Here is a 72,089-nt window from a genome sequence, read left to right on the forward strand (position 1 = left end):
GCACCAACATTCAAATTATAGGGGTTCCAGAAGAAGAAGACAAAAAGAAAGGGACTGAGAAAATATTTGAAGAGATTATAGTTGCAAACTTCCCTAATATGGGAAAGGAAATAGTTAATCAAGTCCAGGAGGCACAGAGAGTCCCATACAGAATAAATCCAAGGAGAAATACGCCAGGACACATATTAATCAAACTGTCAAAAATTAAACACAAAGAAATCATATTAAAAGCAGCAAGGGAAAAAAAACAAATAACACACAAGGGAATCCCCATCAGGTTAACAGCTGATCTCTCAGCAGAAACTCTACAAGGCAGAAGGGAGTGGCAGGACATACTTAAAGTGATGAAGGAGAGAAACCTGCAACCTAGATTACTCTACCCAGCAAGGATCTCATTCAGATTTGATGGAGAAATTAAAACCTTTACAGACAAGCAAAAGCTGAGAGAGTTCAGCACCACCAAACCAGCTTTACAACAAATGCTAAAGGAACTTCTCTAGGCAAGAAACACAACAGAAGGAATATACCTACAATAACGAACCCAAAGCAATTAAGGAAATGGGAATAGGAACATACATATCAGTAATTACCTTAAATGTAAATGGATTAAATGCTCCCACCAAAAGACATAGACTGGCTGAATGGATACAAAAACAAGACCCATATATATGCTGTCTACAAGAGACCCACTTCAGGCCTAGAGACACATACAGATTGAAAGTAAGGGGATGGAAAAAGATATTCCATGCAAATGGAAATCAAAAGAAAGCTGGAGTAGCAATTCTTATATCAGACAAAATAGACTTTAAAATAAAGACTATTAGAAGAGACAAAGAAGGACACTACATAATGATAAAGGGATCGATCCAAGAAGAAGATATAACAATTGTAAATATTTATGCCCCCAACATAGGAGCACCTCAATACATAAGGCAAATACTAACAGCCATAAAAGGGGAAATCGACAGTAACACACTCATAGTAGGGGACTTTAACACCCCACTTTCACCAATGGACAGATCATCCAAAATGAAAATAAATAAGGAAACACAAGCTTTAAATGATACATTAAACAAGATGGACTTAATTGATATTTATAGGACATTCCATCCAAAAACAACAGAATACACATTTTTCTCAAGTGCTCATGGAACATTCTCCAGGATAGATCATATCTTGGGTCACAAATCAAGCCTTGGTAAATTTAAGAAAATTGAAATTGTATCAAGTATCTTTTCCGACCACAATGCCATGAGACTAGACATCAATTACAGGAAAAGATCTGTAAAAAATACAAACACATGGAGGCTAAACAATACACTACTCAATAATGAAATGATCACTGGAGAAATCAAAGAGGAAAATAAAAAATACCTAGAAACAAATGACAACGGAGGCACGGCGACCCAAAACCTATGGGATGCAGCAAAAGCAGTTCTAAGGGGGAAGTTTATAGCCATACAATCCCACCTTAAGAAACAGGAAACATCTCGAGTAAACAACCTGACCCTGCACCTAAAGCAATTAGAGAAAGAAGAACAAAAAAAACCCAAAGTTAGCAGAAGGAAAGAAATCATAAAGATCAGATCAGAAATAAATGAAAAAGAAATGAAGGAAACGATAGCAAAGATCAATAAAAGTAAAAGCTGGTTCTTTGAGAAGATAAACAAAATTGACAAACCATTAGCCGGACTCATCAAGAAAAAAAGGGAGAAGACTCAAATCAATAGAATTAGAAATGAAAAAGGAGAAGTAACAACTGACACTGCAGAAATACAAAAGATCATGAGAGATTACTACAAGCAACTCTATGCCAATAAAATGGACAACCTGGAAGAAATGGACAAATTCTTAGAAATGCACAACCTGCCAAGACTGAATCAGGAAGAAATAGAAAATATGAATAGACCAATCACAAGCACTGAAATTGAAACTGCGGTTAAAAATCTTCCAACAAACAAAAGCCCAGGACCAGATGGCTTCACAGGCGAATTCTATCAAACATTTAGAGAAGAGCTAACACCCATCCTTCTCAAACTCTTCCAAACAATTTCAGAGGAAGGAACACTCCCAAACTCATTCTATGAGGCCACCATCACCTTGATACCAAAACCAGGCAAGGATGTCACAAAGAAAGGAAACTACAGGCCAATATCACTGATGAACATAGATGCAAAAATCCTCAACAAAATACTAGCAAACAGAATCCAACAGCACATTAAAAGGATCATACACCATGATCAAGTGGGGTTTATTCCAGGAATGCAAGGATGCTTCAATATATGCAAATAAATCAATGTGATACACCATATTAACAAATTGAAGGAGAAAAACCATATGGTCATCTCAATAGATGCAGAGAAAGCTTTCGACAAAATTCAACACCCATTTATGATAAAAACCCTGCAGAAAGTAGGCATAGAGGGAACTTTCCTCAACATAATAAAGGCCATATATGACAAACCCACAGCCAACATTGTCCTCAATGGTGAAAAGCTGAAACCATTTCCACTAAGATCAGGAACAAGCCAAGGTTGCCCACTCTCACCACTCTTATTCAACCTAGTTTTGGAAGTTATAGCCACAGCAATCAGAGCAGAAAAGGAAATAAAAGGAATCCAAATTGGAAAAGAAGAAGTAAAGCTGTCACTGTTTGCAGATGACATGATACTATACATAGAGAATCCTAAAGATGCTACCAGAAAACTACTAGAGCTAATCAATGAATTTGGTAAAGTAGCAGGATACAAAATTAATGCACAGAAATCTCTGGCATTCTTGTACACTAATGATGAAAAATCTGAAAATGAAATCAAGAAAACACTCCCATTTACCATTGCAACAAAAAGAATAAAATATCTAGGAATAAACCTACCTAAGGAGACAAAAGACCTGTATGCAGAAAATTATAAGACACTGATGAAAGAAATTAAAGATGATACAAATAGATGGAGAGATATACCATGCTCCTGGATTGGAAGAATCAATATTGTGAAAATGACTCTACTACCCAAAGCAATCTACAGATTCAATGCAATCCCTATCAAACTACCAATGGCATTTTTCACAGAACTAGAACAAAAAATTTCAAAATTTGTTTGGAAAAACAAAAGACCCCGAATAGCCAAAGCAATCTTGAGAACGAAAAACGGAGCTGGAGGAATCAGGCTCCCTGACTTCAGACTATACTACAAAGCTACAGTAATCAAGACAGTGTGGTAGTGGCACAAAAACAGAAAGATAGATCAATGGAACAGGATAGAAAGCCCAGAGATAAACCCACGCACATATGGTCAACTTATCTTTGATAAAGGAGGCAGGAATGTACAGCGGAGAAAGGACAGCCTCTTCAATAAGTGGTGCTGGGAAAACTGGACAGCTACATGTAAAAGACTGAAAATAGAACACTCCCTAACACCATACACAAAAATAAGCTCAAAATGGATTAAGGACCTAAATGTAAGGCCAGACACTATCAAACTCTTAGAGGAAAACATAGGCAGAACACTCTATGACATAAATCACAGCAAGATCCTTTTGGACCCACCTCCTAGAGAAATGGAAATAAAAACAAAGATAAACAAATGGGACCTAATGAAACTTCAAAGCTTTTGCACAGCAAAGGAAACCATAAACAAGACCAAAAGACAAGCCTCAGAATGGGAGAAAATATTTGCAAATGAAGCAACTGACAAAGGATTAATCTCCAAAATTTATAAGCCGCTCATGCAGCTCAATAGCAAAAAAACAAACAAGCCAATCCAAAAATGGGCAGAAGACTTAAATAGGCATTTCTCCAAAGGAGATATACAGACTGGCAACAAACACATGAAAGAATGCTCAACATCATTAATCATTAGAGAAATGCAAATCAAAACTACAATGAGATATCATCTCACACCAGTGAGAATGGCCATCATCAAGAAATCTAGAAACAATAAATGCTGGAGAGGGTGTGGAGAAAAGGGAACACTCTTGCACTGCTGGTGGGAATGTGACTTGGTACAGCCACTATGGAGAACAGTATGGAGGTTCCTTAAAAAACTACAAATAGAACTACCATATGACCCAGCAATCCCACTACTGGGCATATACCCTGAGAAAACCATAATTCAAAAAGAGACATGTACCAAAATGTTCATAGCAGCCCTATTCACAATAGCCCGGAGCTGGAAACAACCTAAGTGTCCATCATCGGATGAATGGGTAAAGAAGATGTGGCACATATATACAATGGAATATTACTCAGCCATAAAAGGAAACGAAACTGAGCTATTTGTAATGAGGTGGATAGACCTAGAGTCTGTCATACAGAGTGAAGTAAGTCAGAAAGAGAAAGACAAATACCGTATGCTAACACATATATATGGAATAAAAAAAAAAATGTCATGAAGAACCTGGGGTAAAACGGGAATAAAGACACAGACCTACTTGAGAATGGACTTGAGGATATGGGGAGGGGGAAGGGTAAGCTGTGACAAAGCGAAAGAGAGGCATGGACATATATACACTACCAAACGTAAGGTAGATAGATAGTGGGAAGCAGCCGCAGAGCACAGGGAGATCAGCTCGGTGCTTTGTGACTGCCTGGAGGGGTGGGATGGGGAGGGTGGGAGGGAGGGAGATGCATGAGGGAAGGGATGTGGGAACAGATGTATATGTATGACTGATTCACTTTGTTATAAAGCAGAAACTAATAAAAAAACAAAAAGAAGGCGGTACTGAACATAGTAGGTTAAAGTAAAATACATACAGGTCACATGATTGACTTTATCACGTAATCTGTCCTTGTATAAAATTTCCTATGCTTATAACAATCACCCTTTCATTCATTATTTCAGGTCATGTCTTACAAATGATTATTATATTCCTGGGATTCCACTAGGCCTAGGTGGAGTTTAGGAAGTAAGGGTTACATGGGCTCCATCCTTGTGGAATTGAAACCCAAGTCATAGGGTTAACAGAAACTGTTAACTTTAGTTTGTCTCACAGAACAGCAGAGAAGGGAACAGCTTGTTTAAAACCCTCCTCTTGTAACCTGTCTTCTTCACCTGTCAAGCCGCCTTCATTGTTCCTGGGAATTGCATACCCTGTAAGCTTCCCCTATCTTAGACAATATATTACAAGATTCTTTTAACCACCCTCTAAAGATAACACCTCTGACATATGGTTCACTATATCAATAATTTTTAAGTTGTTTTTTCAGGTCATGGATCTAGTCTTGCCCAGTTCAAACCAGTCAATACCAGCGACCATTCAACTGGACCTGCTTGAGTGTACAGTGTATGACATTTTTACATGAGAAAGCCAAAAACGCCATCCTCAGATCATGCTAATGCCACCATCTTCTGAACATGTATTCCATGAAAAAGCATGTAACTCAGACAAGCGTGCACAGAACATCTATTACCTCACCATTTTCCTGCCTTGAATCAACTTTCCCTGCACCTCTACCTCCCTATACTGTTCACCCATAAATATCCCTGCTCCTTTGCCTTTGAAGAGGAAAATCTCAGATGTGTTCTCCTGTCTCCTTTCTTGGCTCCCTTGTAAATAAGGCCTCTCCCAACTGCAAACCTCAGAATCTTGGCCTTTGGCTTGCTGACCATGGGGCAAATGAAACTGGGTAGTAACAGAATGATGTAATTCGTATTTGTGATCCTCTTCAATCAGCAGGCTGAGATGTCCAGAAGGTGATCATTAGGATGAAAGCACCAGTGATCATAAAGTTCTAGGAATTCTCTTTATATTTCCACTCAACTTTTATGTATTTTATTGAGCTTTTTCTATCAGTGATGAAAATAAAGGCATCATCATTTTAGAAAATCAAGAGCAATCATACAGTGAATTGGAGAAATAAAGAGACAGAGTTAAAGAAGCTTTCATTGAAGAAAGAAAAAAGACGAGTTGACTTTTTTTAGATTCCATATATAAGTGAGAACATACAGTATTTCTCTCTTTTTTTAAATAAATGTATTTATTTATTTTTGGCTGTGTTGGGTCTTCGTTGCTGCGCACGGGCTTTCTCTAGTTGCGGCGAGCGGGGGCTACTCTTCATTGTGGTGTGCAGGCTTCCCATCGCAGTGGCGTCTCTTGTTGCAGAGCACGGGCTCTAGGCGCAGGCTCAGTAGTTCTGGAGCACAGGCTTAGTTGCTCCGCAGCATGTGGGTCTTCCCCAACCAGGGCTCGAACCCATGTCCCCTGCATTGGCAGGCGGATTTACCGCTGCACCACCAGGGAAGTCCCATACAGTATTTATCTTTCTCTGATATATTTCATTTATCATAATGCCCTCAAAGCCCATCCTTTTTCTGGAATATGGTAGGATTTCCTTCTTTTTATGGTATAATATATATACATATATATTTATATATATGTATACATACATACATATATATGCATATATACATATTTCTGTATAGATATATCACATTTTCTCCATCATCCATTGAGGGACACTTAGGTTTTTTCCATGTCTTGCCTATTGTAAATAATGCTGCAGTGAACTTTGGGCTGCAGATATCTTTTTGAGGACATGATTTCATTTCCTTCAACATCTACCCAGAATTAGAATTGCTGGATCTTACGGTAGTTCTATTTTTACTTTCTTGAGGAACCTCCATACTGTTTGCCACAGTGGCTGCACCAGCTTACATTCCCAACAGCAGTGCACAAGGGTTCCCTTTTCTCCACACCTTCCTCAACACTTGTTATCTCTTGTACTTCTGATGACAGCCATTCTAAAGGGTGTGAAGTGATGTCTCCTTGTGTTTTTTATTTGCATTTCTCTGATTAGCGATGCTGATCTTTTCAGTACTTGTTGGCCATCTGCATGACTGTTTTGCCAGAAAGATATTTAGTATGAATTGTGAGGTCAGAAACATGCAGTCCCCTGCAAATAGGCAGAGTGTAAAGAAATACAGTATGCAGGTAAACCTGAAGTATGTTTTCTGTAGGATAAGGCAAACCAGGCAGAGAACTTGGGGTCTGGGGTGGAGAGTAGCTTCTCCTGAAGGGTGGGGCCCAAGAGATTTTGTGCCATCCCCTGGCTCTGATGTTGAGCTGCACACCCAGCCCAGCAGTGGCTGAACTGGTCATCTGTGCTGCCATTTCATTACTGTGCTTTACTCTTGGAAAACCCACTGTCACCTAGAGCACCACTAAATAAATAAATAATAAAAGTCAACAAAAGTCACAGGGATCTTGGGAAGTAAATGATGTCCCCTGAATGTTTGAATAGAAGCACAAGCCCTTGTCTCTATAACTGGAATATCCTCCCCAGCACCCCTGGTTCTCACTGTGAACAGTCACAGAGGCCACCTCCAAACTCTCCCCACCCATGTTCTCAGGACACAACTCTTCATCTTGGAAAAGTAGAAACTTGGGGAGGGCTGGGACGCTGCAAGATTGTCCTCAGGGCTGAGTCACCTCAAACTCCCATCTCCCACTCCTGTTACTGTCACTGACCCCCTGTGTAGCTCTGATGCCACCTCTCTCTCCAGGAGCCCCTCACACCTGGCCTCTGCCCACAGAAGAGAGGAACCTGCAGGAAGGAGAAGACTCAGGGTCCACGACCCAGGTTGCTTAGCTTCTCCTCCTGCACAGACGTGGCCAAAGGTCTGATGGGAGGTTCTGGAGTCCAACTTTAGACCCATCCTGAGGTCACCTGCATTCTTGTCCCAACTCCATTTCTATAATCTAGGAAGCAGGGCCATCCCAGAGGGGACTCAATTAGACTTTCCTCTATAAGTTTAACACTCTTGATCTTCTCCTAAGCTTTTCCTCTTCCAAGACTTTTTTCAAATCCAGGGTCCTGTCCTTCCACAGGGCTTCCACCAGGCCTCACCCCTTGCCCAGCTGTCCAGAGGATCTTGCATCTCCAGCTACCAGGGAGCACTGTGGGCCCAGAATCGGCTTCTGTGCAGGATCCCTAGAGGAAGGTGAGATAACTTGCATTGCCTTGAACTTTGGGGAAGCCAGGGAGAGGAGGCTGGAGAGGTGGAGTGAGACCACCCAGGCAGGGGATTGCTAAGGGACCACCTAAAGTTTGTGAGTAGGGTTGTGACATGACCTGATGCATATTTCCCAGTCTCCCTGTTTGCTGTTGGACAATGTTCAGAGGTTAGGAAACAGGGTACCAGCAGAAGACACTTTTTGCTGCTCTTGGCAGGGGATCCTGGCTTGCACTTGAGTGGCCCAGGGGACAGGTTTGGGGATGTCCTGGAGGCAGAATCAGCAAGATTTTGATCTTAAAGTGAATGTGAGGTAACAGGGTAAGGCAGGTTTCCAGGAACCCCCTAGAGCTTGATTGTGATTTCCTGAGATTGGGAGGAGCAGGAAAGGAGCAGGTATGGAAAAAGAAAGTAAGGAGCCTGGTGGGCCATGTATGTTTATGTTTTGGGGTTTTTTTTTTTTTTTTGCAGTATGCAGGCCTCTCACTGTTGTGGCCTCTCCCGTTGCGGAGCACAGGCTCCGGATGCGCAGGCTCAGTGGCCATGGCTCACGGGCCTAGCCGCTCCGTGCCATGTGGGATCTTCCCAGACCGGGGCATGAACCCGTGTCCCCTGCATCGGCAGGCGGACTCTCAACCACTGCGCCACCAGGGAAGCCCAGGCCATGTATGTTTTGAGATGATTACATCATTGAATGAAAAGAAATATCAAGTACAGAATAGCACATGCAATAGAATTCTATTTATATAAAATCATATGTATATTCATTTAAGAGCTATTGGACAATGCCTCACATGGAATATATATTTTACACCTGGTGTTGCAGGATTGCGGGGGTGTAAGGGTGACTCCAGCCCCAGCAATTTCAAGGCCAGGCCCACTGACCAAGGTGGGTCTCAGGTCCAGAAGTGCAAAGGCACTTTCTCTTCTGATGTCATCAGGGTCACAGCAGGTCAGGTCAGAGTGCCATGCTCAACAGTTTTCCCATATAAGAGGCTACCGGGTGGCACCCCAAAAGCCAAATATGTCCCACACACATCTTTTGGGACAAAGTTCTAACAAATAAAATTTGTGGCCAGAGGTTAAAAATCAAGTTTTATATCACAATTTACTCTCCAATGTCCCTTGGGGGAAAAAAAATAGTAAAAGAAAAATGTAGCATCACTGAATTCACCTTCCTAAAAGACATCACTCGGCATGAACTCAGAATCAGCTTCCCTGATGTGGGGTCCCCCGTCCTCGAGGTCCCCCTGGTCCCCTCCTGCAATCCTTCACTCACCCCCCACCTGACCCTGGGGTATGTGGGGTTCCTATCTCATGTAGGAAGATACCAGGCAATTTTACCTGAAGCTGGGAATTTGTACCGGGAAGAGAAGAAAACTGTTCTCCCGAAACTGCAGTGGGCAATGGGTGGGAAGACCCCCAGATGGGAGTTGGGGACTTGGGTTTCAGAAACCACATGCAGCCAAGCTTCTCCTTTTCCAGTGGCTGTGGGAGTCCAAGTCCAAGAAAAACAAAACCCAGCATGAAAGCCGGATTCAGGAGTGACCCGGGGTGCCTACAGTGTCACGGGAACCTCAGAAACAATTTCTTTCTCGAACAAAGAATCTGAGGTCCAGGGCGCGAAGTGAGCTGCCAGCAAGGCCAGAACTGGGACCTCAGGGTGAGCCCCAAACTGTTGGTAGGTCAACAGGGCTTAGCCTTCCAACTGAGGCATGAATTCTCTGAGTATCCATACACCTATGATCACCAACAGACCCCAGAAGTTTTCCAAGAAAAAACAGAAAATCACGGGATGGGGAAATATGATTTTTTAACATCTTTATTAGAGTATAATTGCTTCAAATTGTGTGTTAGTTTCTGCTTTATAACAAAGTGAATCAACTATACATATACATATGTTCCCATATCTCCTCCTACTTGCATCTCCCTCCCACCCTCCCTATCCCACCCCTCTAGGCGGTCACAAAGCACTGAGCTGATCTCCCTGTGCTATGCAGCTGCTTCCCACTAGCTATCTATTTTACATTTGGTAGTGTATATATGTCCATGCCTCTCTCTCACTTCGTCCCAGCTTACACTTCCCCCTCCCCATGTCCTCAAGTCCATTCTCTACATCTGTGTCTTTATTTCTGTCCTGACCCTAGGTTCTTCAGAACATTTTTTTTTTTTAGATTCCATATATATGTGTTAGCATACGGTAATTGTTTTTCTCTTTCTAACTTCCTTCATTCTGTATGACAGACTCTAGGTCCATCCACCTCACTACAAATAACTCAGTTTCGTTTATTTTTATGGCTGAGTAATATTCCATTGTATATGTACGCCACATCTGCTTTATCCATTGGTCTGTCGATGGACACTTAGGTTGCTTCCATGTCCTGGCTATTGTAAATAGAGCTGCAATGAACATTGTGGTACATGACTCTTTTTGCATTATGGTTTACTCAGGATATATGCCCAGTAGTGGGATTGCTGGGTCATATGGTAGTTCTATTTTTAATTTATTAAGGAACCTCCATACTGTTCTCCATAGTTGTTGTATCTTTTTTTTAACATCTTTATTGGAGTATAATTGCTTTACAATGGTGTGTTAGTTTCTGCTTTATAACAAAGTGAATAAGTTATACATATACATATATCCCCATATCTCTTCTCTCTTGCATCTCCCTCCCTCCCATCCTCCCTATCCCACCCCTCTAGGTGGTCACAAGCACCAAGCTGATCTCCCTGTGCTATGCAGCTGCTTCCCACTAGCTATCCATTTTACATTTGGTAGTGTATATATGTCCATGCCACTCTCTCACTTTGTCCCAGCTTACCCTTTCCCCTCCCCATATCCTCAAGTCCATTCTCTAGTAGGTCTGCATCTTTATTCCCATCTTGACCCTAGGTTCTTCATTACCATTTTTTGTTGTTGTTGTTTTAGATTCCATATATATGTGTTAGCATATGGTATTTGTTTTTCTCTTTCTGACTTACTTCACTCTGTATGACAGACTCTAGGTCCATCCACCTCACTACAAATAACTCCATTTCGTTTCTTTTTATGGCTGAGTAATATTCCATTGCATATATGTGCCACATCTTCTTTATCCATTCATCTGTCGATGGACACTTAGATTGCTTCCATGTCCTGGCTATTGTAAATAGAGCTGCAATGAACATTGTGGTACATGAATCTTTTTGAATTATGGTTTTCTCTGGGTATATGCCCAGTAGTGGGATTGCTGGGTCATATGGTAGTTCTATTTGTAGTTTTTTGTGTTTTTTTTTAGTTTCTGCTTTATAACAAAGTGAATCAGTCATACATATACATCTGTTCCCACATCCCTTCCCTCATGCATCTCCCTCCCTCCCACCCTCCCCATCCCACCCCTCCAGGCAGTCACAAAGCACCGAGCTGATCTCCCTGTGCTCTGCGGCTGCTTCCCACTATCTATCTACCTTACGTTTGGTAGTGTATATATGTCCATGCCTCTCTTTCGCTTTGTCACAGCTTACCCTTCCCCCTCCCCATATCCTCAAGTCCATTCTCAAGTAGGTCTGTGTCTTTATTCCCGTTTTACCCCAGGTTCTTCATGACATTTTTTAAATTCCATATATATGTGTTAGCATACGGTATTTGTCTTTCTCTTTCTGACTTACTTCACTCTGTATGACAGACTCTAGGTCTATCCACCTCATTACAAATAGCTCAGTTTCATTTCTTTTTATGGCTGAGTAATATTCCATTGTATATATGTGCCACATCTTCTTTATCCATTCATCCGATGATGGACACTTAGGTTGTTTCCAGCTCCGGGCTATTGTGAATAGAGCTGCAATGAACATTTTGGTACATGTCTCTTTTTGAATTATGGTTTTCTCAGGGTATATGCCTAGTAGTGGGATTGCTGGATCATATGGTAGTTCTATTATTAGTTTTTTAAGGACCCTCCATAGTGTTCTCCATAGTGGTTGTATCAATTTACATTCCCACCAACAGTACAAGAGGGTTCCCTTTTCTCCACACCCTCTCCAGCATTTATTGTTTGTAGATTTCTTGATGATGGCCATTCTGACTGGTGTGAGATGATATCTCATTGTAGTTTTGATTTGCATTTCTCTAATGATTAGCGATGTTGAGCATCCTTTCATGTGTTTGTTGGCAATCTGTATATCTTCTTTGGAGAAATGTCTATTTAGGTCTTCTGCCCATTTTTGGATTGGGTTGTTTTTTTGATATTGGGACTCAGTGTTTTTATCTGAGTTAGAGATTATATGGTACCCATTCAATAGAGAGACAGATAGATTCAGAGAGGAGCAGTAACTTCTTCCAAGGCACACAGCCTATAAGTGGTAGAACTGGAAGCTCTGTTTATCAGTGCTCTTGAATACTGCTCTATGCTGTTCCAACACCCGACACTGCACTGCCCACTTTAAGCCTTGTAATAAAATACTGGAGTCTTAGGCTCCTCTCTAACAGGAGGAAGCATGAAAAGCATGAGGTTCAGATGTTTACTATGTTGTTTTCTCTGCAGAATGTTATTCCAAAAACCGCACAGATAAAATAAAAGTGGAGTAGCACCACCTACTACAGTGGTTCCCAGTGTGGGCCCCCAGACTAGCAGCATCAGCATCACCTGAGAACTTGTTCTAAAAGTGACTTCTTGGGCCCACCCCAGTCTGACTGATCCAGAAACTCAGAGGGTGGGACCAACACTGGTGTTTTAATAAGCACCTCCCCAAACACCCACCACATCTGCCAGGGATGCTGAGCCGCCTCACTTTGAGCATCCACATGAGGCAGTGATGTAGGAAAAACATCCTCTCTGGCTGGATTCCTCCTTCCTTTCCACTCATTTTCAGAAGGTAGGGAAATCCCCCACCAATCAGGCTACTGCTATTGGTTGTGCAGCCCAATTGTTAATCTGGTAGCAATGTTTTCGTCTGACTTTTGAACACTTAGTAATCCGGCTCAACTACTTCCAGTCACTACAGTGTTAACAGCCACTTTTTAGACTGTGTGTGTGTGTGTGTGTGTGTGTGTGTGTGTGTAAGCTCATGGAACGCTGACCACGTATGTGCATCCATGGGCTCTGGGATCCACTCAGTCCCACCTCCACCCCTAACCATTGTCCCTCCACCATCTCAACTGCCTGGAAAGGATTAGATGGATCGAGGGATAAGTGATGGAACATGTACTGAGCCCAGAGAACTCCTGCCTGGCATCCAGGCTGCAGATGAGTCATGCTCCCCCAAAGTGTCCACATCCTCATCCCTGGAACAGGTGAATATGATCATTTATATTCAAAAGGGACTTTGCAGTTGTGATGAAGGATTTTGAGATGGGGGATGATGCTGGGTTATCCAGTGAGCCTCACATAATCAGAAGGATCCTTAGAGAGGGAGACAGAGAGGAAAGAAGATGCTACACTACTGGGTCTGGAAATGGAGGAAGAGAACATGAGCCAAGGAATGTAGGTGTCCCCTGGTAGCAGGAAAAGGCAAGGGAAGAATTGACCCCTACAGCTTCCAGAGGGAACACAGTCCCGAGAATCTGCTGTGAATTTCTCACCTCTAAAGCTGTAAGGGAATAAACTTGTGTTACTTTAGGACAGTAAGTCTGTGGTATTTGTTACAGCAGCAATAAGAACTAGTACACCACCTTTCTGGACCTTTAACAAACTTGCCAAGCTCCTTCCCAACTCGAAGCCTCACATATGTCATTGCTGCAGCCTGAGCCACCCTGTCCTCCCTCTCCACCTGTCCCTGCACCTGGTTCATCCCTCTCAGCATTCTAGTCTCAGCCTAAACGTCCCCTCCTCAGGGAAGCCCTCGCTCACTGGGTCATGTCTCCATGCCCCCATTACTACTCTCATGCACCCCTTTAGCTCAGCACAACCCCAGTGATCTCCCTTATGACCTACTGGCCCCCAAGGTCCTCACTTCTGTAAGCCTGTCCCCCAACATCACCCTCTCTTGAACACAGAAAAGGGAGGCATTCAACATCCCTTTCCTGCTGGACAGAAGGCTGTGAGGCCAGAGGCTGCCTTGACCATGGCCCAGTGGATGTTTGTGGGATGAATGGATGGTGCAGGAGGCGTGAGGAGGCCCGCTGGCTCCATGTCCGCTGTCTTGTATGTCTCCTACCCACCCTTCCTCTACTCCCCATCCCTCATGTCACTCATTCATTCAGGAAACATTCCTGGAGGATATGTACCGAGTTGTGAGAACTTGGAGTCATGTTACCTCTCTGGGCCTCAGTTTCCCCTTGTGTGAAATATGGGAACTTATGGGTTCTTCCAGTTACTCTTGACATTCAAGTCTGTCTTCTGCACATACATGACACTCCTTGTGTCAAAGGGCTTTATTTGTGGGCTGGAAAAGAAAGGAACCTGTGGGTTTGGAGAAGAGGTGGAACGTATAAAACACAGACCATGATTCCAAGGGCCACACAGATGGACCTGATTTAAAACTCTGGAAGTGGGCTTCCCTGGTGGTGCAGTGGTTGAGAATCTGACTGCCAATGCAGGGGACACAGGTTTGAGCCCTGGTCTGGGAAGATCCCACATGCTGCGGAGCAACTGGGCCTGTGAGGCACAACTACTGAGCCTGCGGGTCTGGAGCCTGTGCTCCACAACAAGAGAGGCCGCGATAGTGAGAGGCCCACGTGCCGCAATGAAGAATGGCCCCCGCTTGCCACAACTAGAGAAAGCCCTCACACAGAAACGAAGACCCAACACAGCTATAAATAAATAATTAATTAATTAAAAATTAAAAAAAAATAAATAAAACTCTGGAAGTATCTGCAGCCCCCTGCTGTTTGCAGGTCCGATGGTGTGGTGGGTCTCCATGTGATTCCACCTGTGCTGTGATGGGGTGGCAGTTCTCAAGAGTGTGGGACAGGCTGCAGGCGAGGGGGAGGCACTGGAATCGCATGCTTCCGCTGAGACCTAGCACCAGAAGGTGGTTTGGGGCAGGAAGAAGTGTAAATGCTCTCCCTCCAGGTGGCCTCGGGTGATGGGTGCCATCTCTGCTTCAACTGCTCATAAAGCCCGTAGTTTGTAGGGGGAGCTGCAAGGCAAACCAGAGTCTGGGTGAAAAGGGCTTAGAGGAGGAGGCCAGTGTTGATGGGACAGGAGAATGGTTGGTTGGACCCTGCAGGTTCTCCCAGGCTGCCGTACCAGGGACCTAGGCTGGCCGTGCACCAGAGGAGAGAAGGAGGCTTGCAGGAGGGTGGTGGTCCTGCCAACCCCCAAGAGCCTCAGGGTGTGGCCTGCTCCCTGTGTACCTAGGAGGGACCAGGCACTGTGAGAAGCCTTGGAAAATTCAGCCCCATGACCTGATTGAAGGTGGTCCCATCAGTTCCTGGATAATAACTGCCCCACCCCAGTAGGGAAGGGAGCAGCGTGAGCTTGCGAGAGTGACCTTGAGAGAAACCCTTGCAAAGTAATGCGTTGTGACAAGCTGCTCACTCTCCATAAAAAGATAAGTGCAAAGGATAGGAGAAGCTTGAAATGTAAATCAAATCAAGGCACTCTCCTGGTAAATCTGTGCAAAGTCTTGTTACTGAGGGAAGGACAAAATCCACACTCCTTATTGTGGCCTATGAGCCCCTACCTGGACCTCCTTTACCCCTGCTTTGCAGCTTTGTCACTCGCTATTGCTTCCCCTGGGATGTTCTTCCCTCCAATTCCTGCATGGCTCCCTCCTTCTCAACTCAGTTATTTCCTCCAGAAAGACCATCTTTTGTCATCCCATCCAAATGAGAATCAATATACCTGCCTCACTGTCTCTCCACTACCCGTTTTCTTTTCTTCATACCACATATCCCGGTGCAGTGCACTGGATCTTAGGTTATCTTATTCATTAATGATGTCTTCTGTGTCTCTTCATGAGGGTGTCAATTCCCTGAGGGCAGGAATTCCTCCCTATCTGTCACTGCTGTGTCCCCAGGTGCTACAATAGGGCATGGCACCTGGGGATTACTCAGTTAGTATTTATGAAATGGATGATGGATCTGAGTGTGCAGTGACACTGCCCCCCACCACCTGTGCTCCAGGTAAACATGGTGCTGCAGGTGACAGTTTCATCACACAGCAACATCATCCAGCAACACAGGGAGAGGGCAGGTGGCCTGGAGGGTAAATAGGACTCTTTCCCCATCTTCTCATTCTAATGCTCTTCTGGAGTCTGGGTCACCTGTGAGGTTCTTCCGCACCAGGTGGGCACACCTCAGCCTTATGCAGTTATGAACCCTTTAGAGCCCAATAAAGGGGGTGATCCCTAATTATAAAAATACCGAGAAGCGGGAAGTCAGCTTTCTCTGGGAGCCACAGCAACTTATGTCTACTCCATGTGCGGAGCTGGGGCAAGCCTGGGTTATAGTTATGCCGGTTGTAATGGTCGTCGTACGTGCTGATCAGATAGCGGTGCGAGGGCTCCTGGTGGTGGGTGATCAGGTGTTTGTACGGGAGCCCCTGGAAGGACAGACACATGTTACCAATCAGAGGAAGGCATCCACCTGGCTGTGGCTGGAGACGGAATCTGCCTGCCATGGAGATCTGTGGTGCTGAAGGAGAGGGGGCCCCCATGGGAGTGTGGCTGCCTGAGCCCTGGGAGCCACCAACAGGAAACACACTTGTCTGCCCACCATGACACAGTTCACCTTCAAACACACATCCCACCTCAGCTTCAGTCAGTTCTCTGTGTGAGGAGCTCCCAGCCTATGCCAAGACAACTCATCCCAAGAAGGAGCTAGGGGGATGCAGTAAAATGAAAGTCAGGATACCCAGCTGAATAGGGAGGGTCCGAGCCATCTCATTGCATGCCCTTGTGATCTGAAATTACCCCCTTTGATTTGTCTCAAGTCTCATCCTTCCAAGTGCCGATTTCCATGGCAAGTGAAAGAGGTTAAATGCCGAGTCTGATGTCTGCACCTTCTATTTCAATCAGTTACTATGGGAAGAGTCAGAGAAAACTCCATAAATTGCCTTCTCCTGCAAAGGATTTATGTCTCCCTCAGCTGGCAACTCAGGGAGTGATTTCTTTCGTGGGGAGCTATTTACAGGGAGAAGAAAGCCGTGTTCTCCCGACTCTGGGACGTTTGCCTGAATCAGTGCTTTTCCTAAGAAAATCCTCTTGGACCTAAAAGGGAATCCTAGAGGACTGGGCTGTTTTACAGGGAAGATAATGTGGATTTCCATGCTCATCCTCTTGTCTGGAGTAGTGGGGAGGTCTGTACCTACTATGGCCTAAAAACACCGGCTGCACCAAATATTTCAAGTGGTGGTTCCATAAATCCGTCAGATCACAATGCCAGAAGGAGACAAAGGGGGATGGGCACAGACATTAAGCAGGGGCTCCCAAGGTCCACATCACCAGGTGTCTGGGTATATTTCCAAGGTCAGGGAAAGCAAGTTGGAGGGGTTCTCAGCTATCTTGACCATGTACACAGGATTTTTGTTTTGATCCGGTACGGTACGCTGACAGACATAGAGACAACTGCCTTTGAAAGAAGAGTTTATCACTTACAATTCCCAAGAGGAGGGGGCATGTCCCATCGCACAGGACCACATGGGAAGCACAAGGGTCAGTCAGGAGGCAGAAGGACTGAAGACAGAACGTGGCCCAGAGCCTTTGTTTTGCTTTCCCACAAAGGAATGGGCAAAGCAGGGTAGGCATGTTTGAGAAGTGTAGGACTGCACAGTTTGAATAAATTCAGGGTGTCTCTGGTTGTCACTGCCTGGCCCTGGAGTGGGGAATATTGGCCTCGCATGTGAGCATTAGATAAAGGAGGTGATTGGAGGGATGGTCTCTGGATTGGTGGGTTTGCATCTGAAAGGCATGATGGCAGTTGTTTACTGCCCCTAGGAATTAGCTAGCTCTGGGAGGGGCAGCCTCTCCAGGATTAGCAAGGCCCCTAAAATATCAAAGTAAAATACAGAAAATAAAAAACATGATTAAAACACCTGCCTAGGGGGTACAAACTCCATTGATCCATGGTCAATTTGAAGAGCAGTTGCAGCATTTGCCAAAGGGAGAAGAGTAAAGTGGGGAGGGAGATGGAAATGGAGGCTGTGCCAGTAGGGGAGCACAGGATGGAGCCCACAGAGGAGCTAACAGAACTGAAGCAGCAATGTGGAAGTGATGCTGCGTCCAGTGTCCTCAGCACACAAACAGGCTATTTGAACAGAATCCCTAGGAACGAATATCCAATTGCTGGGTTCTCTTTTGTGTATGTGTTGGAGGAGGTATCTTAATTTTATCCAGACTCTATGTATGTGTGGTTATCCATTCATCAGGGTTTGTGATGGGACAACAAATGTCTTTAAGAAAGGGCACCAAAGGTGTATTGAGAGCTAGGCTAAATGCCTCATGTACATTCATGGTTAGGGGATGGTTAGGATTGTGGGTTCTAATTTTGACCTCCTTGTATTAAAATATGTTTGTGTCTGGGCTTCCCTGGTGGCGCAGTGGTTGAGAGTCCGCCTGCCGATGCAGGGGACACGGGTTCGTGCCCAGGTCCAGGAAGATCCCGCATGCCGCGGAGCGGCTGGGCGCGTGAGCCATGGCCGCTGAGCCTGCACGTCCGGAGCCTGTGCTCCGCAACGGGAGAGGCCACAGCAGTGAGAGGCCCGCGTACCAAAGGAAAAAAAAATATGTTTGTGTCTTCAGTGCACACTAATGCTAATGGCTGGCAGCACCAAAGCATCAGCGTGGTCCGAGGACCATGCAGTGTGACCCAGATGACAGCACAAACCAGAGGTGCCATCATGGTCCAGGGCTGCGGGCACAGAACTGAAAATCCGGCACTGTTTATACTGACATGAATCCCCAAATGCAGAAGTTGAAGAGTCCACTCTGGCAGGTGGTAAAAAGGGAACTGAGGAGACTCTTTGCTTAGTTTCTTGATTTGCTGAGCAGCTCCCTGTTCAGTCCCTTACCGACAGGCTACACAGCTTCAGACAAGACACTCACCACCCTTGGGTACATTTTATCTGAAAATGAGGGTGCTGAGCTGGACAATCCCTTGGGTCCCTTCCAGCTCTAAAATGCTCCATCCTGAAGGATGTCCATCCCTCATTCTGTGCCTCCCTGCCCCCCACCCTGAATTTAGGCAAAGGTAGGGTTATGTGGGGTGGGAGTGGGGGGACAGAAATCACCTCTATGAGCAGCAGGCTGGCAGAAGAAATAACTTGGGGGAACACCCAGATCATGGTGGGGACAGGGCATAGTTGTGCACCCAGTGGGTGAGCACCTACAAGCTTATTCTCTCCAGGCTGAGCCTGGTGGGAAGTACCCATGAGGGTTGATATAGGAAGAGGCTTTCTCTCCTGTTCCTGGAAGGGCCAGGATCTCTGAGCCTCTGGCACACTCTCACCTGATTTGATAAATGTCTCAAATGCCTGGTCTTGGGCGAGGAAGGCATGTTCTGAGGTTGCAGTGTCCTGCTCCCTGTTCTGAAAGCCTGGAACACAGCCACACTCACGAACAGGCACCCAACAAGTGAGAGTGCACTGAACGGTCCTTGATTTTTCATACAAAAGAACAGGACGCCTGGGCATAGCTGCTACAAACACTGTCTGTTCAAACATCACCACCACTTAACTTTTGGAGTACTTTGTGTGATTCCTGACTACATTCACCTTAATTGAACACTTACCTTTGTTTGTTTCCCATATTCTTTGCCTGCACCCTGTTGGAAAAGTGTGAAGGAATGGGGGAAATGGCCCAGGAAAGTGCTGGGATACCAGCCAAGGGGAATGCTACCAGCTTGAGATTAGACTGACATCTGTCCACCCAGTAAATAAGGGTAAATGACATTGGCAGCCCCCTGGCTGGGGAGGGTATTTAATGAGGTTACCCTTGAGTTTCTAAGAGGGAAATGGGTCTAGAAAGAGTCTGGCTGTTAGTGTCTCCTGAGCATTGGGAGGGAGTCAGGCCTGAGTGGGGGGTCCCGAGCCCTCTTACCTCAACTCTCCTCTTGCTGTACCACCTGGAGATCTGGTCCGGTCTGTGGTCTGGGAAGGGGATATACTCTTTTCTATAAATGGTCTGGGGTGTTTTCTCAGTGGCCTTGGTGAACTGAAAAAGACCAAATATTCAGGACAGTTTCTGTGATGCCCCTTCTCAGACTTCTGCTTCATCCCCTCAGCTCCCAACCATTGGAAGCTGGGCAGAAAAAAGGTAAATATGGACCCCGGGCATCCTGCACAACACAGGCTTAATTGTGCCCCCCTCCCTTCCAGTACTTGAAAAGGAGTGTGCTCAGGGACTTGGCAAACCCCCCAAGAGCCCTTGGGAAAGCTGTTTTGGTGTCACCTGACCATATCTCATGGTCGCTCCTGTTTCTGTTCTCTCCTCTCTCTCCCTCCTGCTTGACTCCTCCCTCCTGCTTGACTCCTCCCTTTCTTTTTCTCCTTTGTTGCTCACTCTTCCCAACTCTACTCTTTCTATCCCCCATTTTATTACATTTTTGTGGTAGATTTTTTTTTGAAATTCATTGTGGTAAAATATGCATAATAAAATGTACCATTTTAACTTTTTTTTTTTTTTTTTTTTTGCGGTACGCGGGCCTCTCACTGTTGTGGCCTCTCCCGTTGCGGAGCACAAGCTCCGGACGCGCAGGCTCAGCGACCATGGCTCACGGGCCCAGCTGCTCCGAGGCACGTGGGATCTTCGCGGACCGGGGCACGAACCCGTGTCCCCTGCATTGGCAGGCGGACTCTCAACCACTGCGCCACCAGGGAAGCCTCCATTTTAACTATTTTTAAGTGTGTGGTTCAGTAGCATTAAGTACATTAACACTGTTGTGCAACCACTACCACCCTCCATTTCCAGGACTTTTTCATCCTCTCAAACTGAAACTCTGTCCCCATTAAGCAACAACTCCCCAATCTCCCCTCCCTCAGCCCCTGGCAACCATCATTCCACTATCTGTCTCTGTGAATTTGACTACTCTATGTACCTCAGATAAGTGGAAGTATACAGTATTTGTCTTTTGGTGACTGACTTATTTCACTTAACATAGTGTCTTCAAGTTTTATCTACACGGTAGCATGTGTCATGATTTTCTTTTAAAGACTGAGTAATATTCCATTGGATGTACATGCTCCATTTTGTTTATCCATTCATTCGTCATTGGATTACATCTATCTTTCAGTTCCTGTGAATAATGCTGCTGAGAACATGAATGTGCAAATATCTCTCTTCAAGATCCTGCCTTCACTCTGTTGATAGTGTTGATAGAGCTCTTTGATGCATAAAGTTTTTAATTTTGATGAAGTCCAATCTATTTTTTCTCTTGTTGCCTATGTTTTGGGTGTCATATCCAAGAAATCACTGCTAAATTCAAGGTCATGCAGCTTTTCTTCTATGTTTTCTTCTAAGAGTTTTATAGTTTTAGGTCTTGTATCTAAGTCTTTGATCCATTTTGAATTAATTTTTTAATATGGTGTGAGGTAAGGGTCCAACTTCATTCTTTTGCGTGAGTATGATGTTAGCTGTGCTTTGTAACAGTCTATTTTAAATTGATACTAACTTGCCTTAACTCATTAATAAAAACTCCACCCCTTTAGAGCTCTGCTCTCTCCCATTTTATGTTATTGATGTCACAAATTACATCTTGATCCACCATGTATGCATTAACATGAATTTATAATTATTTTTATACACTTGGGTTTTTTAATCATGTAGAAAATAGTGGAATTACAAACCAAAATTATAATAATAATGGTTTTTATATTTGTCTGTGTATTTATCTTTACCAGAGGTCTTTATATTTTCATATGACTTCAAGTTACTGTCTAGCATTTCTCCATTTCAACTTCAAGGACTCCCATTAGCATTTCTTGTAGGGCAGCCCTCGTGGTAATGAACTCCCTCAGCTTTTGTTTATCTGAGAATGTTTTAATTTCTCCATTTTTGAAGTAGAGTTTTGCTGGCTAAAACAGTATTCTCAGTTGATAGTGGGGTGGGGGATTTTTGTTGTTACTGTTTTTGAGCCCTTTAAATATATCACTCCACTGCCTTCTGACCTGCAAGATTTCTTTTAAGAAATCTAATGATAATCTTATTAGGGCTCCCTTGTATGTGATGATTCATTTTTCTCTTGCTTCTTTAAAGATGATCTCTTTTTCTTTGACTTTCAACAGTTTGATTATAATTGTCTCTGTGTGGGTCTCTTTGGGGATTTATTTTATTTGATTTTCATTGAGCTTCTTGAATTTGTAGATCCATATCTTTTCTTCCAGTTTGGGAAGTTTTAAGCCATTATTTCTTCAAATAATCTCTCTGCCCCTTTCTTTCTCTCTTTTATCCCATAATCTGTATACTGGTCAGCTTGATGATGTCCCATAAGTCCTTGGGATCTGTACACTTTTCTTATTCATTTTTCTTTTTGCTCCCTAGACTCAGTTATTTCAAATGATCTGTCTTCAAGTTCTCTGATTCTTTCTTCTGCTTGTTCAAATCCACTGTTGAATGTCTCTAGTGAATTTTTTTTCAATTTAGTTACTGTGTTTTCCAATTCCATTATTTTTGTTTAGTTCCTTTTTATAATTTCTATCTTTCATTAATATTCTCATTTTGCTTGTATATTATTTTCCTGATTTCCTTTAATTCTTTGTCCATATTTTCTTTTAGATCTTTAAGCATATTTAAGACAGGTGGGTTTTTTTAATAATTCTTTTAAATTTATTTACTTTATTTATTTATTTTTGGCTGTGTTGGGTCTCAGTTGCTGTGCGTGGGCTTTCTCTAGTTGCGTCCAGCAGGAGCTACTCTTCGTTGAGGTGCACAGGCTTCTCATTGTGGTGGTTTCTCTTGTTGAGGAGCACAGGCTCTAGGCATGTGGGCTTCAGTAGTTGTGGCACACAGGCTCAGTAGTTGTGACACACGGGCTTAGTTGCTCCACAGCATGTGGGATCTTCCTGAACCAGGGATTGAACCCATGTCCCCTGAATTGGCAGGTGGATTCTTAACCACTGCACCACCAGGAAAGCCCCTAAGACAGGTTTTTAAAAGTTTTTCTCTGGTATTTCCATTGCCTGTGCTTCTTCAGGGACCATTTCTGCCACTTTATTTTCTTCCTTTTAGTGAGCCATCTTTTCCTGTTTTTTTGCATGCCTTATGATTTTTTTGTTGAACACTGAGCACTTGAAAAAAAACAGCCATCTCTCCTAGTCTTTGCAGACTGGCTCCACTCAAGGAAAGTTCTCCACTAAGTAGCAGGGCTTGTTCTGAGCCTTGGAATCAGCCAGGTATGAAGGTTTAAGTTCTTCTCAGGACTTTTCTGAACATGAGCATGCATCCTCCTTAGGTCTCTGTGTGAGTGTGTGTGTGTGTGTGCATGCATGCGCACACTTTTTATTTCCCCTGTGTACATGGCTGCTTTAAAATGTAATTATCTGAGGAGTCTCTCCCTGGCTTCTTCTCAGAGCCTTCAATGTTCTGTTGCACTCCTCTATCTATAATTTCTTGCCCCCAGACATTTGAAAGTTTGTAGTCCCCTGGCAGCTTTCATTAACGGTGACCACTGCTGCTTTTCAAGCTCTTCCTAACCTAAAATATGAACTACACACTTTTTCCTGTCTGGTCTCTTAAGTTAGGCAGAACAGAGACCAATCCCTCAGGCAGCTTCCAGACAGATTACAATGTTGCTCCACTCCCTCTGGGTTCCAGGGAGGGAACTGGGAGCTGAGCCACTGCTTCCCCCACACTGCACCACACTGTGCTGGGGAGGGAATGCAGAAAGGGCAAGTAAAAATGCCATGAAATCTCCTACTATTATGAATGTGGCTTTTTCTACTGGGCATTTGATTTTTTGCTATAGACCTTTGTTTTGCAGAGCTCCCATATAGTTATTTCAGTTAGGCTATAGTTGCTTTTTAAGTGTTTCCATGGGAGACCTTTGTTTTGCAGAGCTCCCATATAGTTATTTCAGTTAGGCTATAGTTGCCTTTTAAGTGTTTCCATGGGAGAACAAGGAACCTGGAGCTTCTTAGTCTGCCATCTTTCTAGCATCACTCCAACTCTGCTCTCTTTATGCAATCTCCTCTAGGTGTTGGACCAGTCCATAATATCCCTGGGTACTGCCTTGCCCACAGGAGCCTGAAGGGATTGCTCACCCAGTCCTTCTTGCCCTTGGAATACACACCCCTACTCCCCAAACAAAGCCAAGTGCAGTCAGAGCTAAAAATGGCCAAAAGCCACATCTGGCCAGAGGGGTGGTAAATGTTCATGTTCCCCCATGAAAACAGCCTTTTCCAGTTCTCAGAAATCACCATCAACCCTCCCCGCACTTGCATCAAAGCTGCCAATTCTATCTCACCCTCTTTCCCTTGCCTATTTTCCAAGAAGACGTGAGAATGTCTAGACGTCTCTGCAGAAATTTAAGTGGGTCAGTCTTGATTGCCACGAATGAAGATATTCTATTTTAAGTAGGCCAATTCAGGCAAAGTATTTTGTGATGACCTTTAAGGTACATGGGAACATCAAAAGCCCATTTGTTCTGTTTTGAAAGTGAAAGCTGAAATGCACAGGCAGGGCAAGGTTGCATAACAGGTGCCAGAGAACAGTAGTTCATCCCTGGACATCAACACAAGGAGTGTCAAGCCTGCCTTGGCAGGTAACACATTCTGGAAAGGGCCAGCCCAGGGAGAGCAGACATTCTTCAAATCAAGGTGCAGTGGAATTAGGGACAGGAAACATTGGATGCCTAGAAACACTCCACTGAATATAGAACTGCAAGGCACAACCATGTTGACACCTGTGTTATGATGTTTTCAAGATGTAATAGGGACCTCAATGATTGCTTGAACATAACTCCTCTATGTATAGCACAGTGCCACCTTCTTAAGATGCAGTCACCTATGGCCCCTTTGAAAATAATAATGCCCCAACTCCTCCCTCTCCCTACCAGGTCTCCCTCTGAGCCCTTTGTCCACCTTCTCTTTTCTTACCTTCCTCCTCTCCTCCAACCAGTTTCCAGTGAGCACTCTGGTTGAATACTTGGCCTCAATATTCCAGCTCGGAGTGGAGAACGACTGTGGACTTACTGCAGGAAGAAATTGCATGGTAAGGATTTGCCCCAAGCTTCTTTGACTTAACACAGTTTAAGGCTTCGGGAGTGGGAGATGTTATGAAGTTGCTGAGTTTGGGATGCCTTTTTTTTCTTTTCAGCAGTCAAAAGGAGTGGTAGTAGATGAAACTCTACTAGCTTCACAGAATAAAAGGGCCCCGAGGGTCCACTTTCAGCCTCCAGGGAGAGGTGATGTGATCTTGGATTCCCTACTGTTGACTGTCTCCATGGTGATAGACTCTGAGTATAAATACTCTCCTTAAGGGGGCAGCTGATTCTTCAGGAGCAAGATTGACACCACAAAAGCAAATCAAACCACAACAATCGCCACAAAAGCAGGAGGCAGAAGGACCTGGTTTCTATGTCACCACCTGATAAAAGGCATCATCTTTGCTGCATTTTTTCAACTAGAACGAGTTGAGATGATCACATTCTACTACTTAATGTGTGCAGATGTGCTAGGCCCATACTGAGACTTTTACATGTACTCACTTGTTTAAGCCTCAGAGCAGCCCTATGAAGCAGGTGCCAATGATTGTACCCATTTTATGGATGAGGACACTGAAGCAAGGAGGGATTAAGTAGCTGCCTCAAGTCACACACGTGGAGAGCTGGGATTTAAACCCACTCTGATTCAGGTCTAAACCACTGGGCTCTACTCACTGCCCATCTGCCCCTTTGCCTAAGGGGCTTGAGGAGGAATCCTATCTCTGTGGTCAAACTAATAAATATTGTTCATTCAGATCATCTCCCTTCATTCATTCCAGAGTCATTCTAACAAGCATATGCCACATCCTTGGCACTGAACTGGGGCTACAATGCATCAGTGGCTAGACCAGGGCCCCATCCCTATAGAGCTCAGTCTAATGGGATAAAGACCATGATCTTGCTTATTCATTAAGCCAAACAATCAGGAGCCACCTAGATATTTATCAGCAGAGAGCTGATTGTGACACATCATATAAAAAGATACCCTGTAGCTGTTAAAAAATGCTGACATAGGAAGATGCCTGCAATGTATGGTTAAGTTAAAGAAGCAGTACACTGTAGTCTTGCTTGCCACAAGTGAAGACATTCCATTTCAAGCAAGCAATTCGGAGAAAGTGTTTTCCAGTGGCTTTTAAACAAAAATAGAGGAACTCCAGGAAATTATTTGTTCCATATTGAAACTAACTATGTGGCAGGGAAAGGGCATGGAAGATAGAGCGGAGCAAACTTCTATTTGGCAGGTACCGTAGTTTGGGCAAGTCTTGAGCCAGGAAGACGGGCTATCCTTTCCATCAAAACCCAAGAGAGGGCTTCCCTGGTGGCGCAGTGGTTGGGAGTCTGCCTGCTAATGCAGGGGACACGGGTTCGAGCCCTGGTCTGGGAGGATCCCACATGCCGCGGAGCGGCTGGGCCCGTGAGCCACAACTACTGAGCCTGCGCGTCTGGAGCTTGTGCTCCGCGGCAGGAGAGGCCGTGACAGTGAGAGGCCGGCGCACTGCGATGAAGAGTGGCCCCCGCTTGCCGCACCTAGAGATAGCCCTCGCACAGAAACGAAGACCCAACACAGCAAAAATTAATTAATTAATTAATAAACTCCTACCCCCAACATCTTCTTTAAAAAAAAGTAAATAAATAACCCAAGAGAGCTACGTGTTCTGTATAAGTCCATTTTTTAAAACTTTTTATTGTAAAATGTAACACAAACATGAAAAGTTACATTCAAAATAAATGTACAGAAAAAATGAATTCTAGTAAACAAAACGCCACCAGCACGTCTGTCAAGAAATAAAACATTCCCAGCACCTCAGAAGTGTTCCCGTATGCCTTCTTCCACTCCAACCTGACTTTTGTGGCAATCCCTTCCTTGATTTTCTGTATATGCTTAGCACCAAAGGATGCATTCCTAAACACTAAAGCTTAGTATTGCCTGATTGTGGACTTTAAGTGGAATCCTCTAGCATGTATTCATTTGAGTCTGAATTCTTTTCCTCAATATGGTTAATGTTTTTAAGAATCATCCATGTTGCATGTAGCTGTGGTTCCTAAATATTTTTGGACACAGAACATGTCTCCTAGTAGCCAGATATAGCCATTTCTCTAGGGCAGTGGTTCTCAAAATTTCTAGTCTCTTAAAAACTATTGAGGACTCAAAGGGCTTTTTAAAATGTGGATTATATTAGTGGTCTGGAGCCAGATTGTACCAGTTCGTGAGAGCCAACACTACATTCTGTAGTCATGTTGGTAGCTTGAAATCAGTCATGGCAGGAATATTACACTACAGAATTGCCCAACCCAATGAATTATATTATATATTAATTAGTGTTTATTAATTTATAAGTAACAGCAAACTTTCAATCTGTTATAATATGTTGTTTTGTTTAAAGGAGAAAATCAGTCCCACATAGATACGTAGTTAGAAGAAAGAGAAATATTTTTACTAGCCTTTGCAGTTAATCATGGATATTCTTTGCTACTACACCAAAACTCAACAAGTGGCAGTTTTTAAAGTTTAGTTGCAGTGTGGAATCTAAAACTATTCAATGAACTCTTTGAGCTCTATTACGTTAAAATCCACTGATTGATCTTGTGCTTTGGATAGATCTTTAACCCATTTGTAATTTTGTAACATCATGGTGGTCATTTGGAAAAGATAATTTTACTGAGCAGATCTTCCAAAGGTTGACATGTTTCATTATACTATATCCCAAAATAATCACATTCGCTAATATCCCTACTGATATAATCAGAAAAGCACCTATTAGGAAGTTGACAAGCTCACAGTGGTAGATACAGGTTTTCCAAAATTCTAGTTATAGCTTGAAAGCTCAAAATTTTTGTCATTGGCAACAACTACTGACCATTGTTTTCCTTGAAGTGACAGCCTTCCGTCATTCATTTTTGAGAAATCATCTGCCAAATGTTCCAATTCGAATAACCATGATTTGTCTGCCAGTCGTTCTTTCAGGTAAAAACTGTGTTTCATTAAAAAAAAAAAAAAACCCTGGGAATTCTCTGGCGGTCCAGTGGTTAGGACTCCGAGCTTCCACAGCAAGGGGCCCAGGTTGATCCCTGGTTGGGGAACTAAGATTCCACAAGTTGCAAAAAAAAAAAAAAAAAAAAAAAAAAAACTAATTTCACTCATAACTCAGTCACACATAGAGCGTTCTTTCTCAAGAGAACCATTGAACTTGGGCACGCAACAGCAGAGCTTTCTCATGCGTCCTTCCCATTTCATCACATAGCATGTGAAAAAGACATCTGCTCAAGGGTCAAGATTTAATAAAATTAATAATTTTTACTTCTTCATCAAGAATACTCTATGTGAAACTAGCAGTTTTTTTTAACATCTTTACTGGAGTATAATTGCTTTACAATGTTGTGTTAGTTTCTGCTGTATAACAAAGTGAATCAGCTATAGGTATACATATATCCCCATACCCCCTGCCTCTGTGCCTCTCTCCCACCCTCCCTATCCCACCCTTCTAGGTGGTCACAAAGCACTGGGCTGATTTCCCTGCGCTATGCAGCTGCTTCCCACTAGCTATCTATTTTACATTTGGTAGTGTATGTATGTCAGTGCCACTCTCTCACTTCACTAACACATATATATGGAATCTAAAAAAAAGGGAAAAATGGCTCTGATGAACCTAAGGGCAGGACAGGAATAAAGATGCAGACGTAGAGAATGGGCTTGAGGACACGGCGTGGGGGGGAGCGGTGAAGGGTAAGCTGGGACGAAGTGAAACTAGCAATTTTTTAAAAAAACTGCGAGTGTGTGGTGGCGAAGAATACAAATGTTAATGGCACTGCCTTGATTTATGCACAGACTCTGGCAGTTTTACCCCCATCACTTCTGCACCATCAATGAAAATGTCAACAACGTGGAAAAAGGCAAATAACATCTTAATATTACACTGTTGGTGGGAGTGTAAATTGATACAGCCATTATGGAGAACAGTATGGAGGTTCCTTAAAAAGCTAAAAATAGAATTACCATAGGACCCAGCAATCCCACTACTGGGCATATACCCAGAGAAAACCATAACTCAAAAAGACACATGTACCCCAGTGTTCATTGCAGCACTGTTTACAATACCCAGGACAAGGAAACAACCTAAATCTCCATCAACAGATGAATGGATAAAGAAAATATGGTACATATACACTGTGGAATATTACTCAGCCATAAAAATGAATGAAATAAGGTCATTTGTAGAGTTGTGGATGGACCTAGAGACCGTCACACAGAGTGAAGTAAGTCAGAAAAAGAAAAACAAGTATCATACATTAATGCATATATGTGGAATCTAGAAAAATGGTACAGATGAAACTGTTTGCAGGGCAGAAATAGAGACAGACATAGAGAACAAACATATGGACACCAAGGGGGCAAAGGGTTGGGAGATGGTATGAACTAGGAGATTGGGATTGACATATCTACACTAATATGTATAAAATAGATAACTAATGAGAACCTGCTGTATAGCACAGGGAACTCTACTTCACATTGCTGTACAATAGAAACAAACACAACATTGTAAAACAACTATACCCCAATAAAAAAAGTCATACACACCAAAAAAAAAAAAAAAAGAAAATAGTGTTGACCTTGAAGATCCCCTAAAAGGAGCTTGGGGATCTCTGGGGGTCTGTGGACTATGCTTTGAAAACCTCTGCTCTTAGATATATACCTAGGAGTGCGGTTTCTGGGTCATAGGGTATGTGTGTCTTAACTTTGGTAGATAATGCCAAACTATTTTCCAAAGAGTTATATCAATTTACATCCTCCCCCAACAGTGTGTGTGTTTGTTTACATTACTCCACACCTTCTATGACTTTTTCATCATCCAAAACAAAAATTATGTACCAATTAACAATAACTCCTCATTCCTTCTTCCCTCAAGCCCTGGTAACCTTTATTCTACTTTCTTGTCTCTATGAATTTGCCTACTCTAGATACCTTATAGCTTATTTCACTTAATCAAATGTTTTCAAGGTTCATCCATGTTGTAGCATATGTCAGAATTTCATTCCTTTTTATGGCTGAATAATATTCTACTATGTGTATATGTATACCACACTTTATCTGTTGATGGACAATTGGATTGTTTCCACCTTTTGGCTATGTGAATAATGCTGCTGTGAACATTGGTTTACAGATAGCTGTTTGAGCTACACTCTTTTGAGTATTCACCTAAGAGTGGAATCAGCACCACAAAGCTATTTTGCACAGCAATCACACCATTTTACATTCTCACCAGTAATGCACAGGGTTCCTGTTTCTCCATTTTTTGCCAACACGTTATTTTTCCTTTTTTTTCTTTCTTTCTTTTTTTTTTTTTTTTGTAATAGCCTATCCTAATGGGTGTGAGATGGTATCTCATTGTAGTTTCGATTTACATTTTCCCAATGGCTAATGATACTGAGCATCTTTTCCTGTGCTTATTGGCCATTTGCATATCTTCTTTGGAGAAATGCCTATTCAAGTCCTTTGTTCATTTTTTAATTGTGTGTGTGTGTGTACGTGTGTGTGTGTTTGAGTTGTAGGAGTTATTTATATTCTGGATATTAATCTCTTATCAGATATAAGATTTGCAAATATTTTCTCTCATTCTGTGAGTTGTCTTTTCACTCTCTTGATATCATCTATTCCTATGTAGTTTGTATTTTATGCTACTTAAATAAATTATTTTTATTTCATTTTCTGATTCTTGCCTATATATTAAAATGCGATTAATTTTTTAAAACAATAACTTTATGTCCATCAACCTTGTTAATTATCTTATTAATTCTAATAATTTCCCTGTAGATTCTTTGAGAGTCTGCATGCAGGAGTATAGCATCTGCAAATAATACCTATTTTATTTCCTCTTTTCCAATCCTAACTCGTTTTATACTTGTCTTTTGCATTGGCTAAAACCACCAGAACAGGGCTTCCCTGGTGGCGCAGTGGTTGAGAGTCCGCTTGCCGATGCAGGGGACACGGGTTCGAGCCCTGGTCTGGGAAGATCCCACATGCCGTGGAGCGGCTGGGCCTGTGAGCCATGGCTGCTGAGCCTGCGCGTCTGGAGCCTGTGCTCCTTAACAAGAGAGGCCGCGACAGTGAGAGGCCCACGTACCGCAATGAAGAGTGGCCCCCGCTTGCCACAACTAGAGAAAGCCCTCGCACAGAAATGAAGACCCAACACAGCCAAAAATAAATAAATAAATAAATTAAAAAAAAAAAAAAAAAAAAAACACCAGAACAATGTTGATTAAAAATGGTAGTGAGCAACTCTTGTCCTGTTCCTAATACCAAAGGAAAAATGTTTAATGTTTACCATTAAGTATGATGTTTTTGTAAATGTTGTTTATTGAGTTCAAGAAGTTTCCTTCTACTCTAAATTTGCTTAGACAGTTTCCATAAATAAATGTTTAATTTTTGCATCTATTAAGATAATCACACACTTTCTCTCATTGAATCCATTAATGTGATAAATTGTATTGATTAATTTTGCAATGTTAAACTGATCTTACATTTCTAGTATAAACTCTAGTATATATGATCATGATACAGTATCCTTTTTCTAATATTTCTGGAATCTGCTTGCCAAATATGTTTTAGAAAATTTTTTTGCCTCTGTATACATGAGTAAGATTATCATAGCCTGCAGTTTTCATTTCCTCAGTTTTTGTGGGATTTTATTATTAAGATTAAGTTAACCTGAAAGTTTTACTGAGCTCTGCCCACCAGAGCAACAGCCAGCTCTAACATCCACCAACGCCTCCCATCAGGAAACTTCCACAAGCCTCTTAGATAGCCTCATCCACCAGAGGGCAGACAGCAGAAGCAAGAAGAACTACAACCCTGCAGCCTATGGAACAAAAACCACATTCACAGAAAGATAGACAAGAAGAAAATGCAGAAAACTATGTACCAGATGAAGGAACAAGATAAAACCCCAGAAAAACAACTAAATGAAGCAGAGATAGGCAATTTTCCAGAAAAAGAATTCAGAATAATGATAGTGAAGATGATCCAGGACTTCAGAAAAAGAGTGGAGGCAAAGATCGAGATGATGCAAGAACTGTTTAACAAAGATCTAGAAGAATTAAAGAACAAATAAACAGAGATGAACAATACAATAATTGAAATGAAAACTACACTAGAAGGAAACAATAGCAGAATAACTGAGGCAGAAGAATGGGTAAGTGACCTGGAAGACAGAATGTTAGAATTCACTGCTGCGGACCAGAATAAAGAGAAAAGAATGAAAAGAAATGAAGGCAGCCTAAGAGACCTCTGGGACAACATTAAACACAACAACAGTCACATTATAGGGGTCCCAGAAAGAGAAGAGAGAGAGAAAGGACCCGAGACAGTATTTCAAGAGATTATAGTCTAAAACTTCCCTAACATGGGAAAGGAAATAGCCACCCAAGTCCAGGAAGCACAGAGAGTCCTATACAGGGTAAACCCAAGGAGAAACATGCTGAGACACATAGAAATCAAATTGGCAAAAATTAAAGACAAAGGAAAATTATTGAAAGCAGCAAGGGAAAAATGACAAATAACATATAAGGGAACTCCCATAAGGTTAACAGCTGATTCATCATCAGAAACTCTACAAGCCAGAAGGAAGTGACATGATATACTTAAAGTGCTGAAAGGGAAGAACCTACAACCAAGATTACTCTATCGAGCAAGGATCTCATTCAGATTATATGGAGAAATCAAAAGCTGTACAGACAAGCAAACGCTAAGAGAATTCAGGACCACCAAACCAGCTCTACAACAAATGCTAAAGGAACTTCTCTAAGTGGAAAACACAAGAGAAGAAAAGGACCTACAAAAACAAACCCAAAACAATTAAGAAAATGGTAATAGGAACATACATAGTGATAATTACCTTAAATGTGAATGGATTAACTGCTCCAACCAAAAGACACAGGCTCGCTGAATGGATACAAAAACAAGACTCATATATATGCTGTTGGGCTTCCCTGGTGGTGCAGTGGTTGAGATTCCACCTGCCGATGCAGGGGACACGGGTTCGTGCCCTGGTCTGGGAAGATCCCACATGCCGTGGAGTGGCTAGGCACATGAGCCATGGCCGCTGAGCCTGCGCATCCGGAGCCTGTGCTCTGCAATGGGAGAGGCCACAACAGTGAGAGGCCTGCATACAGCAAAATAAATAAATAAATAAATAAAATATATGCTGTCTACAAGACCCACTTCAGACCTAGGGACACATACAGACTGAAAGTGAGGAGATGGAAAAAGATATCCCATTCAAACGGAAATCAAAAGAAAGCTGGAGTAGCAATACTCATCAGATAAAATAGACTTTAAAATAAAGAATGTTACAAGAAACAAGGCAGGACACTACATAATGATCAAGGGATCAATCCAAGAAGAATATATAACAATTATAAATATATATGCACCCAACATAGGAGCACCTCAATGCATAAGGCAACTGCTAACATCTCTAAAAGAGGAAATTGACAGTAACACAATAATAGTGGGGGAATTTAACACCTCACTTACACCAATGGACAGATCATCCAAACAGAAAATTAATAAGGGAACACAAGCTTTAAATGACAAAATAGACCAGATAGATTTAATTGATATTTATAGGACATTCCATCAAAAAACAGCAGATTATGCTTTCTTCTCAAGTGCACATGGAACATTCCCCAGGATAGATCACATCTTGGGTCACAAATCAAGCCTCAGTAAATTTTAAAAAATTGAAATGGTACCAAGCATCTTTTCTGACCACAATGCTATGAGATTAGAAATCAATTACAGGGAAAAAAAGTAAAAAACACAAATACATGGAGGCTAAACAATACATTACTAAATAACCAAGAGATCACTGAAGAAATCAAATAGAAAACCAAAAAATACCTAGAGACAAATGACAATGAAAACACAACAATCCAAAACCTATGGGATGCAGCAAAATCAGTTCTAAGAGGGAAGTTTATAGCAAACAAGCCTACCTCAAGAAACAAGAAAAATCTCAAATAAACAATCTAATGTTACACCTAAAGCAACTAGAGAAAGAAGAACAAACAAAACCCAAACTTAGCAGAAGGAAAGAAATCATAAAAATCAGAGCAGAAATAAATGAAATAGAAACAAAGAAAACAATAGCATAGAACAATAAAACTAAAAGCTGGTTCTTTGAGAAGATAAAATTGATAAACCATTAGCCAGACTCATCAAGAAAAAGAGGGAGAGGACTCAAATCAATAAAATTAGAAATGAAAAAGGAGAAGTTATGACAGATACCACAGAAATACAAAACATCTTAAGAGACCACTACAAGCAACTCTATGCCAATAAAACGGACAACCTGGAAGGAATGGACACATTCTTAGAAAGGTATAATGTTCCAAGACTGAACCAGGAAGAAATAGAAAATATGAACAGACCAATCACAAGTAATGAAATTGAAACTGTGATTTAAAATCTTCCAACAAACAGAAGTCCAGGACCAGATGGCTTCACAGGTGAATTCTATCAAACATTTAGAGAAGAGCTAACACCCATCCTTCTCCAAAAAATTACAGAGAACACTCCCAAACTCATTCTAAGAGGCCACCATCAGCCTGATACCAAAACCAGACAAAGATACTACAAAAAAAGAAAACTACAGACCAATATCACTGATGAATATAGATGTAAAAATCCTCAACAAAATACTAGCAAATATATCCAACAACACATTAAAAGGACCATACACCATGATCAAGGGGGTTTTATCCCAGGGATGCAAGAATTCTTCAATATATGCAAATCAATCAATGTGATACACCATATTAACAAGTTGAAGCATAAAAACCATATGATCATCTCAATAGATGCAGAAAAAGCTTCAGAAATTTAGCACCCATTTATGATAAAAAAAAATATCTACAGAAAGTGGGCATAGAGGGTACCTACCTCAACTTAATAAAGGTCATATATGACAAACCCACAGCAAACATCATTCTCAATGGTGAAAAACTGAAAGCATTTCCTCTAAGATCAGAAACAAGACAAGGATGTCCACTCTCACCATTATTATTCAACATAGTTTTGGAAGTCCTAGCCACAGCAATCAGAGAAGAAAAAGAAATAAAATGTATAGAAATTGGAAAAGAAGTAAAACTGTCACTGTTTGCAGATGACATGATACTATACATAGAGAATCCTAAAGATGCCATCAGAAAACTACTAGAGCTAATCAATGAATTTGGTAAAGTTGCAGGATACAAAATTAATGCACAGAAACCTCTTGCATTCCTATACACTAATGATGAAAAATCTGAAAGAGAAATTAAGGAAACGCTCCCATTTACCACTGCAACAAAAAGAATAAAATACCTAGGAATAAATCTCCCTAGGGAGACAAAAGATCTATATGCAGAGAACTATAAGACACTGATGAAAGAAATTAAAGACGATACCAACAGATGGAGAGATATACCATGTTCTTGGATTGGAAGAATCAGTATTGTGAAAATGACTATACTACCCAAAGCAATCTACAGATTCAATTCAATCCCTATCAAATTACCAATGGCATTTTTTACAGAACTAGAACAAAAAATCTTAAAATTTGTATGGAGATACAAAGGATCCCGAATAGCCAAAGCAGTCTTCAGGGAAAAAAACGGAGCTGGAGGAATCAGACTCCCTGACTTCATATTATACTACAAAGCTACAGTAATCAAGACAACATGGTACTGGCACAAAAACAGAAATATAGATCAATGGAACAGGATAGAAAGCCCAGAGATAAACCCACACACCTGTGTTCAACTAATCTATGACAAAGGAGGCAAGGATATACAATGGAGAAAAGACAGCCTCTTCAATAAGTGGTGCTGGGAAAACTGGACAGCTACATGTAAAAGAATGAAATTAGAACCCTCCCTAACACTATACACAAAAATAAACTCAAAATGGATTCGAGACCTAAATGTAAGACCAGACACTATAAAACTCTTAGAGGAAAACATAGGAAGAACACTCTCTGACATAAATCACAGCAAGATATTTTTTGATCCACCTCTTAGAGTAATGGAAATAAAAACAAAAATAAACAAATGGGACCTAATGAAACTTCAAAGCTTTTGCACAGCAAAAGAAACCATAAACAAGACAAAAAGACAACCATCAGAATGGGAGAAAATATTTACAAATGGATCATCAGACAAAGGATTAATCTCCAAAATGTATAAACAGCTCATGCAGCTCAATATTAAAAAAAAAACAACCCAATCCAAAAATGGGCAGAAGACCTAAATAGACGTTTCTCTAAAGAAAACATAAAGTTGACCAAGAGGCACATGAAAAGCTGCTCAACATCACTAATTATTAGAGAAATGCAAATCAAAACTACAATGAGTTATCACCTCACACCAGTTAGAATGGGCATCATCAGAAAATCTACAAACAACAAATGCTGGAGAGGGTGTGGAGAAAAGGGAACACTCTTGCACTGTTGATGGGAATGTAAATGGATACAGCCACTATGGAGAACAGTGTGGAGGTTCCTTAAAGAGTTAAAAATAGAATTACCATATGACCCAGCAATCCCACTACTGGGCATATACCCAGAGAAAACCATAATTCAAAAAGACACATGCACCACAATGTTCATTGCAGCACTATTTACAATAGCCAAGACATGGAAGCAACCTAAGTGCCCATCGACAGACGAATGGATAAAGAAGATGTGGTACATATATACAATGGAATATTACTCAGCCATAAAAAGGAATGAAATTGGGTCATTTGTAGAGACGTGTATGCATCTAGAGACTGTGATACTGAGTGAAGTTAAGTCAGAAAGAGAAAAACAAATATCGTATATTAACGCATATGTGTAGAACCTAGAAAATGGTACAGATGAACCTGTTTGCAGAGCGGAAATTGAGACACAGAAGTAGAGAAAAACCATATGGACACCAAGGGGAGAAAGTGGCAAGGGGTGGGAGTTGTGGTGTGATGAACTGGGCGATTGGGATTTACATGTATACACTGATGTGTATAAAATGGATGACTAATAAGAAAATAAATAAATAAATAATTTTTAAATAGTAAGTTAACCTCATAAAGGAATATGCCCACTTTTTATATTCTCTAGGAAAGTTTACATAAGATTAATGTATTTCATCCCTGAATATTAAATAAGTCAAGGCATCAGGGTCAGGAGATTTCTCTTTTGTTTTTCTTTGTTTGAAGGTTTTTCATTGTAGACTTAATATCTTTTATTAGTTACAAAACTAATCAGATTTTTCTCTTTCGTTTTTTGTCAGTTTGGTGAGTTGTATTTTTCTAGGAATTTACACATTGCATCTAAATTTCAAATTTGGGGTCATACATTGTTTATAATGTCCTCTTATCATCTTCTTAATATCTCTAGGATCTGTGCTGAAGTCCCTTTTTATTCCTAGTATTTACTCTTTGTGCTTCTTCCTTTTCTTCTTTATTGGTCTCATCAGATATTGACCAATTTTATCAGTCTTTTTAGAGAACCAAAATGTGGCATTGTTGATCACCTCTATTGTGTCAATATTTTATGGTTTAAGGATTTTGCCCAAAAGATATTTTTTAAGTATATAAAGATAAGTATGTTGAAAAGTATAAAATACTTTTTAATACTTAATCATTCAATCATCTTAGGAAATTCTCAGCACAGCTATTTTATCTACATAATAAACAGAGCTATTTTACAGTGGCTTCCTTTTCGTTTGTTTGTTTGTTTGTTTGTTTGTTTTTGCGGTACGTGGGCCTCTCACTGCTGTGGCCTCTCCCGTTGCGGAGCACAGGCTCCAGACGCGCAGGCTCAGCGGCCATGGCTCACGGACCCAGCCACTCTGTGGCATGTGGGATCTTCCCGGACCGGGGCACGAACCTGTGTCCCCTGCATCGGCAGGCGGACTCTCAACCACTGCGCCACCAGGGAAGCCCCCTCCCTTTTTTTTTAACTGTTGTTTCTGTGGGTTTCTGCTGCTAGTGCTTCTCTTCTTGTATGCCTGGTATCTGAAAAACTAAATGGTAAGGTCTAGGATGAATTTATCTTCCATCAGAGATGATTGTCACTTGCTTTTCCAATCACCTGTGCATATTAGAAACTGGGGATCACTTTAATCTAGTTTAGGAGCAGACACTTTTGGTCATTGAATAATCACAATACTGTGTGCTCAGCACCACACTGGAGGAGCTACAGCAGACACTGTGCCCATAGGACGAGGGTCTAGTTCTACAGAAGGTGGCACCCTTCTATGGTGAGACCTCAAAGATGGATAATGAATTGACTTCTCTTCTCCTGGTCTAGTACATCCTAGAAATACTTCTTAAAGGTGGGCAATCAGCTTTGGGTTATTGCACAAGGAATGGAATGGAGTGGGGGGTTGCTGGGTACTCAGACAAACTTGGCTTCCACTTCCAGTCTCACCTCTTACCAGCTGCTTCACTTTGGCCAAGTTCCTGGGTTAAGCCAGCCTTGGTTTCCTAATCTGTAAATTGGGAGTAAATATCACTTATTTCATAAGAGAAGATTATGAGAATTCAGTGAAATGTCACCTACAAAGCACTTCGTAAAACACCTATCACATATAAGGGATCAATAAATGTTCAACCCTCTCTTCCCTTTGTGCCTAAACCAAGTTTATTTTAATAACAAAATCCATTCCTTTCCCTATATTAGAGGAGTAAATTTGGGAAATTGGGGCAGAAACATCCCAAAGGGAACAATTCTAGATTCTCTTTGAAGAGGGGATTCCTGAACAAAAAAGCAGCTTGTAATCCCCATCAGAGGATATGCTGTGAGTCTGATAACCAGCACCTCTGTAACTATATCTGTTGAACAGCAGATGCCTAATCACAACTTACATCGATTCAGCCTGCTTTACACAAACACCCCTATGCATTCAATATGATTATCCCCATTTCAAGGCAAGAAAACTGAGGGACTAGGAGGTCAAGTCAATATTGGGCCTCTAATTGATTCCAGACCGTGTGTCCTCCATCACTCCGCCTCCCGGAAGCGGCTTTGCAGAAGAGGCTTTGCACAAGCAGCAATAACAAACCCAGAATGTGTCTCTTTGACTTAAAATTTAAACTGTTCTATCCTTTGGTGATGACATAGTTGTTTCACTGTAAGGAGGTCAGACTCTTGTGGGGGTTTTCCTAGGATGATAAGTGCTTTGAAAACTGAGCCCCGGGCACTGCCTTAATTGATTCAACCTTGCACAGCAATTTGCAAGAAACCAGCTGCAATGTTGGAGCAGGGGTGTTCTAGCCAAGAGCAAGCCTTGACAACCTGGGAACGAGGAGCCAATCTGCTGACTCTAGCATCCTTCGCTTTGTTAGATGGAGAAAAAGATGTTAGAGACAACACACCAGCAATATTGCAGCCTGCCCAAACTCCTCAACTGATTCTTGGAAAGGTTCATTGAGTTAAGAAATTTTCCCTTTCAAATACAGACATGCCAGCCAACTCCATCCCACTCGACCAGTTGTCAAGCCAATCAATTTTCTTTTTGCTTTTGGCATTGGTGGTTACGATCCAACTACTTCCTCCAAAGCTGAGACCTGCTAGGGAAAAAAGGGAATGGGACAGGCTTCTTGGTAGCATCTATCAACATGTAAAATTGTGCAGGGTCAAAAGTCCTTCTTGAATCTATCACAGAGAATCACAAGTGCAGAAGGGGGCATGTGCAGAAATGTTCACTACAGAATTATTTGTGAAAAACTGGAAAGAGACTTAATGTGTCCACCACTAGGGAATGGCTAAGAATTGTAATATGCCATACCATGGAATACCATGCAGTAACTAAAAAGAACAAGCTATATCTATGTTGTTTACTAGGCTAGATTTCTAAGATACGTTGTTGAGTGAAAAAATCTCAAGTGGCACAACATGTACAGAATAGTATCTGTTATATACAATATATGTCAAGTCATCCCACAAAATAATACTCTATATTTTCTGTGGGTACATATCTGCATATGTGAAAGCATAGAAACAGGTTTTGAAGGGTTGGAAAACCTACCCTCCACCCCCTAAAAAAGGTAACAGTGGATGAATCCAGATAAAAAGGAATAGAGTTGAGGGAGGGTGGTCAAAAGGGACTTTAGCCTTATCTCTAAACGGAGAATTTTTTTAAAAAAGGGAATTCCCTGGTGGTCCAGTGTTTGGGACTCTGTGCTTTCACTGCTGAGGACGCATGCTCTCTCCTTGGTCTGGGAGGTAAGATCCCGCAAGCCATGGGGCACGGCCAAAATGAATAAATAAATAAAAGGAGAATATATTTGTGTATCACTTACATAATTTAAAATTAATTTTTAAGGTAGAATGGAAATGAAAATATTATGAATGAGAGTGTGGAAAGCTGTAATGTTGTCCAAAAGTAACTCTCGCCCCTCTCCGGGGAGGATTATGCTTCCCTGTTCTGTCAACATCAAGCTTGGTCATAGGACTTGCTCTGGCCAACGAAAGGTGAGCAGAAAAGGTGAGCATCACTTCTGAGCAGAAGCTTGGGGAGCCAGTGTGTGATTTGCCAGGTTCTTTTTCCCTCTGTCATGAGACTGGAGATATTTCAAATAGAGCCTGTATCCAGGAGTAGACAAATGTGGATCAGAGCTGTCGCTGACCTTTGAGGGTCATGTAATAGGTAACTGAGCAGGAAATAGACCTTTACTGTCATAAGCCACTGAGACTGTGGGGCCACTTGTCACTGCAGTGGAGCCTAACCTGTACTAGGACAGGAGGAGAGAGCAGACCGGCACTCTGGAGCAGAGGCTGCAGGGGTAAAGGGAGACAAGGTCTGGGGTCAGACAGTCAAGGAGTTCCTGGGTGGGGGTGAGGAGTACCCTGAGGAGGACACAGTTTTTTTCTACTTTGCCCTAAGATCTTGTCCTCGGTTGCCTTCTGACAAAAGAAAGCGATCTGGGAGGCAACACGTTATTTTCTATCTGATGGCACTTGCCCCGGGCTAACTGGCAGATCTTTGCAGCGAAAGTCCTGGGAACTTACTGAGAAAACACTCCCGGAGGGCTTCCCTGGTGGCGCAGTGGTTGAGAGTCCGCCTGCCGATGCAGGGGACACGGGTTCGTGCCCCAGTCCGGGAAGATCCCACATGCTGCGGAGCGGCTGGGCCCGTGAGCCATGGCCGCCGAGCCTGCGCGTCCAGAGCCTGTGCTCCACAACGGGAGAGGCCACAACAGTGAGAGGCCCGCGTACCACAAAAAAAAAAAAAAACACTCCCGGAGCACCTGGGCTTAAAGGTATGGGGGTGTCCATCTCTCCTGAGCCGTATTACTGGGGCACATCAGCTGTGCATTCCTGGAGTGGGCTATAGTTACCAATTTCAAAGCCATTCAGACTTAGAGAAAGCTACAGTCAAGGAAGCAAAACAAACACAAAACAATGATGGCAAAAAGACGACGCTATCAATCTAATTCAGATCAGAGGGAGGCTGACACCCAGCTGGATGGGAAATGACTCACATAAGGTCATGTGGCTCAGTCGTGTCTCTCATTTTAATTCTGAATGATAGGAAAGAAAAGAGCTAATGGACCATAGAGCTCAGCAGAAAAAGTTTGTTGTCAGACAGACCAGGGCTGCAATGCTCAGTGCCCGGCCAACTACACAGCCTTGGGTAAACTACTGAATCAGCTGGCCTTGAGCCTGACTGGAAAGGGTCAGGAAATAAGTATTGTTATTAATGTCTCTGGGCCTCAGTTTTCTCATCTGTAAAGTGGGCTTAAGAATACCCACTTTGGGGGAGGGTGGGATGAAGTGGGAGATTGGGATTGACATATATACACTAATATGTATAAAATAGATAAATTATTTTAAAAAGAATACCCACTTTGTAGAATTCATGTGAGGTACATATGGTGGGGGAGGAGCGGTGTAGCTGGTATATTAAATTAAGACTATGCAGATGATGACCTGATCAATGAGGGGGCACAAGCCACCCACACGGGGTCAGCAGGGAGCTCCCCCACCCCACATCTGAACTCTTGCTCTGGGGAAGCAAAAACCCAGGGGTCATTTCAACTGAAGGTGCAGTTTCAATACAGTCACACAAAGGAGGTAAAGTAACAAGATTTATTATTTTTCATGAGCAGTGGGGAGAGCAGTCCTCTGTTCCAGGTCATGAGTGAGCAGGATATGGCCAGCAGGGCAGCAAGCAAGCACCTGTTCCTTCTAAGGTGACTGGGGTGGACGTCACTAACTTTTCACAGGCTCAACTCTAAGTGGTTATTTTAAAAGGTGACCAGGGCAAAGCAAAGCAGGAACTTGTGGTAGGAATCCTAAGCTCGGGTCTTTATCAAAATGTCCAGACTCTGGATGTGAGCAGGGCTGTCATACTATAAAATGCTTGGTCAGCAAGCCAGCACATGTGTTTCTCATCACAGTGAGGTGGTAGATTTAAACAGCCCAGTACGGAGCCTGGCATGCAGCTGGCTCTCAGGGAACATTTATTCCTATCCCTTTTCCATTCCCTGAGCCTCATGATGGGCTGCAGGAAGGATAGCAATGCATCAGTAAAGGAGAAGAGATGAGCACTGGGTCTCCAGATCAAACCAGCCATTGGGGGTGAAAGTGCTTTATTTCTCCCATGATCTGCAGAAGGAAGCAGCTTCAGAAATGAGCCCACTCGACAGTTCTTCCAGATACGAAAGTGTAACCCGCTCATCTCCACTGGGCACCATCTTCCTGTGGCTCACCCACTCCTCACCAGCCCACTGTAGAAGAGCTGACCACCCAAATTTCCAGAAGGCCAGCTCATGTCCCTCTACCTATCTCCAGAGGCAGGGGTGAATCAAGACAACAATCCAGGAGGGGAACCTACCCAGACTCAACTCGGAGGCCTGTCTCAGAAGGGACAGTGCTCCCCAACAGCTGAGTGGCCACCAAAATACGTGCTTTCAGTGAGTGGGTCCTATTTCTCCAACAATGCTGGTCTTCCTGCTGTGAATGGACCAAGAAGCCATCCAATGGGATTCCTCTCTGTCCCATGTTTCAGCATGAACTTTCAACTGAAAGCAAGGTAAGGGCAAACATGGGGTCCTTTGGGCAGTAGACTTGGATATTGGCCTATAAAAACCACTGGCCAACCAGGAGCAGAGCCTCCTGAAGGCCAGATGGGGCCAGCATGAGAGCCTGGGCCATCGCTTTCAAAGGAATTTTTACTCTTAAGTGGCAGGTGGTCAACTTGACCAGTGGTCCTTGACATCTCTTGCCACTTCCAAGGACCTTGACTCAGGCTTCAGTTTAGCTTGTATATTGGAGTAAGTGTTAGTGTGAGGGAGCACTCACTCCATGCTCCATGCCCATCCAAGCACCAGGTGGAGTTGACCCCACCTTCCACCCCAGGGATGACTGCCCCAGGAGGGGCTGATGTCCAGGTAACCACACCAACGGTAGAAGGCCAAATTCTGCCTGAGCAGTGGAATGTCCTTGTTCCGCTGATAAGAAGGAGGCTGGAAATCCAGGGCTTGGAGAGCGGCGTAGATCAGGATCTGAGCACGGATCTTGGGGAGATCAGAACTGTCCACAAGGTTTTGACAGAGTATTGTTGCCACGCCCCCACCCACACTGTCACCACAGACCACGACCCAGGCTGGATCTGCCCCATATGTATTCAAGGACTTCAAGAAGTGGATGGTAGCCACCATGGAGTCTCTTACTGTCACCGGAAACCTATGCTTGAGCATCCTGTGGTATTGGAAAAGGAAGTAAGGAGCACAGTTTCCACTCACCACAGAGCCCAAGACACCTGTGTCTAACATCCTTCAGCCCAGATTTCTTCCATTAACCTTTTTCTGAAGCCTGGGCAGGTGACGTTAAGGTAGAAAGCTTAAACTAGGTGACAAACATAAAGCCTTCAGTGCCGGGCATGTAGGCTCAGAAAGTGGTATGCTATTCCCACTGTCTCGATGCCAACTGGGGGGACAGTCTGTGACCACAAGAGCCCTGTCATCCACCTAATGGTCAACAGCTTAGCTAGCATCAACATGATCCCCAGCTTTCTGAACATACCTGATGCTTCTTCCCTGACTCACACCTGTTTTTATTCTTTTATAAGACTTGCTTGGGTGTAGATTCTAAGTAATCCTGCCATGTTCACAAGTTTTGTGGGAGGATCTTGAAGACTTAAATACCAGAAGGGGCTAGCAGCTAACATACGGTCCCTCCAGATCAGCCACGCCCACTCCAGACCATGGCTCCATGTTCATGCAGTTATGCCAGCTTGGCAGTGCTAGACCGCCTCATCTTTCAAGAGATTCCAGAAATCTGGGGTTGGCAAGAAATTTCACCATTTTAAATGCTGACCTCATTTTTTTAAATTTAATTTAAAAAAAAAAAAAAGGAAATACTTTATGGACTCAACAAATCTTCTGTCAGCCATTTCTATTCTGATGCTCCCTGTTCTAAGCTACCCTAGGTTCAGGCTGGGACAACAATGCTTTCAACTCCAAAACGCCATCTCCCTTGGGGTCATAAAATAACTTTCTTGCAGGGATTTTCTAGTATATTCTACTGATGACCTCTTGTTTCAGCACAACCAGAACGGTGAGACATATAGTGGCCAACAACTGGGTCAAGATTTCCATCCCATTGCAGAAATAGTTTTGGAGCCAAGAATTGTAAAGTGAGGAGTTTCTCCAGGTCTCTCTCTCTCATCCAGGACTGACTTCTGTAATTTTTACTTACTCCACTGGCTGTATTCCCACGAAGATGTGGGCAGTGGGTATTTCTTTATGGCATGTTGCATTTAAATTCAACTTCAGGAAGTGCTTGATCAGGAGGAACCACCCTGGCCCTGGTGACGATGCGTCAGGCGGCAGGGCAGGAGGGTGAGCCCACTCCACTATAGCGTTCAGTATGCTCCTCATATGTGTCCAGTTTGCCTGATGTGGAGACCCAGGGAGGGCCCGTCCCAGGTCTCTCCTGCCCCTTCGAGGTTCCAGATTGTAGGGTGACACTCCCAGATTGGTTAAGAGAGAGAGTGGCTTTTTAATTTTTCCTGCTTCCTTCTGTGGCTCTCACCAGGGTGGACCTCCCTCTTGGAAGCACTTGGAAATGATGTAGCAGTGTTTGAAGTTGCCGGGCTTACAGCAGAGGGCACTGTGGGCATTTAGTGGAGGGAGGTGCTAAGAGTTCAGAATGTGCAGGGCTATTCTGCTCAATGAAGAGTGTTCCACCCAGATGTGCACTGGTGGTGAAGCTCTGCACTGTATTTGCTTCACGAAGACCACCCCCCGACCCCGTCCAGTTTCCAGATGATGCAGTGCTCAAAAGGCATCCTTTAAACATACCTAAGGGTCATCCGCAGGAAGGAGTGCCCCATCTCTGCCTCTCCCTGTCTCTCCCTTCCCCTCCCTTTTCCTTGCCCTCCTGCTCACTGGCTTCTCACAACCTGTCCCCTGCCCCTGCTGTCCCCCCAACCCCAGCCTCCCTCCCCATCATTGCCCTGGCACTCCTGGAATCCCAGCACCTCCCCATCTTTCCCTTACTCACCCAACTGCTAGAACCACTGAGTCACTCTCCTTGCACAAATGACAGCATAAGCCACAGTGAGTTTCTAGAAAATGAAAGGTTTGAAACATTCAAGCTAGGAAGGCTAGTGGGTTTCCTTTGCCAGCCATCCTCAACTGGCCCTTCTCACTAACAGCCATGACAGACGGAGTGCCTAGGTTGATTCTAACAAGGTTTTGCAGACTCTCCTCCAGCTCTCAGCAGCCTCCCTCTCTCAACCTTCTCACTACCTCTCCTCTGTGGCACTGTCTCAACAACTTTCTCTAAGACTCACCCCCCACCAACCCCGTCAATTCTCCAATTCATTCACAGCATCTGAGAAGCTGTCTGGCCATGGAGCACAGTGGTTCAGGGGGTGAGCTCTGGATTCAGACCCAAGTTCAAATCCCAAATTTGCCTCCTTTTAGCTTGACCTGAAGTGGTAGGGGGCAAGTCCCTCCACCTCCCTGAGGTTCAATTTCCCCTTCTGTAAAATGGGGATAATGACAGTGATAGGGCTGTTGGGGGCTTAGATGAGATCATACATATACACGGCTTCCACAGGATCTGCCATGGAAATATTAATATTAATAAATATCAACCAATAAATATTGGCTATTACTATCATTGATAATGCAGACCAAATCAAAACCATGGTCGCATTAAATCCCTTATTCTCAAAGACTACACGGCCCTGGCATTCCACAGATTAGAAAGCACTATATAAAGGTGGTTTTTCTCCCTAATTCATGATGGAAAAAACTAAAACAATAACATTGTCTCAATTTTTCATTTTTTCCCTCATTAATTTTTATCAACTCTTTGTTGAGAAAAAAAAGAGTTGAGAAAAACTGTCTGCCTGTACCAGAATTTGCCTTAATCAATAGCTATCGTGAAACAATTGTGTGTTTAATTATTTTCATTTTTTTTAATCCTTATTTCCAGCTAAATAGAGGCAGTGGTCACGCAACATTTCAATGTACTGAATGCCACTGAACTGTACACTTTAAAATGGTTAATTTTATGTTACGTGAATTGTATATATTTATATACATATATACACACACACATATATATACACACAGACACATACATAGATACACATACACAGGCATATATATACATAGGTACTATATATATATATAAATACATAAATATATATATATACATAGGTACTATATATATATATATCCTTACTTCCAGGAAGTGGTCAATACATTCCATATCTTAGCCTGAATGATCTGGGCCCCGCTAACTGTCCTGGTGTTCCCTGGTCATAATAGCAGCTTTGAGACCTTGGGGAGATGACGGGAGCGCCACCGCCCGCTGGAAGATGGGTGTCCACCCAGCTCTGCTCTGAGAAGATCACACTCTGGGCGGGGTGGTCTGAGGGAAGGACTCTTACTCAAGCTCCCTACGATGCCCCCGCCGCCTTGCAGAACACGATGCCAGACCTGAGGGTGCTTGAGGACGCCTTGGGCTGGTACAGCTTCACAGGGATCCTCCCGTACCAGAGGTCCTTGACTATCCTATCCGGATCCTTCTTTGGCGGCACCAGCTCGTGAATGAAATGGACAAATTGGGGCATAGAACAGATTCTCAGTTTCTCAAAAATCGTCCCCTGTTGGTGAGAGAAGAGGAAATGGGGCGGGGAGGGTTTCAGCGTGTGCTGTGCCGGAGCCCTGCCACCGCGGCCCCCTCTGCAGAGCGGCTGGAGGACAGACTGGACCTACAGCCCTGCAGGTCCCCGTGCTGTGCCTCCATCACACCTGCAGAAAATTCACCCCCGCCCAGGCCCACGCTGCCCCAGCACCAGCCCGTCTCCATCCTCTCTCCCCAGACACCGGACACCCAGCCCCACAAACCAGGTTTCTGGCCACCCCTCGAGGGTCCCTCTAACCTGGAACGCCCCCCACCTCAGCCTGGATGTGACGTCTCTTCCAAGGGAGACACTCTGGACCACCCTAGTCATCATGGCCATCCTGAGCATTTGCTGCTATTTTTAAGACGTGATGACTGCATTGTGGTTATGTTTTTTAAAAGGAATGGGGAGACAGTTCTTAGTTTTTAGAGATACCTACAGGAATATTTTTAGATAAAATAATACCACGTCCAGGATCCACTCGTGAGAAAATGGGAATGAGGGTAAATGTGGGAGCACAGATGAAATGAGATTGGCTGGGAGTCAATAATCATGAAAGCTCTGGGTTGGGTGCCTGGAGCTTCTTTATATTATTCTGTCTCCTTTGAGTTATGTCTGTAAGTTTGCAGGATAAAAGATAAATATAGGACTTCCCTGGTGGCGCAGTGGTTGAGAGTCCGCCTGCCGATGCAGGGGACATGGGTTCGTGCCCCGGTCCAGGAGGATCCCACATGCCGCGGAGCGGCTGGGCCCATGAGCCATGGCCGCTGAGCCTGCACGTCCGGAGCCTGTGCTCCGCAACGGGAGAGGCCACAACAGTGAGAGGCCCGCCTACCGCAATCAATCAATCAATCAATCAATAAAAACAAGGAATGTGGGCTCTCCCCCAGGCACTCTCTTTCCAGTGGTTCCTCACTCTTCCTGTACCAAGGCCACTGTAGCTTTTAGTGAAGCTCGTGGATGTTTTCACAGAATACCTTTGAAGACATCAAATAAAATACATGGGTTTATTACATTTTACTGAAACATGGTTATCAAAATACTAGAGTAAATGTATGCTGTAATAATATACTTAATATGCTTCCTTATTAGCACACTAAATAGAAGATCTAGCGGCTGGTCTAATACTATCATAATTTCAAAGGAACGAGGCACATATGCGATATTTTGCAATCTCTGCAGTAGCTATAATAGGCTCTGAAAATATCCGTGATTCCTCTTGGTGACAAAGTCAAGGGTTCTGCTATCCCAGCGGTAGTTTGTCCCCTTCATGCATAATGAAAGGAAATAATACTATATTTGCATTAGAGGTTAGTGAAAATGGGGCAATTTCCACCCCATCCAAATTCATGGGCTCTTTGCATTCTGTTGCCCTTGGGGGGTTCTAGGAACCCCAGGTTAAGAAGCCCTACTGCACTCTACTGCCCTGTTTTACTCTCCTCACAGCACCTGCCACTCTGTTACTTGGTTTATTTGTAGTGAGTTTGCTTATTTATTGCTGCCTCCTCACCCCTCCCTGCCATGAGTGTCCAAACTCCCTGCAGGCCGACTCTGTCTGGGATTTTATTTCTCTTGCCCATCACTGATCCTCCGAGCTGGAAAGGGAGAATGACACACAGCAGTTACACAACACAACTTTGTAGAAAAAAACAAATCAAAAAAATAGCGATAAGGCTACTATTTATGAACGGCTTACTCTGCCAGGCATGTAAAGCCCACTCTGGATAGATTAACTCATTGCATCCCCACCAAATGCTCTGAAGTGGGGTCTCTTACTTTCCCTGATTTTGCAGATGAGGAAACTGAGTCACTATATTTGGAAACCTGGAGTGTAGATTATGAGAGTCAAGGCCAGAAAAACCACAGGACTGAACCGTCCCATCTTGTAAAAGCTGAGCCTGCAGGTAAGAAAACTGGCTCCTGGGTTCTCCTCCCTCAAGGCCTGCAGGGAGAACAGGTGCTTGCAATCCCTCTGCATGAAGTAAGAGACTTAAGAAACATATTTCCTATATTCAGTCTCTGTCAGCCCTTCTGGAAAAGTACAGCGAATCCTTATTGGCACCATTTACTCGATCCTCACCATGATCTACTTCCAAGGATCTGATTAAATTACACACACCAGCAACAATGAGCAGGGTCTGACTATAGGACAGGAACAGTTTTCCATCTCTCAAAAGCAACAAAATATTTTTCTAAAAACTCACATTCTGTAGTTTTGCTCATCTGTCCTAACTTACCCATCTGCTACATTTCTTTATCGTGTTGTTGGCTGCTTCTATGTAGCAGGTAGGTAGTAAACAAGGGCCCTGTGAAGATTATTCCTATCGTCACAGCTTCACAGAGTGGTGGGTGGCACAGGAGGCAGGGTGGAATTTCTCTGTTAGCTGAAAAGTGAATCATTTTTTGAATGTTGTGGCTCTTAGCCCAGTCCAGCTTGAGAAACACCGGGAAGAGGTTAAGGGCCATGTTATCCAATAGAAATTATTCAGGTCTGAAATATGCTGTCAGCCTCCCCCGCCATGATACCACTATTAATTCAACTAGAAGATTCTGGCACCTGTTTCCCCAACTCCCTCCTTAATCCTCAGAAAGAGCAGACAAGTAAAACACAAAACTCACCCATGTCACCAACAGCTGGAAGAAGCAATGGAGGACCTGAAGTTTCACGGGGTGGCCAACGGCTGCAGGGATGTCTGCAGTGAGGAAGTGGTTGCCGACAACCCACAGCCCCACCCCCATGGAGAACACGCAGGCTGTAGCAAGGACCAGAAGCAGGAGCGAGAACATCTTGCTGATTCCACCATGGGAGAGGCCTGTGCTCAGGAGGCTGTGCTCAGGACAGGCTATTTAGGACTCGGATGGGAGTCAGCAGACCTCCTCCACTTATACATCACAATCTGCCCTCACCGCCTCCCCATGTCCTGCAAGCATTGGTCCAGCCAGGTGAGTCACAGACTCAGGTGAGGGCCTGGTTCTAGGACAGGGCCCGTGCGGAGGAGAAAGTGGCTCGTGCAACTTGATGCAGCTGGAAAGGAGAGCTCCGAAGTCGTAGCTTGCATCCCGGAATTGCTACTAGAAATGGCCTTGGATAAGTCACCGTGGACATCACAAACACTATTCCCTCCACCAGCCCTGGGACCTCATCACCACCTCCTAATTCCACTCTGGTTGCACTTACTGATCCTCAGCCTGCCAAGGAGGCCCCAGGGCTTAGGCACTTACAGTTACCTGCACAACATTCTTCCCTGAGACTTCAGCTCACTTCAACCCCTCCTCTGCTGTGACTCCGCGACTCTGCTCAAATGTCACCTTCTGAGTGAGGCCGTCCCTGGCCACCTTATTTAACACTGTAAGTACCCACAAGCCTTCCTATACCCACCCTGGTCCTACCTGCGTACTCTGTCTCTATGGTCTTTATCATTGCCTGAGATACCACGCGCTTCACTTGTTCACTTACTGCCTTGAACGTAACCTCTGTGAGGACAGGAATTTTTGTTTTCTTACTTGCTTTGTCCTCAAAGGCTAGATCACGGTTTGGTACATGGTAGGTGCTCAGCAATGTCTGTTGAATGAAGAAATGAATAAACAGGCTTTGTCCTTTTCATCATAAAGCAGAAAAAAAAAAAGCTAAGCTCATCTGTCTTTCCAGGTTGAGTCAGAGATTGATATCAGCGTTCAAAGTCTTCCCTAACAACAAAGTCCCTCGTCGTCTGTAACAATGATGATGTCTACTATCTTTCTCACCTCCCCACCGTGGTGTCAGGGCAGCGGTTTTTACACAGGGGGATTTTACCCCCCCCCAGGACACATCTGGAGACATTTTTGGTTGTCACAACTCCGTGGGGGCAGGGACTGACACTGGCATCTCGCCAGTCGATGCCAGAGATTTTGGGAAGCATCGTACAGTGCACAGGATGGTCCCCAGAACAAGGAATTATCTGGTCCAATGTATCAATAGTGACAAGGATGAAAAACCCTGAGTTAGTAAGACTTGGATTTGAACCCTGCCGAATGCCAGCATTCTGATCATGAGCAAGTTATAGTCTCTAATCCCCCAGTTCCAAATCTGTAAAATGGGGTGGATAATAATAGTATCCCCATGGGGTTGTTGGCTGCATCAAAGGCACCGTGTCTGTAAGCATCTAGCCTGAGTCTGGGTGTGGGAACACTTAATAGGTGTCAGGGAGCAAGGCCAAGACATTTTTATGTGTTCTCCAAACCCCTTCACTCCCCTTGTGGAGGGAAAAGCACGCAGGTGCTAACACTTAATCTAGCCCCTGCTGCTTCTGGAGTGACCACATGATGTGTTCTGGCCAGGGACTGTGAGTCACCATGCTGCCGCCACTTCCAAGCCTGGTATTAGAAGGTTCATGTGATCCCTCATGCTCGCTCTCTCCAGAAAGGAGGGACTCCTGATGGCTAAGCTTCACAGTGGCAGAGCCTGGATCTCCGTGTCAGTCCTGGAGGTGAGATGCCAGAAAGGGGACCCAGCAGGACCACCTGTCAGGTGTTGCCTGATGGGGTATGCAGGTTGGTGGTGTTAAACAACTGAGATACAGGATTATTGGTCATGGCTACTAGCCTCTCGTGGCTCGTATTGATGCAGTGGCAGCATGAAAGCTGGGAAGGACTTCTGCAACGTCAAAGTCTAAATTTACTTTCATTCTGCGTAACTCTTGTTTATTTCCTTGCGCTTTTATCCTTTCACTGCAAGACACTGAACTCACTCCCAGGAAAGCCACTGATCCTGACACCTGAACCCTGCATCCACCGCCATCTGAGGTGAGCAGTGAAGGAACCCAGACTGGCAGACACCCAGGCACTCTTCCACCTCTGCTTCTGACCTAGCACCGTAAGACTGGGCAATTTACTCACCCTCTCTCTGCTGGCAGCTTCTTCACTTATAAAACAAAGCTGGGGTTCCAACTCTGTGTCCGGTGCTGAGCCAAACCCTCTGTGTGTGTTAATACATTTAGCTCTCCCATCAACCCTTTATTTAGGTAGACTCTCTTCTTGTCCCCATTTTATGGATAAGGAAACTCAGCCTCTGTGAGGCGAAGTAGCTTCCCCAAGGTCACGATACTCATAAACCTAAGTTGTAGGGGAGCCTCATAACCAAGCAAGACTCTTCTCAGGCCCTTATTTTGAGCACTGCCAAAATTTCAATGAATAAAGAAAACACTCAGCAGATCTTACCTACACCTCAGCCAGTCTCCCATCCAGCCCCTGCAGAAACTTGGCTGAACAGGAACAGACTCAGCAGGAACTCCCAGCTCACTGCATAACCGGCAGCCAGGTTAAAAATCTGTGTCAGGCCTAAGATTTATTATTTTATGACAAAGGTAAAGAAGAGTCTATCAGCTATTCAGACTTACTGATTTTTTTAAAACATCCTTTTTTTTTTTTAAGTCTGCAAGTAATACGCATTCATTTTGGTGTATCACCATACTGACTTTTTTCCACACTAGCAGCGGAGTCCCTTGCCTGTAGGATAGAGCTGTGTCAGGCATTTAAATAATACTTTCTGGATTTCTGTGATGTTGGTGGTATTTTCAGCTTTTAAAAATGTGTAGTTTTCCCATAATTCAAAAAGAGACATGTACCACAATGTTCGTTGCAGCACTATTTACAATCGCCAGGACATGGAAGCAACCTAAGTGTCCATCGACAGATGAATGGATAAAGAAGGTGTGGCACATATATACAAGGGAATATTACTCAGCCATAAAAAGAAAGAAAACTGAGTTATTTGTAGTGAGGTGGATGGACATAGAGTCTGTCATACAGAGTGAAGTAAGTCAGAAAGAGAAAAACAGATACCGTATGCTAACACATATATATGGAATCTAAAAAAAAAAAAAGTTTCTGAAGAACCTAGGGGCAGGACAGAATAAAGACGCAGACATAGAGAATGGACTTGAGGACACGGGAGAGGGAAGGGTAAGCTGGGATGAAGTGAGAGAGTGGCATGGACATATATACACTACAAAGTGTGAAATAGATAGCTAGTGGGAAGCAGCCACACAGCACGGGGAGATCAGCTCTGTGCTTTGTGACCACCTAGAGGGGTAGGGTAGGGAGGGTGGGAGGGAGACGCAAGAGGGAGGGGATATGGGGATATATGTATATGTACAGATGATTCACTTTGTTATACAGCAGAAACTAACACACCATTGTAATGTAATTATACTCCAATAAAGATGTTAAAAACAAACAAAAAAAAACCTTCCTGTACTTCAGCTGATTTTCTTGTATTATCTTTTCTCTGAGGTATTGGATACATAATTAGTTAAAAGAGTGTTTACTGTTACATGAATATTAAGTAGTATCATCTTTATTCTGTCTGAAGAACTACATTCAGAGAAACTGACCTCCTGATCAAAACAGGAGTTTAAGATTCTTTGGGCTTGGAATACATTAACTTTTTGCATTTGCAATTTTTTCTGCAAGCTAAATATTCTGTCTTGTTCACATTAAACTAATGAGCTCAGTAAAAAAAATAAAATAAAATAAAAAAGTTTTTAAATTTGTAGTTTTCTGTGCTTTCTTTTCTTATTCTAAATATGTACTCACTTTTAAACCTGAATTGTATTCATAATTTTGCATTCCTTTTCTTGAAGAAAACTCTCAAAATTGTATAAACCCCACAAAACCTGGATCCCCAGGGTGTGTGTGTGTGTGTGTGTGTGTGTGTGTGTGTGTTTAAATGGGAGCAGATGGGATATGTTCTTTGGAACCTGTTCTTTTTTTTTTTTTGAATTTTATTTTATTTATTTTTTTAGAACAGCAGGTTCTTATTAGTCATCAATTTTATACACATCAGTGTATACATCAATCCCAGTCGCCCAATTCATCACACCACCACCACCCCGCCGGCCACTTTCCCCCCTTGGTGTCCATACGTTTGTTCTCTACGTCTGTGTCTCTATTTCTGCCTGGAAAATGTTCTTTTCACTCAATAATTTTCCATGCCAATAAAAGTAATTATATAACATAATTTTCAGTGATTATAGAATATTTCATTATTCCACCATTTCTTGTGCTGTAATTTAGTTCACCAATCCCCTATTGTTAGACATCTACATTTTCTGTTTTTTCCTAAATCTTTTCATAACTCTCAATTATTTCTCTGGAATAACTCTCTAAATGTGGAACTGATGGGTCAAACATAAAAATATTTTCAGGCTTTTGATGCATATGAACATGTTACCCTTCAGAGAAGTTGTATCAATTTACACTCCTACCCAAACTAGACCCCAGAATGATTTTTTTTCCAGTTCTCTCACCAACACTGGATATTACCATTGTGTTTGAATTTGGCCAGCTTTGATGTCTTTTTAAAATTATCTCTCAGTGTTGTTTTAGTTTGCATTTCTTTGAATCTAATGAAGTAGACCATTGTTTCATATTTTATTGGTTGACTTTCTTCTCTTGTGGATTCATATGAATCAATTTTGTGTGTTCATACCCTTTATCTATTTTCCTGTTGATATATGTTTGTCTTTTTGCATTGACTTATACATGCTCTTTATATAGTAAAATGTTTGTTTTGTGCTTGCAAACATTTTTTTCTGGTTGTTTGCCTTTTAACTTTATGTTATTTTTCTGCACTGATGTTCATAATTTTTATTCAGTGAAATTTGTCATCTATTCTCTTACAATTCTTAGAAAAATTCTCTTACAGTACATGAAACTGTGTGGCAATGATTTTGAAAATGGAGAACTTCCCTGTCAAAACGTAAGTACCAGAATTTCACGCAAGAAATGCAAAATACAAATACATTGATTCTTATGAGAGGGATTGGAAAGTCTGTCATCATTGAGGTTTATAAACATTAAAACATTTGTATGACAAAAAAATAATACAGACACAGAACTTATGGCATGAACATGGCAGTGTAGTTTCAGTATTTTCTCCTCTATTTGCCTGGAAATCATACAAAAGTACAAAGAGAATGAGGGGATAGTTAAGAATCCATACAGAACCATTTTGTATGTCCTAGATATATTAATTAGGGTAGGTAATACTAGCTACTCTAACAAATGATCCTCATATCTCAGATCTTGATAGAATAAAGACTTATTTCCTTCTCACAGCCTAGACACTTGGGTGCCTCGTGAACAACCATACCACGTGGTGATTGTAGGATCCACATTCCTTCCATCTATTTGTCTGTCATCCCCTAGGCCCTCACCCTGCTCTACCCTCCACTGCCTGCTCTGTACCTCACCAGGAGGCTGAGGGAAGAGAATGCTCATGTAGGAGAATTTAAGGGTCAGGCCTGGAAATACATTCCAATGGCCAGAACACATTCACATGGCTTCACCTAAATGCATGTGACCCTAGGAAATGCAAATCTTCCACGTACCTAAGATGAATATATAATGGAGTTTGGTGAATTCACAGGATTTTTCGGCCACATGGCCTTTCTTCCCCCAAGCAGGAAGAGATTTAATATAGGGAATTGGAAATTTGGGAAACTTTTGGGTGCGTGAAAAGAGCAAAGATCAGAGGGAGGGGCAGGCTTTCTGTAAACAGGAAGTGCAGGTGTCATAGGAAACCACTGCTGCTGATTTCTGCAATGCAGAAGTGGGTGACCCTCTGGAGGGCACCTGGAGCCACACGCAAAACTTCGAGTCTTCTACCTGCTGATGCTCACGTGCCTGCACTCAGCTTCTGTTGAGAAAAATGACTTCGGCTTCTAGCTGCCTTCCAAATCTTACAGGAAGGTTTCTCTTGGGCAAACTGGAGCACTGCTGGCTGGAGAGTCTGGGAAATGCCATTCCCCTGCATCTAGCCCCTGGACAGAAGAAAGAGCTGAGAAGGGTAGGGAGGGTGCTGGGTGCCAGCATCTGACACAAGAAGTAAATGCTAGATTGATCATGACATTCAGAATCCTTGAAGCCCAACCATGAACTGCCTAGAAGTCCGTGGCCCTAGGTCAAGTATCCCTGGTATGTATCCTTGCAGTGTTACTCAGTACTTCTGTGCATTCATTAAGGAACTTCTAGCAGTATTTTCCTTTATGTATCTTGTTGCAGTGTTATTTGGCACAGAATTACACATTTATGGTGAAAGTTGCCTGTATCGGTTTGCTGGGGCTGCCATAGCAAAGTACCATGGACTGGGGGGTTTTATCAACAATTCATTCTCTCGCAGTCTGGAGGCAGGAAGTCCAACATCAAGGTGTTGGCAGGGTTGGTTCCCTCTGAGGGCTGTGAGGGAAGGATGTGTCCCAGGCCTCTCTCCTTGGTTTGTAAATGGCCATCTTCACCCTATGTCTCTGCACGTGGTCTTCCCTCTACACACGGCTGTGTCCAAACTGCCCTTTCTTACTGAAAACATGGGAAATGAAACAGTCACCAAGTCCAGGAAGCACAGAGAGCCCCAGGCAGGATAAACCCAAGGAGAAACACGCTGAGATACATAGCAATCAAACTGACAAAAAATAAAAACAAAGAAAAATTATTAAAAGCAACAAGAGAAAAGCAACAAATAACAAACAAAGGAACTCCCATAAAGTTATCAGCAGATTTCTCAGCAGAAACTCTGCAGGTCAGAAGGGAGTGGCAAGATATATTTAAAGTGATGAAACGGAAGAACCTACAACCAAGAATACCCTACCCAGCAAGGCTCTCTTGTAACTCAAAAGCTTTACAGAGAAGAAACAGCTAAGAGGATTCAGCACCACCAGACCAGCTTTGCAACAAATACTAAAGGAACTTCTCTAGGCAAAAAAAAAGGCCACGACTAGAAACAAGAAAATTATGGGACTTCCCTGGTGGCACAGTGGTTAAGAATCTGCCTGCCAATTCAGGGGACATGGGTTTGATCCCTGATCTGGGAAGATCCCACAAGCTTTGGAGCAACTAAGCCCATGCACCACAACTACTGAGCCTGTGTGCTGCAACTACTGAAGCCCACAGGCCTGGAGCCCATGCTCCACAACTAGAGAAGCCACCGAAATAAAAAGCTCATGCAGCACAATGAAGAGTAGCCCCCTCACACCACAACTAGAGAAAAGAGCCTGCACCCAGCAACAAAGACCAAATGAGGTCAAGAAAAAAAAAAAAAGAAACAAAGAAAGAAAAGAAAACTACTAATGGAAAAGCTCACCAGTAAAGGCAAACATACAGTAAGGGTAGTAAATCATCCACACGCAAATATGATATCAAAGCAAGCAATTGTGAGAAGAGGAGAGTACAAATGTAGGATATTGGAAATACATTTGAAATTAACGGACCAACAACTTAAAACAGTCTTGTTTATATATAGACAGATAACCAACAAGGACCTACTGTATAGCACAGGGAACTCTGCTCAATATTCTGTAATAACCTAAACGGGAAAAGAATTTGAAAAAGAATAGATGCATATATATGCATAATTAATCACTTTGCTGTACACCTGTAACTAACACAACACTGTTAATCAATTATACTCCAATATAAAATTAAAATTTTAAATAAAAATAAAAAATTTTAAGTAAAAAAATAAAATAAAATAAAAGAGGAGATTGGTTCAAGATGGCAGAGTAGGTCATTCACTCACTCCCTCTTGAAAGAACATCAGAATCACAACTAACTGTTGAACAATCATTGACAGGAACACACTGGAATTCACCAAAAAAGATACCCCACATCCAAAGACAAAGGAGAACCTACAATGAGATGGTAGGAGGGGTGCAGTCACAATAAAATCAAATCCCATAACCGTTGGGTGGGTGACTCACAAACTGGAGAACAATTATAAAACAGAAGTCCACCCATTGGAGTGAAAGTTCTGAACCCCATGTCAGGCTTCCCAACCTGGGGGTCCAGTAATGAGAGGAGGAATTCCCAGAATCAGACTTTGAAGGCTAGTGGGATTTGATTGCAGGACTTTGACAGGACTGGGGGAAAGAGAGACTCGATTCTTGAAGGGCACACACAAAGTAGTGTGTTCATCAGGACCCAGGGGGAAGGAGCAGTGACCCCAGAGAAGATTGAACCAGACCTATCTGCTACTGTTGGAGGGCCTCCTGCAGAGGCAAGTGGTGGCTGTCGTTCACCGTGAGGACAAGGGCACTGGCGGCAAAAGTTTTGGGAAGTATACCTTGGCATGAGCCCTCCAGGAGTCTGCCATTAACCCCACCAAAGAGAAGTAGCTTCTAGTGCTGGGTCGCCTCAGGCCAAACAACCAACAGGGAGGGAACTCAGCCCACCCATCAGCAGACAAGCTGATTAAAGTTTTACTGAGCTCTACCCACCAGCGCAGCACCCAGCTCTACCCACCACCAGTCCCTCCCATCAGGAAACTTGCACAAGCCTCTTAGATAACCTCATCTACCAGAGAGCAGACAGCAGAAGCAAGAAGAACTACAATCCTGCAGCCTGTGGAAAGAAAACACATTCTTAGAAAGGTAGACAAAATGAAAAGGCAGAGGACTATGTACCAGATGAAGGAACAAGATAAAACCCCAGAAAAACAACTAAATGAAGTGGAGATAGGCAACACTTTAGAAAAGAATTAAGAATAATGATAGTGAAGATGATCCAGGACCTCGGAAAAAGAATGGAGGCAAAGATCAAGAAGACACAAGAAATGTTTAACAAAGACCTAGAAGAATTAAAGAACCAACACTTAGAAGAATTAAAGAACAAACAGAGATGAACAATACAATAACTGAAGTAAAAAAAATACACTAGAAGGAATCAATAGCAGAATAACTGAGGCAGAAGAACAGATAAGTGACCTGGAAGACAGAATGTTAGAATTCACTGCCCTGGAACAGAATAAAGAAAAAAGACTGAAAAGAAATGAAGACAGTCTAAGAGACCTCTGGGACAACATAAAATACACCAACATTCACACTATAGGGGTCCAGAAGGAGAAGAGAGAGAGAAAGGACCCGAGAAAATATTTCAAGAGACTATAGTCCAACACTTCCCTAACATGGGAAAGGAAATAGCCACCCAAGACCAGGAAGCACAGAGAGTCCCAGGTAGGATAAACCCAAGGAGAAACATGCTGAGACACATAGTAATCAAATTGACAAAAATTAAAGACAAAGAAAAATTATTAAAAGCAACAAAGGAAAAATGACAAATAATATACAAAGGAACTCTCATAAGGTTAACAGCTGATTTCTCAACAGAAACTCTACAATCCAGAAGGGAGTGGCATGATATACTTAAAGTGCTGAAAGGGAAGAACTTACAACCCAGATTATTCTACCCAGCAAGGATCTCATTCAGATTCAATGGAGAAATCAAAAGCTGTACAGACAAGAAAAAGCTAAAAGAATTCAGCACCACCAAACCAGCTTTACAACAAATGCTGAAGGAACTTCTCTAAGTGGGAAACACAAGAGAAGAAAAGGACCTACAAAAACAAACCCAAAAAAATTAAGAAAATGGTAATAGGAACATACATAGAGATAATTACCTTAAATGTAGATGGATTAAATGCTTCAACCAAAAGACACAGGCTCGCTGAATGGATACAAAAACAAGACCCATATATATGCTGTCTACAAGAGACCCACTTCAGACCTAGGGACACATACAGACTGAAAGTGAGGGGATGGAAAAAGATATTCTATGCAAATGGTAATCAAAAGAAAGCAGGGGGGGCTTCCCTGGTGGCGCAGTGGTTGAGAGTCCACCTGCCGATGCAGGGGACACGGGTTCGTGCCCCGGTCTGGGAAGATCCCACATGCCGTGGAGCGGCTGGGCCCATGAGCCATGGCTGCTGAGCCTGTGCGCCCGGCGCCTGTGCTCCGCAATGGGAAAGGCCACAAAAATGAGAGGCCCACATACTGCAAAAAAAAAAAAAGGCAGGGGTAGCAATACTCATATGAGATAAAATAGACTTTAAAATAAAGAATGTTACAAGACACAAGGAAGGACACTGCATAATGATCAAGGGATCAATCCAAGAAGAAGATATAACAATTATAAATATATATGCACCCAACATAGGAGCACCTCAACATATAATGCAAATGCTAACAGCTACAAAAGAGGAAATTGACAGTAACACAATAATAGTGGGGGAATTTAACGCCTCACTTACACCAATGGACAGATCATACAGACAGAAAATTAATAAGGAAACAAAAGCTTTAAATGACACAATACACGAGATAGATTTAATTGATGTTTATAGGCCATTCCATTCAGAAACACTAGATTACACTTTCTTCTCAAGTGCAGATGTAACATTCTCCAGGATAGATCACATCTTGGGTCACAAATCAAGCTTTGGTACATTTAATGAAATTGAAATCATATCAAGCATCTTTTCCAACCACAATGCTATGAGATTAGAAATCAATTACAGGGAAAAAAAGTAAAAAAAAAAAAACACAAACACATGGAGGCTAAACAACACGTTACTAAATAACCAAGAGATCACTGAAGAAATCAAATAGGAAATCAAAAAATACCTAGAGATAAATGACAACGAAAACACAACAATCCAAAACCTATGGGATGCAGCAAAGTCAGTTCTAAGAGGGAAGTTTATAGCAATACAATCTTACCTGAAAAACGAGAAAAGTCTCAAATAAAAATCTAATCTTACACCTAAAGGAACTAGAGAAAGAAGAACAAACAAAACCCAAAGTTAGTAGAAGGAAAGAAATCATAAAGATCAGAACAGAAGTAAATGAAATAGAAACAACGAAAACAATAACAAAGATCAATAAAACTAAAAGCTGGTTCTTTGAGAGGATAAACAAAATTGATACACCATTAGCCAGACTCATCAAGAAAAAGAGGGAGAGGACTCAAATCAATAAAATTAAAAATGATGAAGTTACAACGGACTCTGCAGAAATACAAAGCATCATAAGAGACTACTACAAGCAACTCTATGCCAATAAAATGGACAACCTGGAAGAAATGGACAAATTCTTAGAAAGGTACAATTTTCCAAGACTGAACCAGGAAGAAATAGAAAATATGAACAGACCAATCACAAGTAATGAAATTGAAACTGTGATTTAAAATCTTCCAACAAACAGAAGTCCAGGACCAGATGGCTTCACAGGAGAATTCTATCAAACATTTAGAGTAGAGCTAACACCCATCCTTCTCAAACTCTTCCAAAATATTGCAGAAGAAGGAACACTCCCAAACTCATTCTATGAGGTCACCATCACCCTGATACCAAACCAGACAGAGATACTACAAAAAAAGAAAATTACAGACCAATATCACTGATGAATAGAGATGCAAAAATCCTCAATGAAACACTAGCAAACAGAATCCAACAACACATTAAAAGGATCATACACTATGACCAAGTGGGATTTATCCCAGGGATGCAAGGATTCTTCAATATACGCCAATCAATCAATATGATACACCATATTAACAACTTGAAGAATAAAAACCATATGATCATCTCAATAGATGCAGAAAAAGCTTGTGACAAAATTCAACACTCATTTATGATAAAAACTTTCCAGAATGTGGGCACAGAGGAAACCTACCTCAACATAATAAAGGCCATATATGACAAACCCACAGCAAACATCATTCTCAATGGTGAAAAACTGAAAACATTTCCTCTAAGATCAGGAACAAGACAAGGATGTATACTCTCGCCACTCTTATTCAACATACTTTTGGAAGTCCTAGCCATGGCCATCAGAGAAGTAAAAGAAATAAAAGGAAAAAAACTGGAAAAGAAGAAGTAAAACTGTCACTGTTTGCAGATGACATGACACTATACATAGATAATCCTAAACATGCCACCAGAAAACTACTGGAGTTAATCAATGAATTTGGTAAACTTGTAGGATATAAAATTAATGCACAGAATCTCTGGCATTCCTATACACTAAAAAACAAAAGACCAGAAGGAGAAATTAAGGAAACAATCCCATTCACCACTGAAACAAAAAGAGTACAATACCTAGGAATAAACATAACTAAGGAGGTAAAAACTCGTACCCAGAAAACTATCAGACACGGATGAAAGAAATCAAAGCTGACACAAACAGGTGGGAGAGAAATATCATGTTGAAGAACCAATATTATGAAAATGACTATACTACCCAAAGAAATCTACAAATTCAATGCAATCCCTATCAACTTACCAATGACATTTTTTACAGAACTAGAACAAAAAATCTTAAAATTTGTATGGAAGCACAGAAGACTCGAATAGCCAAAATAATCTTGAGGGGAAAAAACGGAGCTGGAGGAATCAAGCTCCCTGACTTCAGACTATACTACAAAGCTACAGTCATCAAAACAGTATGATACTGACACAAAATCAGAAATATAGATCAATGGAACAGGATTGAAATCCAGAGATAAACCCACATATTTATGGTCACCTCATCTATGACAAAGGAGACAAGAATATACAATTGGGAAAAGACAGCCTCTCCAATAAGTGGTGCTGTGAAACTCGACAGCTACATGTAAAAGAATGAAATTAGAACACTCCCTAACACCATACACAAAAATAAACTCAAAATGGATTAAAGACCTAAATGTAAGACCTAACACTATAAAACCCTTAGAGGAAAACATAGGAAGAACACTCTTTGACATAAATCACAGCAAGATCTATTTGACCCACCTCCTAGAATAATGGCAATAAAAACAAAAATAAACAAATGGGACCTAATGAAACTTAAACCTCTTGCACAACAAAGGAAACTATAAACAAGATGAAAAGACAACCCTCAGAATGGGAGAAAATATTTGCAAATGAAGCAACAGACAAAGGATTAATCTCCAAAATATCCAAGCAGCTCATCCAGCTCAATATCAGAAAAACAAACAACCCAATCCAAAAATGGGCAAAAGCCCTAAAAAGATATTTCTCCAAAGAAGATATACAGATTGACAACAAACACATGAAAGAATGCTCAGCATCACTAATCATTAGAGAAATGCAAATCAAAACTACAATGAGGGATCACCTCACAACAGTCAGAATGGCCATCATCAAAAAATCTACAAACAACAAATGCTGGGTAGGGTGTGGAGAAAAGGGAACCCTCTTGCACTGCTGGTTGGAATGTAAATTGATACAGCCACTATGGAGAACAGTATGGAGGTTCCTTTAAAAACTAAAAATAGAATTACCATATGACTCTGCAATCCCACTACTGGGCATATACCCAGAGAAAACCATAATTCAAAAAGACAGAGGTACCCCAATATTCATTGCAGCACTATTTACAATAGCCAGGCCATGGAGGCAACCTAAATGCCCATCAACAGATGAATGGATAAAGAAGATGTGGTACATATATACAATGGAATATTACTCAGCCATAAAAAAGAACTAAACTGAGTCATTTGTAGAGACGTGGATGGACCTAGAGACTGCCATGCAGAGTGAAGTAACTCAGAAAGAGAAAAACAAATATTGTATATTAACGTATATATGTGGAATCTAGAAAAATGGTACAGATGAACCAGTTTGCAAGGCAGAAATAGAGACACAGATGTAGAGAACAAGCATATGGACACCAAGGGTGGAAGCAGGAGCGGGGGAGGGGTGGTGGTGGTGGGATGAATTGGGGGATTGGGATTGACATATATACAGTAATATGTATAAAATTGATAACTAATAAGAACCTGCTGTATAAATTTTAAAAATAATAAATAAATAAAAATAAAAACACTAAACTATGTGGAGGATACCATTTTCATGGATTAGAAGATTCAATCATGAAAAATGTCAGTTTTCTCCAAATTGATCTTTTGATTCTATTCATTCCCAATCAAAGTCCCAGCTGTATTTTTTTTGCAGAAATTGACAAGTTGGTTTTAAAATGTACATGGAAATGCAAAGCAGAAGACTTACACTTTGAGATATCAAGATTATTAGAAAGCTACTGTAATTAAAAGGACATGGATAGACACACATGTGGATAGGCACGAGGATAGACCAGTGTAACAGAATAGGGAGTCCAGAAATTTATCCATATACAGATGGCCACCTGGTTTATAACAAAGTTGGCACCATAGTGCTGTAAATAAAGCATGAGCTTCTTAATAATATACTATACACAAAAAATAAATTTCAGATGGATTGCAGATCAAAAATGTAACAGACAAAACAGTGACACTTTTAGGTGAAAATGTGGAGAGCATCTTGACCACCTTGGAGTGGGCAAAGATTTCCTAGAGGACACTGAAAGCTCTAATGAAAAATGAGGGAGAAATGATAAATCGAACTATATTAAGATTGAGGACTTCTGTTCATCAAAAGAGACCCTTAAGAGAGGAAAATAGCAACCCATAGAGTGGAAGATATATTTGCAACACATATTTTCAGCAACTGAATCACATTCAGAATGTTAACCTCTAAAAAAACAAAAGAGCCAGTTATTTTACCAGCAAAATGAGTTTATTCAGGAATAGGAGAGAATTGCAACTTGGAAGAAGCAAACTGTGGCAAACTATAGGCAAGTCAAAGAACAGCGGAAAGGGGCTTAACTTTTAAAGAGGAAAGGAGGAAATTGGGGAGGGTTGTGGTGGTTCTTCATTGGCTACATGAAATGTGCAGATAGTTGTTGATGGATCAGAAGGAAATCTTTTCTTCCTGCTGGAGTCTGTAAGCTGCAATGAGTGATACATACATGAGAGCTCCCCCTTCGGGGCGTCCTGCCTCCATTTAAACGAGGTTCCCTTTATTAATTTTCACAAGTTTTTTTGCATTATTGGGACTCTTTACAGGCATACCTTGGAGATATTTTGGGTTTGGTTCCAGACGACTGCAATAAAGTGAATTTTGCAATAAAGCGAGTCACAAATTTTTAGTCTCCCGGTGAATATAAAAGTTATGTTAAAAAAAAAAGTTATATTCACACTATACTGTAGTCTATTAAGTGTACAATAGCATTATGTCTAAAAAAAGTACATACCTTAATTTTAAAAATACTTTATTGCTTAAAAAAAAACCACTAACCATCATCTGAGCCTACTGCAAGTCATAATCTTTTTTTCTGGTGGATGGTTTGAAATATCGTGAGAATTACCAAAATGTGACACAGAGACACAAAGTGAGCATGTAGTGTTGGAAAAAATGGCACTAATAGAATTGCTTGATGCAGAGTTGCCACAAACCTTCAGTCTGTAAAAAATGCAATGTCTGCAAAGTGCAGTAAACTGAAGCACAATAAAACAAGGTATGCCTGTAAAGAGAACCAATGAAGAAAAAAGACGAAAAATCTAACAGAAAAAAATGAGCAAAACATATGATAAGCCCCTCACAAAAGAGAATATCCAAATAGCCAATAAACATATGACTAGGTGCTATTTCACTAGCCATCACGGAATGCAAAGTTAAAACACAATGCGATGCTGCTTACACACCTATCAGAAGGGAAAAAATGTACAAAACCAAGTCTTGGAAACAATGTTGAGCATCCCAAACTTTCATACACTGCTGGTAAATTGGCACAACTACTTTAGAAAACTTTTTGGAAGTATCTGCTAGTGATCTGAATACATTCATACTCTCTGATTCAGCTATTCTACTCCTAGGGATGTAGCCATTCGCTTTCTCCTAGGGTAAGGCTGCTCTAACTTCATGAGCACTTGAATAACCTGGGGATCTGTTTTAAACACAGATTCTTACAGATTCTGATTCAGTACGTCTGCCAGGGGGCTGAGATTTTGCATTTCTTACAAGCTCACAGGAAATGCTGGTGTCACTGGTCAAGGGACCACCATTTGAGAAGCGGTGACATAACCCAAGGTAATGGTGACAATCTCTCCTTTACCTTTAAGATTGTCAACCAGAGGCTTAGAGGAGGTGGGACCCACTGGCTTCATCATGCACCACCAGCAACTGTCTGTCCATCTTCCAACCAGAGCAGGTGAAAAGTACCTGCCATCATAGATGGAGAGCTGCTATTCTTGGCTTTGGAGAAGGGCAGAAACATTCATAGATTCTTTATGAAACTGGTAGCAATATTCATAATATTCTCAGCACAAGGGAAGGAAACCCACTTAATGCTGATGGCTCTGTGAAAGCCTACTTCAGTATGGTGCCAGGCCACTGGTACCCCTTGGTCCTCCAGTCTCTTTTTATAAAGCGAGACATCATCTCAAAGGACATCATGCTCACAGCTTACAAGACAGGTCTCAGGCAGCTGATGGATGATGTCATCATCACCAACAAGAGACAAATGTTCTAAGTTGAGGATCTCTCTGCTTTCTAGATGGGCTTGTAGCCGTGGCCCCCAGGCCTCCTCCAATGCTGTTTCCACCAATGACCACCTGGGTTGGATCCACCCTATAGGACTTCAGAGTCTTCAGGAAGGTGATGGAAACATTCAGACAATCATTAAACATGGCTGGGAACATGTGTTCAGGGACTTTCCAGTATCTGGGGAGGAATCAAAAACCAATGATCAACATAATAATCTCCTAATACTCTCAACCACCAAAACAGTTTTTATTCTGCACTGCAAGAGGGAAAACTCAAACCCCCACTGACCATCAATGAACCAGTCACTGTACCAGGCACTTTTGTGATTTACCCTATCCTCACAACATCATATATCATGAGCATAACTTCTTGAGAAACATGAGGAGGACTCATCAGTGAGCTAGAATTGGAATGCCTTGTGCTCATCACCCAGCTTTAAGATGGAATAATTGAAGGGAGGAAATAATCCATTTCCTCCTTCCCTCACCTATGCAGGTACATTTCTTCAGCCAAAGGTAAAGGAGTCTGAATTTTCTATTTGTCCTAAACCATTTGTTTTCAATTATTTTTGCCCACATTTTGCACTTTATGACTTTCCTGAGAGGAACTCGTGTTATTTTCATATGATGAATATAACCTACACAGCACTGACATTTATCTCTGGCCTGAGTCAGAGGATTATAGCCAAGACCTATTTGCTGGTCTTGTAAACCATGGAGTGTCAAAAAATAGGCTCCTCCCTTCCTTCCTCTTCCTCCTCCTCTTCTTCCTCCTCAATCATCCTTTCAAACATTGGGCTTTGGGGTCAGTCTTAGAACTCCCTTCCTTCTCTTCCTCAACACTCTCCACCCCTTTGGCTGTAAGTACCACCCACAGACATTTATATCATCAGCTCTGAACTCTCTCCAGAGCTTCGGACTCAAATATCCAACTTCCCTATTGACATGTCCTTTTCTGTCCCATTTCTTTCCTATCTTAGGAAATTACATTGCCGTAGCTTCATTCAGAATCCCTAGAGTTCTCTATGACTCTTCCTGTTCCTGAAGTCCTCATACCCAAGCCATTACTGGGCCATTAGATTCTAGATCCCAAAGACATCTATATCAATCCCTGTTTATTATTCTCAGTCATGGCTTCCTACTCCTTCCCTTCCAATCACTTTAGAATTTTGAATTATATTTAATTGCTTTTCTGCTTACTTTCTGTCTTCCCAAGGAAATTACAATTCCAACAAGAACCTATGTCTATTTTACTCACTTTGGCATCCATAGTGTCTAGCACCTACTGTAGGTGCTCAATAAATAATCATTGATAGGTGAATAAATTATGGCCATGGACAAAGGTGATGACCTAAAATAAATACACTGCCACTTATTTTTCCAGCAAAAATGGTCTTTTTCAGGATCAGCAATGAATTGCACCTTGGAGTCTGCAACCATGGTGAGCCACATTCAAGTCTCCACATAACAAGGGAAGAAGAACTCTTTTATAAAGGGGAAAGGAAAGTTGGAAGGGCTATAGTAAACAAAGAGTCCATGGCTTTTCAATGGCTGAGTTGTTGTCAGGAAAGAAGTCTTCTTACTTCCTGTTGGGTTCTTCTATCCTCGCAGGGCATGACATCTCCCCCTCTGCTCTCCTGACTCTAATTAATCGAGGTTTCTGTTTATTCATTTTTTTACATTTCCCCCTGTTGATCAAGATCCTCCTCTGAAAGCATCACTGGTCAAGAGTCAGGTTTTATGGTTTCAGTAAATTTTTGTCCCTGAATGCCAGGAAGGACCATTCCTGGATGTAACATCTCACATAGAAGGGAAACTGCACAGACAGAAAAATCTATTGAGGTCATATTTGAGTAATAGGAGAAGTAGGAGGGAGACTCTTGGACACTTTATCTACAGTCCATATGTTACCAAGATCATAGACATTGGAGATCATCTGAAGTGTTATGTCATCATTAAAGATCTGGCAACAAAATTTCAACAAGCCTGTTTGAATATCTTGGGAAATCTCTCTTATCAGATGTTAGCTGGTTAATCCTGGGAAATCTCTACTTTCAAGTCACAAGATGATGTGCAGGTCCAGTGTTCGGCACTTTCTTTAAGTGGGTCACATGAATCCAGGAGCCTATTCCCTATATTTTGGGAGCACAAGGATCAGTTAGCAGTACCTGATAGGAGCATTTCCAGTGAGATGGAAGAGAGTATTTCTGGGGGTGTCTTTCCTAATAGACAAAATCTACAGGTTTCAGGATGTGATGCTAAAGGCCTTAGTCTCCCAAGAGCACACTGTGAATAGATCACTCCACCAAAATATGGTTATTTTTAATAGAAACAGTCAGGCCTTTACAATATTGGCGTATCTCTCCTTTTATTAGTTTAGGGTCCAAAGAGGCAAGAACTAAATGCATTGGCCACCCTGTGACTATCTTAAAGGGTGAGAGTTTATGAGTTCCAAAAGGGTTAAATCTAAGATTTAGAAAGACCAACAGTATTTTGGCCGAGGTATTTGGAAGGCCTCTACAAGTTTTGCTAATTGTGTCTTTTTTTAATTAATTTTTATTGGAGTATAGTTGATTTACAATGTTGTGTTATTTTCTGTTGTACAGCAAAGTGAATCATACATATACATACATACACTTTTTTTTAGATTCTATTCCCATATAGGTAGAGTTCCCTGTATTATACAGTAGGTTCTTATTAGTTATCTATTTTATATAGAGTAGTGTGTATATGTCAATCCCAATCTCCCAATTTATCCCCGCACCTTTTCCCCCTTGGTAACCATAAGTTTCTTTTCTACATCTGTGACTCTATTTCTGTTTTGTAAATAGGTTCATTTGTACCATTTTTCTTAGATTCCACATATAAGTGATATCATATGATATTTGTCTTTCTCTGTCTGACTTATTTCACTTAGTATGACAATCTCTAGGTCCATCCACGTTGCTGCAAATGGCATTATTTCATTCTTTTTTTATGGCTGATTAATATTCCATTGCACAAATGTACCACATCTTCTTTATCTATTCCTCCATTGGTGGACATTTAGGTTGCTTCCATGTCCTGGCTATTGTAAACAGTGCTGCAGTGAACACTGGGGTACAAGTATCCTTTCAAATTATCATTTCCTCTGGATATATGCCCAAGAATGAGATTGCTGGATCATATGGTAGCTCTATTTTTAGTTTTTAAGGAACCTCCATACTGTTCTCTACAGTGGCTGTGCCAGTTTACATTCCCACCAACAGTGTAGGAGGGTTCCCTTTTCTCCACACTCTCCAGCATTTATTGTTTGTAAATTTTTTGATGATGGCCATTCTAACTGGTGTGAGGTGATACCTCATTGTAGTTTTGGTTTGCATTTCTCTAATAATTAGTTCTGTTGAGCACCTTTTCATGTACCTCTTAGCTATCTGTATGTCTTCTTTGGAGAAATGTCTATTTAGATCTTCTGCCCATTTTTTAATTGGGTTGATTGTGTTTTTTTATATTGAGCTGCATGAGCTGTTTGTATATTTTGGAGATTAATCCCTTGTCAGTCGTTTTGTTTACAAATATTTTCTCCTATTCTGTAAGTTGTCTTTTCATTTTGTTTATGGTTTCCTTTGCTGTAAAAAAAGCTTTTAAGTTTAATTAGGTCTCATTTGTTTATTTTTGTTTTTATTTTCATTACACTTGGAAGTGGATCAAAAAAGATCTTGCTGCGATTTATGTCAGAGAGTGTTCTGCTTATGTTTTCCTCTAAGGGTTTTATAGTATCCAGTCTTACATTTAGGTCTTTAATCCATTTTGATTGTATTCTTATGTATGGTGTTAGAGAATGTTCTGATTTCATTCTTTTACATGTAGCTGTCCAGTTTTCCCAGCACCACTTATTGAAGAGACTGTTTTTTCTCCATTGTATATTGTTGCCTCCTTTGTCATAGATCAGGTGACTGTAAATATGTGGGTTTATCTCTGGATTTTCTATCCTGTTCCATTGATTTATATTTCTGTTTTTGTGCCAGTACCATACTGTTTTGATGACTGTAGCTTTGTAGTATAGTCTGAAGTCAGGGAGCTTGATTCCTCCAGCTCTATTTTTCTTTCTCAAGATTGCTTTGGCTCTTCAGGGTCTTTTGTGTCTCCATACAGATTTTAAGATTTCTTGGTTCTAGTCCTGTGAAAAATGCTATTGGTAATTTGATAGAGAGTGCACTTAATTTGTAAATTTCTTTGGGTAGTATAGTCATTTTCACAATATTGTTTCTTCCAATCCGAGAACATGGTATATCTCTCCCATCTGTTTGTGTCATCTTTGATTTCTTTCATCAGTATCTTATAGTTTTCTAAGTACAGATCTTTTGCCTCCTTATGTAGGTTTATTACTAGGTATTTTATTCTTTTTGATGTAATGATAAATGGAATTGTTTCCTTAATTTCTCTTTCTGATCTTTTGTTGTTAGTGTATAGGAATGCAAGAGATTTCTGTGTATTAATTTTGTATCCTGTAACTTTACAAAATTCATTGATGAGCTCTAGTATCTTTCTGGTAGCATCTTTAGGATTTTCTATGTATAGTATCATGTCATATGCAAACAGTGACAGTTTTACTTCTTTTCCAATTTGAATTCCTTTTATTTCTTTTTCTTCTCTGATTGCCATGGCTAGGACTTCCAAAACTATGTTGAATAAAAGTAGAGAGAGTGGACATCCTTGTTTTGCTCCTGATCTTAAAGGAAATGCCAATTGTGTCTTAACAACACCATTAGTGCATAAAACTAAACCAGAGGACTGAGGGTGGTAAGCACAGTGAAAATGTTTATAACCAGCCAAACAATGCAAACTTATTGAAGTACCTGACTAGTAAAATGGTTTCCTCAATTACTCTGAAGTTTGAGAGGACCTCCCATGTAAGGATAATCTTTTCCAAACGGACTTTAGCAACAGAAGAGGCAGTAGCCATTCTGTGAGGGAAGGCTTCTCAGTCCAGTGTGAAAACGTACAGATGATGACTAAAACATATTTATATCCATGAGATGGAGGAAGTTGTATGAAATCCCTTTGCCAGACTGTGAATGGTTCATTAAGCAGTTTTAAATGTCCAGGAGCAGTAGGAACAGGCTTCCCCAGGCTGTATTGTTGGACAAGTGGGACAAGTGAGGTAGGCAATTTTGCAGCCTTTTTAATATTCGCTCAGCATTATTGACTCGTGAATGCTATCATTTTGTCAGTAGACCAATTGTTTAATGCAGGTACAGTGGTGAGGAGTGGGAATTTTAGAGTCTCCAGTTAGGACTGGGTTATTTGGTCCAAATCTGAGTTTTCTCTTTTTATCAAACCAACAATTGAATTTCCAATCTTGTTTTTCCCTTTCTCAGGCCAATTGTTGGTCTTCTTTAGCTAGTTTTTCTAAGTTATCATTTGGGGAGATATCCCTTTGTACCATGACAGAGGTTTGCCTGCTGTTGGTCCCTTTAAGGACAGCATTCCTTGTGGAAATACCAGCAAGTTGTTTCCCTTAGCTTCCAGAGAGTCAAGTTTAAAACTCCCCAGAATCTTGATAAAGGCTAATGCAGTCAGAAAAATATTGCATCTAATAATTCCTGAACAAAGAAGTCATTTTTAATTTTATTTCTGCTGGAAGTAAGCAAACCATGTTGTTTCCACAACATTCCAAAATCATGAGCTACTCCAAAATCATAACTACTCTCAGTATAAATATTGGCAGTTTTGTCCTTGGCTAAGGTACAAGCCTGTGTAAC

The 72,089-nt window shown here is 42.0% G+C and overlaps 2 protein-coding genes across 2 annotated transcripts; both read right to left on the minus strand.

Annotated features, from left to right (window-relative positions):
• Positions 1-14,566: 14,566 nt before the first annotated feature.
• CFAP107 (cilia and flagella associated protein 107) lies at positions 14,567-25,015 on the minus strand (the record flags this gene model as incomplete). The annotated part of the gene is made up of 4 exons (XM_081224966.1): positions 14,567-15,011; positions 16,240-16,417; positions 19,911-20,024; positions 24,902-25,015. The coding sequence occupies 4 exons, from the start codon at positions 25,013-25,015 to the stop codon at positions 14,827-14,829; spliced, it is 591 nt and encodes a 196-aa protein (XP_081081092.1). The 3' UTR covers positions 14,567-14,826.
• A 17,601-nt stretch (positions 25,016-42,616) lies between these two features.
• LOC308605617 (arylacetamide deacetylase-like 3) lies at positions 42,617-49,959 on the minus strand (the record flags this gene model as incomplete). Its single annotated transcript, XM_081215842.1, is given in 7 exon segments — positions 42,617-42,808; positions 43,128-43,203; positions 43,374-43,727; positions 45,534-45,597; positions 46,936-46,968; positions 46,971-47,151; positions 49,792-49,959. Coding segments are annotated over 7 exon segments (1,068 nt in total).
• Positions 49,960-72,089: the final 22,130 nt, after the last annotated feature.

The sequence above is a fragment of the Mesoplodon bidens genome, assembly GCF_964165515.1.
Source record: "Mesoplodon bidens genome assembly, chromosome: 2".
In the NCBI taxonomy this organism is placed as follows: domain Eukaryota; kingdom Metazoa; phylum Chordata; class Mammalia; order Artiodactyla; family Ziphiidae; genus Mesoplodon; species Mesoplodon bidens.